The sequence below is a fragment of the Ochotona princeps genome, chromosome 1, assembly GCF_030435755.1.
Source record: "Ochotona princeps isolate mOchPri1 chromosome 1, mOchPri1.hap1, whole genome shotgun sequence".
NCBI classification, from domain to species: Eukaryota; Metazoa; Chordata; class Mammalia; order Lagomorpha; family Ochotonidae; genus Ochotona; species Ochotona princeps.
The window spans coordinates 144276549-144348637 of record NC_080832.1 but is presented as its reverse complement, the minus strand read 5'-3'; positions in this window follow the sequence as shown (position 1 = coordinate 144348637).

The window sequence follows — 72089 nt, the reverse complement described above, 5'->3', positions numbered from 1 at the left end:
CAGCTATCTAGGAAACCCTGTTGGGTCCCTTCCAGTCCCATGCCCATTGAGCCCAGGGGGATGGAATCAAGCAGCTTCAGCACCCACACAAAAAGAACATGAAGCTCCTCACTCAAGGCGCTCTAAATCCCACAGCCAAAGACAAGTTCAGTGCCCAAGCCATTTCTGCTTCCATGGAAACCAAGTGCTCTGGCAGCACATATGTCTGAAAGTGGATATTACACCTAGGGAAGGGAGTGTGCTGGTGAATGGCAACTGCCCGAAGCAGCAGCACAGCTCTTCCACTGCCAAAACAACTCCACCTGCCTCATGAACTTCACATACCATCAGCTGTCCTGGCAGCTATCTAGGAAACTCTGTTGGGTCACTTCCGGTCCCATGCACATTGAGCCCAGTGGGATGGAATCAAGCAGCTTCAGCACCCATACAAAACTAACATGGAGCTACTCACTGAAGGCGCTCAAAAGCCCACAGCGAAAGACAAGTTCAGTGCCTATACCATTTCCCACTGCCATGGAAACCAAGTGCTGTGGCAGCACATACGTCTGAAAGTGGATATAACACCTAGGGAAGGGAGTGTGGTGGTGAATGGCAACTGCCCGAAGCAGCAGCACAGCTCTTCCACTGCCAAAACAACTCCACCTGCATCATGAACTTCACATACCATCAGCTGTCCTGGCAGCTATCTAGGAAACCCTGTTGGGTCACTTCCGGTCCCATGCCCATTGAGCCCAGTGGGATGCAATCAAGCAGCTTCAGCACCCACACAAATCTAACATGGAGCTCCTCACTCAAGGCGCTCAAAACTCCACAGCCAAAAACAAGTTCAGTGCCCAAGCCATTTCCCGCTGCCATGGAAACCAAGTGCTCTGGCAGCACATATGTCTGAAAGTGGATATGACACCTAGGGAAGGGAGTGTGCTGGTGAATAGCAACTGCCCGAAGCAGCAGCTCAGCTCTTCCACTGCCAAAACAACTCCACCTGCCTCATGAACTTCACATACCATCAGCTGTCCTGGCAGCTATCTAGGAAACCCTGTTGGGTCACTTCCGGTCCCATGCCCATTGAGCCCAGTGGGATGGAATCAAGCATCTTCAGCACCCACAAAAAACGAACATGGAGCTCCTCACTCAAGACGCTCACAACTCCACGGCCAAAGACAAGTTCAGTGCCCAAGCCATTTCCCACTGCCATAGAACTCAAGTACTCTGGCAGCACATATGTCTGAAAGTGGATATGACACCTAGGGAAGAGAGTGTGTTGGTGAATGGCAACTGCCCGAAGCAGCAGCACAGCTCTTCCACTGCCAAAACAACTCCACCTGCCTCATGAACTTCACATACCATCAGCTGTCCTGGCAGCTATCTAGGAAACCCTGTTGGGTCACTTCCGGTCCCATGCAAATTGAGCCCAGTGGGATGGAATCAAGCAGCTTCAGCACCCACACAAAACTAACGTGGAGCTCCTCACTCAAGGCGCTCAAAACTCCACAGCCAAAGACAAGTTCGTGCCGAAGCCATTTCCCGCTGCCATGGAAACCAAGTGCTCTGGCAGCACATATGTCTGAAAGTGGATATGACAGCTAGGGAAGGGAGTGTGTTGGTGAATAGCAACTGCCCGAAGCAGCAGCACAGCTCTTCCACTGCCAAAACAACTCCACCTGCCTCATGAACTTCACATACCATCAGCTGTCCTGGCAGCTCTCTAGGAAACCCTGTTGGGTCCCTTCCAGTCCCATGCCCATTGAGTCCAGTGGGATGGAATCAAGCAGCTTCAGCACCCACACAAAAAGAACATGAAGCTCCTCACTCAAGGCGCTCTAAATCCCACAGCCAAAGACAAGTTCAGTGCCCAAGCCATTTCTGCTTCCATGGAAACCAAGTGCTCTGGCAGCACATATGTCAAAGTGGATATGACACCTAGGGAAGGGAGTGTGCTGGTGAATGGCAACTGCCCGAAGCAGCAGCACAGCTCTTCCACTGCCAAAACAACTCCACCTGCCTCATGAACTTCACATACCATCAGCTGTCCTGGCAGCTATCTAGGAAACTCTGTTGGGTCACTTCCGGTCCCATGCACATTGAGCCCAGTGGGATGGAATCATGCAGCTTCAGCACCCACACAAAACTAACATGGAGCTCCTCACTCAAGGTGCTCAAAACTCCACGGCCAAAGACAAGTTCAGTGCCCAAGCCATTTCCCGCTGCCATGGAAACCAAGTGCTCTGGCAGCACATATGTCTGAAAGTGGATATGACACCTAGGGAAGGGAGTGTGCTGGTGAATGGCAACTGCCCGAAGCAGCAGCACAGCTCTTCCACTGCCAAAACAACTCCACCTGCCTCATGAACTTCACATACCATCAGCTGTCCTGGCAGCTATCTAGGAAACCCTGTTGGGTCACTTCCGGTCCCATGCCCATTGAGCCCAGTGGGATGGAATCAAGCAGCTTGAGCACCCACACAAATCTAACATGGAGCTCCTCACTCAAGGCGCTCAAAACTCCACAGCCAAAAACAAGTTCAGTGTCCAAGCCATTTCCCGCTGCCATGGAAACCAAGTGCTCTGGCAGCACATATGTCTGAAAGTGGATACGACACCTAGGGAAGGTAGTGTGCTAGTGAATAGCAACTGCCCTAAGAAGCAGCAGCTCAGCTCTTCCACTGCCAAAACAACTCCACCTGCCTCATGAACTTCACATACCATCAGCTGTCCTGGCAGCTATCTAGGAAACCCTGTTGGGTCACTTCCGGTCCCATGCCCATTGAGCCCAGTGGGATGGAATCAAGCAGCTTCAGCACCCACACAAAACGAGCATGGAGCTCCTCACTCAAGGCACTCAAAACTTCACAGCCAAAGACAAGTTCAGTGCCGAAGCCATTTCCCGCTGCCATGGAAACCAAGTGCTCTGGCAGCACATATGTGTGAAAGTGGATATGACACCTAGGGAAGGGAGTGTGGTGGTGAATGGCAACTGCCCGAAGCATCAGCACAGCTCTTCCACTGCCAAAACAACTCCACCTGCATCATGAACTTCACATACCATCAGCTGTCCTGGCAGCTATCTAGGAAACCCTGTTGAGTCACATCCGGTCCCATGCCCATTGAGCCCAGTGGGATGGAAACAAGCAGCTTCAGCACCCACACATATCTAACATGGAGCTCCTCACTCAAGGCGCTCAAAACTCCACGGCCAAAGAGAAGTTCAGTGCCCAAGCCATTTCCCGCTGCCATGCAAAACAAGTGCTCTGGCAGCACATATGTCTGAAAGTGGATAAGACACCTAGGGAAGGGAGTGTGTTGGTGAATGGCAACTGCCCGAAGCAGCAGCACAGCTCTTCCACTGCCAAAACAACTCCACCTGCCTCATGAACTTCACATACCATCAGCTGTCCTGGCAGCTATCTAGGAAACCCTGTTGGGTCACTTCCGGTCCCATGCCCATTGAGCCCAGTGGGATGGAATCAAGCAGCTTCAGCACCCACACAAAACGAACATGGAGCTCCTCACTCAAGGCGCTCAAAACGCCACAGCCAAAGACAAGTTCAGTGCCGAAGCCATTTCCCGCTGCCATGGAAACCAAGTGCTCTGGCAGCACATATGTCTGAAAGTGGATATGACACCTAGGGAAGGGAGTGTGCTGGTGAATGGCAACTGCCCGAAGCAGCAGCACATTTCTTCCAGTGCCAAAACAACTCCACCTGCCTCATGAACTTCACATACCATCAGCTGTCCTGGCAGGTATGTTGGACACCTTGTTGGGTCAATTCCGGTCCCATACCCATTGAGCCCAGGGGGATGGAATCAAGCAGCTTCAGCACCCACACAAAATTAACATGGAGCTCCTCACCCAAGGCGCTCAAAAGACCACGCCAAAGACAAGTTCAGTGCCCAAGCCATTTCCCGCTGCCATGAAAACCAAGTGCTCTGGCAGCACATATATCCGAAAGTGTATATGAGACTTAGGGAAGGGAGTGTGGTGGTGAATGGCAACTGCCTGAAGCAGCAGCACAGCTCTTCCACTGCCAAAACAACTCCACCTGCCTCATGAACTTCACATACCATCAGCTCTCCTGGCATGTAGGTTGGACACCCTGTTGGGTCACTTCCGGTCCCATGCCCATTGAGCCCAGTGGGATGGAATCAAGCAGCGTCAGCACCCACACAAATCTACAATGGAGCACCTCACTAATGTCGCTGAAAGGCCCACAGCCAAAGACAAGTTCGTGCCCAACCCATTTCCCGCTGCCATGGAAACCAAGTGCTCTGGCAGCACATATGTCTGAAAGTGGATATGACACCTAGGGAAGGGAGTGTGCTGGTGAATGGAAACTGCTCGAAGCAGCAGCACAGCTCTTCCACTGCCATAAAAACTCCACCTGCCTTATGAACTTCACATACCATCAGCTGTCCTAGCAGCTATCTAGGAAACCCTGTTGGGTCACTTCCGGTCCCATGCCCATTGAGCCCAGTGGGATGGAATCAAGCAGCTTCAGCACCCACACAAACCTAACATGGAGCTCCTCACTCAAGGCGCTCAAAAGCCCACAGCGAAAGACAAGTTCAGTGCCTGTACCATTTCCTGCTGCCATGGAAACCAAGTGCTCTGGCAGCACATATGTCTGAAAGTGGATATGACACCTAGGGAAGGGAGTGTGCTGGTGAATGGCAACTGCCCGAAGCAGCAGCACAGCTCTTCCACTGCCAAAACAACTCCACCTTCCTCATGAACTTCACATACCATCAGCTGTCCTGGCAGCTATCTAGAAAACCCTGTTGGGTCATTTCCGGTCCCATGCCCATTGAGCCCAGTGGGATGAAATCAAGCAGCTTGAGCACCCACACAAAACGAACATGGAGCTCCTCACTCAAGGCGCTCAAAACTCCACAGCCAAAGACAAGTTCAGTGCCTATACCATTTCCCACTGCCATGGAAACCAAGTGCTCTGGCAGCACATATGTCTGAAAGTGGATATGACACCTAGGGAAGGGAGTGTGCTGGTGAATGGCAACTGCCAGAAGCAGCAGCACAGCTCTTCCACTGCCAAAACAACTCCACCTGCCTCATGAACTTCACATACCATCAGCTGTCCTGGCAGCTATCTAGAAAACCCTGTTGGGTCATTTTCGGTCCCATGCCCATTGAGCCCAGTGGGATGGAATCAAGCAGCTTGAGCACCCACACAAAACGAACATGGAGCTCCTCACTCAAGGCGCTCAAATGCCCACAGCCAAAGACAAGTTTAGTGCCTATACCATTTCCCACTGCCATGGAAACCAAGTGCTCTGGCAGCACATATGTCTGAAAGTGGATATGACACCTAGGGAAGGGAGTGTGGTGGTGAATGGCAACTTCCCGAAGCAGCAGCACAGCTCTTCCACTGCCAAAACAACTCCACCTGCCTCATGAACTTCACATACCATTAGCTGTCCTTGAAGGTATGTTGGACACTTTGTAGGGTCACTTCCGGTCCCATGCCCTTTGAGCCCAGGGGGATGGAATCAAGCAGCTTCAGCACCCACACAAAACGAACATGGAGCTCCTCACTCAAGGCGCTCAAAACTCCACGGCCAAAGACAAGTTCAGTGCCCAAGCCATTTCCCACTGCCATAGAACTCAAGTACTCTGGCAGCACATATGTGTCTGAAAGTGGATATGACACCTAGGGAAGGGAGTGTGTTGGTGAATGGCAACTGCCCGAAGCAGCAGCACAGCTCTTCCAGTGCCAAAACAACTCCACCTGCCTCATGAACTTCACATACCATCAGCTGTCCTGGCAGCTATCTAGGAAACCCTGTTGGGTCACTTCCGGTCCCATGCCCATTGAGCCCAGTGGGATGGAATCAAGCAGCTTCAGCACCCACACAAAACGAGCATGAAGCTCCTCACTCAAGGCACTCAAAACTTCACAGCCAAAGACAAGTTCAGTGCCGAAGCCATTTCCCGCTGCCATGGAAACCAAGTGCTCTGGCAGCACATATGTCTGAAAGTGGATATGACACCTAGGGAAGGGAGTGTGGTGGTGAATGGCAACTGCCCGAAGCATCAGCACAGCTCTTCCACTGCCAAAACAACTCCACCTGCATCATGAACTTCACATACCATCAGCTGTCCTGGCAGCTATCTAGGAAACCCTGTTGAGTCACATCCGGTCCCATGCCCATTGAGCCCAGTGGGATGGAAACAAGCAGCTTCAGCACCCACACATATCTAACATGGAGCTCCTCACTCAAGGCGCTCAAAACTCCACGGCCAAAGAGAAGTTCAGTGCCCAAGCCATTTCCCGCTGCCATGCAAAACAAGTGCTCTGGCAGCACATATGTCTGAAAGTGGATAAGACACCTAGGGAAGGGAGTGTGTTGGTGAATGGCAACTGCCCGAAGCAGCAGCACAGCTCTTCCACTGCCAAAACAACTCCACCTGCCTCATGAACTTCACATACCATCAGCTGTCCTGGCAGCTATCTAGTAAACCCTGTTGGCTCACTTCCGGTCCCATGCCCATTGAGCCCAGTGGGATGGAATCAAGCAGCTTCAGCACCCACACAAAACGAACATGGAGCTCCTCACTCAAGGCGCTCAAAACGCCACAGCCAAAGACAAGTTCAGTGCCGAAGCCATTTCCCGCTGCCATGGAAACCAAGTGCTCTGGCAGCACATATGTCTCAAAGTGGATATGACACCTAGGGAAGGGAGTGTGCTGGTGAATGGCAACTGCCCGAAGCAGCAGCACATCTCTTCCAGTGCCAAAACAACTCCACCTGCCTCATGAACTTCACATACCATCAGCTGTCCTGGCAGGTATGTTGGACACCTTGTTGGGTCAATTCCGGTCCCATACCCATTGAGCCCAGGGGGATGGAATCAAGCAGCTTCAGCACCCACACAAAATTAACATGAAGCTCCTCACCCAAGGCGCTCAAAAGACCACAGCCAAAGACAAGTTCAGTGCCCAAGCCATTTCCCGCTGCCATGAAAACCAAGTGCTCTGGCAGCACATATGTCCGAAAGTGTATATGAGACTTAGGGAAGGGAGTGTGGTGGTGAATGGCAACTGCCTGAAGCAGCAGCACAGCTCTTCCACTGCCAAAACAACTCCACCTGCCTCATGAACTTCACATACCATCAGCTGTCCTGGCATGTAGGTTGGACACCCTGTTGGGTCACTTCCGGTCCCATGCCCATTGAGCCCAGTGGGATGGAATCAAGCAGCGTCAGCACCCACACAAATCTACAATGGAGCACCTCACTAATGTCGCTGAAAGGCCCACAGCCAAAGACAAGTTCGTGCCCAACCCATTTCCCGCTGCCATGGAAACCAAGTGCTCTGGCAGCACATATGTCTGAAAGTGGATATGACACCTAGGGAAGGGAGTGTGCTGGTGAATGGAAACTGCTCGAAGCAGCAGCACAGCTCTTCCACTGCCATAAAAACTCCACCTGCCTTATGAACTTCACATACCATCAGCTGTCCTAGCAGCTATCTAGGAAACCCTGTTGGGTCACTTCCGGTCCCATGCCCATTGAGCCCAGTGGGATGGAATCAAGCAGCTTCAGCACCCACACAAACCTAACATGGAGCTCCTCACTCAAGGCGCTCAAAAGCCCACAGCGAAAGACAAGTTCAGTGCCTGTACCATTTCCCGCTGCCATGGAAACCAAGTGCTCTGGCAGCACATATGTCTGAAAGTGGATATGACACCTAGGGAAGGGAGTGTGCTGGTGAATGGCAACTGCCCGAAGCAGCAGCACAGCTCTTCCACTGCCAAAACAACTCCACCTTCCTCATGAACTTCACATACCATCAGCTGTCCTGGCAGCTATCTAGAAAACCCTGTTGGGTCATTTCCGGTCCCATGCCCATTGAGCCCAGTGGGATGAAATCAAGCAGCTTGAGCACCCACACAAAACGAACATGGAGCTCCTCACTCAAGGCGCTCAAAACTCCACAGCCAAAGACAAGTTCAGTGCCTATACCATTTCCCACTGCCATGGAAACCAAGTGCTCTGGCAGCACATATGTCTGAAAGTGGATATGACACCTAGGGAAGGGAGTGTGCTGGTGAATGGCAACTGCCAGAAGCAGCAGCACAGCTCTTCCACTGCCAAAACAACTCCACCTGCCTCATGAACTTCACATACCATCAGCTGTCCTGGCAGCTATCTAGAAAACCCTGTTGGGTCATTTTCGGTCCCATGCCCATTGAGCCCAGTGGGATGGAATCAAGCAGCTTGAGCACCCACACAAAACGAACATGGAGCTCCTCACTCAAGGCGCTCAAATGCCCACAGCCAAAGACAAGTTTAGTGCCTATACCATTTCCCACTGCCATGGAAACCAAGTGCTCTGGCAGCACATATGTCTGAAAGTGGATATGACACCTAGGGAAGGGAGTGTGGTGGTGAATGGCAACTGCCAGAAGCAGCAGCACAGCTCTTCCACTGCCAAAACAACTCCACCTGCCTCATGAACTTCACATACCATTAGCTGTCCTTGAAGGTATGTTGGACACTTTGTAGGGTCACTTCCGGTCCCATGCCCTTTGAGCCCAGGGGGATGGAATCAAGCAGCTTCAGCACCCACACAAAACGAACATGGAGCTCCTCACTCAAGGTGTTCAACACTCCACAGCCAAAGACAAGTTCAGTACACAAGCCATTTCCCGCTGCCATGGAAACCAAGTGCTCTGGCAGCACATATGTCTGAAAGTGGATATGACACCTAGGGAAGGGAGTGTGCTGGTGAATGGCAACTGCTCGAAACAGCAGCACAGCTCTTCCAGTGCCAAAACAACTCCACCTGCCTCATGAACTTCACATACCATCAGCTGTCCTGGTAGGTATGTTGGACACCTTTTGGGTCACTTCCAGTCCCATGCCCATTGAGCCCAGGGGGATGGATTCAAGCAGTTTGAGCACCCACACAAAACGAACATGAGGCTCCTCACTCAAGGCCCTCAAAACTCCACAGCCAACGATAAGTTCAGTGCCGAAGCCATTTCCCGCTGCCATGGAAACCAAGTGCTCTGGCAGCACATATGTGTGAAAGTGGATATGACACCTAGGGAAGGGAGTGTGCTGGTGAATGGCAACTGCCCGAAGCAGCAGCACAGCTCTTCCACTGCCAAAACAACTCCACCTGCCTCATGAACTTTACATACCATCAGCTGTCCTGACAGCTATCTAGGAAACCCTGTTGGGTCACTTCCGGTCCCATGCCCTTTGAGCCCAGTGGGATGGAATCCTGATGTTTGAGCAGCCACGCACAACAAACATGGGGCTCCTCTCTCAAGGCGTTCAAAATCCCACAGCCAAAGACAAGTTCAGTGCCCAAGCCATTTCCCGCTGCCATGGAGACCAAGTGCTCTGGCAGCACATATGTCTGAAAGTGGATATGACACCTAGGGAAGGGAGTGTGGTGGTGAATGGCAATTGCCCGAAGCAGCAGCACAACTCTCCCAGTGCCAAAACAACTCCACTTGCCTCATGAACTTCACATACCATCAGCTGTCCTGGCAGCTATCTAGGAAACCCTGTTGGGTCACTTCCGGTCCCATGCCCATTGAACCCAGTGGGATGGAATCAAGCAGCTTGAGCACCCACACAAAATGAACATGGAGCTCCTCATTCAAGGCACTCAAAACTTTATGGCCAAAGACAAGTTCAGTGCCCATACCATTTCCCGCTGCCATGGAAACCAAGTGCTCTGGCAGCACATATGTCTGAAAGTGGATATGACACTTAGGGAATGGAGTGTGGTGGTGAATGGCAACTGCCCGAAGGAGCAGCACAGCTCTTCCACTGCCAAAACAACTCCACCTGCCTCATGAACTTCACATACCATCAGCTGTCCTGGCAGCTATCTAGGAAACCCTGTTGGGTCCCTTTCAGTCCCATGCCCATTGAGCCCAGTGGGATGGAATCAAGCAGCTTCAGCACCCACACAAAACGAACATGAACCTCCTCACTCAAGGCGCTCTAAATCCCACAGCCAAAGACAAGTTCAGTGCCCAAGCCATTTCCCGCTGCCATGGAAACCAAGTGCTCTGGCAGCACATATGTCTGAAAGTGGATATGACACCTAGGGAAGGGAGTGTGCTGGAGAATGGCAACTGCCCGAAGCAGCAGCACAGCTCTTCCAGTGCCAAAACAACTCCACCTACCTCATGAACTTCACATACCATCAGCTGTCCTGGCAGCTATCTAGGAAACCCTGATGGGTCACTTCCGGTCCCATGCCCATTGAGCCCAGGGGGATGTAATCAAGCAGTTTCAGCACCCACACAAAACGAACATGGAGCTCCTCACTCAAGGCGCTCAAAAGCCCACAGCCAAAGACAAGTTTAGTGCCCCAGCCATTTCCCGCTGCCATGGAAACCAAATGCTCTGGCAGCACATATGTCTGAAAGTGGATATGAGACTTAGGGAAGTGAGTGTGGTGGTGAATGGCAACTGCCCGAAGCAGCAGCACAGCTCTTCCACTGCCAAAACAACTCCACCTTCCTCATGAACTTCACATACCATCAGCTGTCCTGGCAGGTATGTTGGACACTTTGTTGGGTCACTTCCGGTCCCATGCCCATTGAGCCCATTGGGATGGAATCAAGCAGCTTCAGCACCCACACAAAATGAACATGGAGCTCCTCACTCAAGGCACTCAAAACGTCGAGGCCAAAGACAAGTTCAGTGCCCAAACCATTTCCCGCTGCCATGGAAACCAAGTGCTCTGGCAGCACATAGGTCTGAAAGTGGATATGACAATTAGGTATGGGATTGTGCTGGTGAATGGCAACTGCTCGAAGCCGCAGCACAGCTCTTCCACTGAAAAAAAAAACTCCACCTGCCTCATGAACTTCACATACCATCAGCTGTCCTGGCAGCTATCTAGGAAACCCTGTTGGGTCACTTCCAGTTCCATGCCCATTGAGCCCAGTGGGATGGAATCAAGCAGCTTCAGCACCCACACAAAACGAACATGAAGCTCCTCACTTAAGGCGTTCTAAATCCCACAGCCAAAGACAAGTTCAGTGCCCAAGCCATTTCCCGCTGCCATGGAAACCAAGTGCTCTGGCAGCACATATGTCTGAAAGTGGATATGACACCTAGGGAAGGGAGTGTGCTGGTGAATGGCAAATGCCCGAAGCAGCAGCACAGCTCTTCCACTGCCAAAACAACTCCACCTGCCTCATGAACTTCACATACCATCAGCTGTCCTGGCAGATATCTAGGAAACCCTGTTGGGTCACTTCCGGTCCCATGCCCATTGAGCTCAGTGGGATGGAATCAAGCAGCTTCAGCACCCACACAAAACGAACATGGAGCTCCTCACTCAAGGCGCTCAAAACTCCACAGCGAAAGACAAGTTCAGTGCCTATAACATTTCCCACTGCCATGGAAACCAAGTGCTCTGGCAGCACATATGTCTGAAAGTGGATATGACACCTAGGGAAGGGAGTATGGTGGTGAATGGCAACTGCCCGAAGGAGCAGCACAGCTCTTACACTGCCAAAACAACTCCACCTGCCTCATGAACTTCACATACCGTCAGCTGTCCTGGCAGCTATCTAGGAAACCCTGTTGGGTCACTTTCGGTTACATGCGCATTGAGCCCAGTGGGATGGAATCAAGCAGCTTGAGCACCCACACAAAACGAACATGAAGCTCCTCTCTCAAGGTGCTCAAAAGCCCACAGCCAAAGACAAGTTTAGTGCCCAAGCCCTTTCCCGCTGCCATGGAAACCAAGTGCTCTGGCAGCACATATGTCTGAAAGTGGATATGAGACTTAGGGAAGTGAGTGTGGTGGTGAATGGCAACTGCCTGAAGCAGCAGCACAGCTCTTCCACTGCCAAAACAACTCCACCTGCCTCATGAACTTCACATACCATCAGCTGTCCTGGCAGGTATGTTGGACACTTTGTTGGGTCACTTCCGGTCCCATGCCCATTGAGCCCAGTGGGATGGAATCAAGCAGCTTCAGCACCCACACAAATCTAACATGGAGCACCTCACTCCTGTCGCTGAAAAGCCCACAGCCAAAGACAAGTTCAGTGCCCAAGCCATTTCCCGCTGCCATGGAAACCAAGTGCTCTGGCAGCACATATGTCTGAAAGTGGATATGACACCTAGGGAAGGGAGTGTGTTGGTGAATGGCAACTGCCCGAAGCAGCAGCACAGCTCTTCCACTGCCAAAACAACTCCACCTGCCTCATGAAATTCACATACCATCAGCTGTCCTGGCAGCTATCTAGGAAACCCTGTTGGGTCACTTCCGGTCCCATGCCCATTGAGCCCAGTGGGATGGAATCAAGCAGCTTCAGCACCCACACAAAATGAACACGGAGCTCCTCACTCAAGGCACTCAAAACTTCATGGCCAAAGACAAGTTCAGTGACCAAACCATTTCCCGCTGCCATGGAAACCAAGTGCTCTAGCAGCACATATGTCTGAAAGTGCATATGACACCTAGGGAAGGGACTGTGCTGGTGAAAGGCAAATGCCCGAAGCAGCAGCACAGCTCTTCCAGTGCCAAAACAACTCCACCTGCCTCATGAGCTTCACATACCACCAGCTGTCATGGCAGGTATGTTGGACACCCTGTTGGGTCACTTCCAGTCCCATGCCCATTGAGCCCAGTGGGATGGAATCAAGCAGCTTCAGCACCCACACAAAACTAACATGGAGCTACTCACACAAGGCGCTAAAAACCTCACGACCAAAGACAAGTTCAGTGCCGAAGCCATTTCCCGCTGCCATGGAAACCAAGTGCTCTGGCAGCACATATGTCTGAAAGTGGATATGACACCTAGGGAAGGGAGTGTGCTGGTGAATGGCAAATGCCCGAAGCAGCAGCACAGCTCTTACACTGCCAAAACAACTCCACCTGACTCATGAACTTCACATAGCATCAGCTGTCCTGGCAGCTATCTAGGAAACCCTGTTGGCTCACTTCCGGTCCCATGCCATTGAGCCCAGTGGGATGGAATCAAGCAGCTTCAGCACCCACACAAAACTAGCATGGAGCTCCTCACTCAAGGCGCTCAAAACTCCACAGCCAAAGACAAGTTTAGTGCCCAAGCCATTTCCCGCTGCCGTGGAAACCAAGTGCTCTGGCAGCACATATGTCTGAAAGTGGATATGACACCTAGGGAAGGGAGTGTGTTGGTGAATGGCAACGGCCCGAAGCAACAGCACAGCTCTTCCACTGCCAAAACAACTCCACCTGCCTCATGAACTTCACATACCATCAGCTTTCCTGGCAGCTATCTAGGAAACCCTGTTGGGTCACTTCCGGTCCCATGCCCATTGAGCCCATTGGGATGGAATCAAGCAGCTTCAGCACCAACACAAAATAAACACAGAGCTCCTCACTCCAGGCACTCAAAACTTCATGGCCAAAGACAAGTTCAGTGCCTGTACCATTTCCCGCTGCCATGGAAACCAAGTGCTCTGGCAGCACATATGTCTGAAAGTGGATATGACACCTAGGGAAGGGACTGTGCTGGTGAAAGGCAACTGCCTGAAGCAGCAGCACAGCTCTTCCAGTGCCAAAACAACTCCACCTGCCTCATGAGCTTCACATACCATCAGCTTTCCTGGCAGGTATGTTGGACACCCTGTTGGATCACTTCCAATCCCATGCCCATTGAGCCCAGTGGGATGGAATCAAGCAGCTTCAGCACCCACACAAATCTAACATGGAGCTACTCACACAAGGCGCTAAAAACCTCACGGCCAAAGACAAGTTCAGTGCCCAAGCCATTTCCCGCTGCCATGGAAACCAAGTGCTCTGGCAGCACATATGTCTGAAAGTGGATATGACACCTAGGGAAGGGAGTGTGCTGGTTAATGGCAACTGCCCGAGGCAGCAGCACAGCTCTTCCAGTGCCAAAACAACTCCACCTGCCTCATGAACTTCACATACCATCAGCTGTCCTGGCATGTATGTTGGACACCCTGTTGGCTCACTTCCAGTCCCATGCCCATTGAGCCCAGTGGGATGGAATCAAGCAGCTTCAGCACCCACACAAAACTAACATGGAGCTCCTCACTCCAGGCGCTCAAAACTCCACGGCCAAAGACAAGTTCAGTGCCCAAGCCATTTCCCGCTGCCATGGAAACCAAGTGCTCTGGCAGCACATATGTCTGAAATTGGATATGACACCTAGGGAAGGGAGTGTGCTGGTGAATGGCAACTGCCCGAAGCAGCAGCACAGCTCTTCCACTGCCAAAACAACTCCACCTGCCTCATGAACTTCACATACCATCAGCTGTCCTGGCAGGTAAGTTGGACACCCTGTTGGGTCACTTCCGGTCCCATGCCCATTGAGCCCAGTGGGATGGAATCAAGCAGCTTCAGCACCCACACAAAACGAACATGGAGCTCCTCACTCAAGGCGCTCAAAACTCCACAGCCAAAGACAAGTTCAGTGCCCAAGCCATTTCCCGCTGCCATGGAAACCAAGTGCTCTGGCAGCACATATGTCTGAAAGTGGATATGACACCTAGGGAAGGGAGTGTGGTGGTGAATGGCAACTGCCCGAAGCAGCAGCATAGCTCTTCCACTGCCAAAACAACTCCACCTGCCTCATGAACTTCACATACCATCAGCTGTCCTGGCAACTATCTAGGAAACCCTGTTGGGTCACTTCCGGTTCCATGCACATTGAGCCCAGTGGGATGGAATCAAGCAGCTTGAGCACCCACACAAAACTAACATGGAGCTCCTCATCAAGGAGCCTAAAAGCCCACAGCCAAAGACAAGTTCAGTGCCTACCATTTCCCGCTGCCATGGAAACCAAGTTCTTTTGCAGCACATATGTCTGAAATTGGATATGACACCTAGGGAAGGGAGTGTGCTGGTGAATGGCAACTGCCTGAAGCAGCAGCACAGCTCTTCCACTGCCAAAACAACCCCGCATGCCTCATGAACTTCACATACCATCAGCTGTCCTGGCAGCTATCTAGGAAACCCTGTTGGGTCACATCCGGTCCCATGCCCATTGAGCCCAGTGGGATGGAATCAAGCAGCTTCAGCACCCACACAAAACGAACATGGAGCTCCTCACTCAAGGCGCTCAAAACTCCACGGCCAAAGACAAGTTCAGTGCCCAAGCCATTTCCCGCTGCCATGGAAACCACGTGCTCGGGCAGTACATATATCTGAAAGTGGATATGACACCTAGGGAAGGGAGTGTGTTGGTGAATGGCAACTGTCCGAAGCAGCGGCACAGCTCTTCCACTGCCAAAACAACTCCACCTGCCTCATGAACTTCACATACCATCAGCTGTCCTGGCAGCTATCTAGGAAACCCTGTTGGGTCACTTCCGGTCCCATGCCCATTGAGCCCAGTGGGATGGAATCAAGCAGCTTGAGCACCCACACAAAACGAACATGGAGCTCCTCACTCAAGGCGCTCAAAACTCCACGGCCAAAGACAAGTTCAGTGCCCAAGCCATTTCCCGCTGCCATGGAAACCAAGTGCTCTGGCAGCACATATGTCTGAAAGTGGATATGACACCTAGGGAAGGGAGTGTGCTGGTGAATGTAAACTGCCTGAAGCAGCAGCACAGTTCTTCCAGAGCCAAAAGAACTTCACCTGCCTCATGAACTTCACATACCATCAGCTGTCCTGGCAGCTATCTAGGAAACCCTGTTGGGTCACTTCCGGTCCCATGCCCATTGAGCCCAGTGGGATGGAATCAAGCAGCTTCAGCACCCACACAAAACGAACATGGAGCTCCTCACTCAAGGCGCTCAAAACACCACAGCCAAAGACAAGTTCAGTGCCCAAGCCATTTCCCGCTGCCATGGAAACCAAGTGCTCTGGCAGCACATATGTCTGAAAGTGGATATGACACCTAGGGAAGGGAGTGTGTTGGTGAATGGCAACTGCCCGAAGCAGCAGCACAGCTCTTCCAGTGCCAAAACAACTCCACCTGCCTCATGAACTTCACATACCATCAGCTGTCCTGGCAGCTATCTAGAAAACCCTGTTGGGTCACTTCCAGTCCCATGCCCATTGAGCCCAGTGGGATGGAATCAAGCAGCTTGAGCACCCACACAAAACGAACATGGAGCTCCTCACTCAAGGCGCTCAAAACTCCATGGCCAAAGACAAGTTCAGTGCCCAAGCCATTTCCTGCTGCCATGGAAACCAAGTGCTCTGGCAGCACATATGTCTGAAAGTGGATATGACACCTAGGGAAGGGAGTGTGCTGGTGAATGGCAACTGTCCGAAGCAGCAGCACAGCTCTTCACTGCCAAAACAACTCCACCTGCCTCATGAACTTCACATACCATCAGCTGTCCTGGCAGCTATCTAGGAAACCCTGTTGGCTCACTTCCGGTCCCATGCCCATTGAGCCCAGTGGGATGGAATCAAGCAGCTTCAGCACCCACACAAAACGAACATGGAGCTCCTCACTCAAGGCACACAAAACTCCACAGCCAAAGACAAGTTCAGTGCCCAAGCCATTTCCTGCTGCCATGGAAACCAAGTGCTCTGGCAGCACATATGTCTGAAAGTGGATATGACACCTAGGGAAGGGAGTGTGCTGGTGAATGGCAACTGCCCGAAGGAGCAGCACAGCTCTTCCACTGCCAAAACAACTCCACCTGCCTCATGAACTTCACATACCATCAGCTGTCCTGGCAGCTATCTAGGAAACCTTGTTGGGTCACTTCCGGTCCCATGCCCATTGAGCCCAGTGGGATGGAATCAAGCAGCTTGAGCACCCACACAAAACGAACATGGAGCTCCTCACTCAAGGCGCTCAAAACTTCACGGCCAAAGACAAGTTCAGTGCCCAAGCCATTTCCCGCTGCCATGGAAACCAAGTGCTCTGGCAGCACATATGTCTGAAAGTGGATATGACACCTAGGGAAGGGAGTGTGTTGGTGAATGGCAACTGCCCAAAGCAGCCACACAGCTCTTTCACTGCCAAAACAACTCACCTGCCTCATGAACTTCACATACCATCAGCTGTCCTGGCAGCTATCTAGGAAACCCTGTTGGCTCACTTCCGGTCCCATGCCCATTGAGCCCAGTGGGATGGATTCAAGCAGCTTGAGCAGCCACACAAAACGAACATGGAGCTCCTCACTCAAGGCGCTCAAAACTCCACGGCCAAAGACAAGTTCAGTGCCCAAGCCATTTCCCGCTGCCATGGAAACCAAGTGCTCTGGCAGCACATATGTCTGAAAGTGGATATGACACCTAGGGAAGGGAGTGTGCTGGTGAATGGCAACTGCCTGAAGTAGCAGCACAGCTCTTCCAGTGCCAAAACAACTCACCTGCCTCATGAACTTCACATACCATCAGCTGTCCTGGCAGCTATCTAGGAAACCCTGTTGGGTCACTTCCGGTCCCATGCCCATTGAGCCCAGTGGGATGCAATCAAGCAGCTTCAGCACCCACACAAAACGAACATGGAGCTCCTCACTCAAGGCGCTCAAAACTGCACAGCCAAAGACAAGTTCAGTGCCCAAGCCATTTCCCGCTGCCATGGAAACCAAGTGCTCTGGCAGCACATATGTCTGAAAGTGGATATGACACCTAGGGAAGGGAGTGTGCTGGTGAATGGCAACTGCCCGAAGCAGCAGCACAGCTCTTCCAGTGCCAAAACAACTCCACCTGCCTCATGAACTTCACATACCATCAGCTGTCCTGGCAGCTATCTAGGAAACCATGTTGGCTCACTTCCGGTCCCATGCCCATTGAGCCCAGTGGGATGGAATCAAGCAGCTTCAGCACCCACACAAAACGAACATGGAGCTCCTCACTCAAGGCGCTCAAAACTTCACGGCCAAAGACAAGTTCAGTGCCCAAGCCATTTCCCTCTGCCATGGAAACCAAGTGCTCTGGCAGCACATATGTCTGAAAGTGGATATGACACCTAGGGAAGGGAGTGTGCTGGTGAATGGCAACTGCCCGAAGCAGCAGCACAGCTCTTCCACTGCCAAAACAACTCCACCTGCCTCATGAACTTCACATACCATCAGCTGTCCTGGCAGCTATCTAGGAAACCCTGTTGGGTCACTTCCGGTCCCATGCCCATTGAGCCCAGTGGGATGGAATCAAGCAGCTTCAGCACCCACACAAAACGAACATGGAGCTCCTCACTCAAGGCGCACAAAACTCCACAGCCAAAGACAAGTTCAGTGCCCAAGCCATTTCCCTCTGCCATGGAAACCAAGTGCTCTGGCAGCACATATGTCTGAAAGTGGATATGACACCTAGGCAAGGGAGTGTGTTGGTGAATGGCAACTGCCCGAAGCAGCAGCACAGCTCTTCCAGTGCCAAAACAACTCCACCTGCCTCATGAACTTCACATACCATCAGCTGTCCTGGCAGCTATCTAGGAAACCTTGTTGGGTCACTTCCGGTCCCATGCCCATTGAGCCCAGTGGGATGGAATCAAGCAGCTTGAGCACCCACACAAAACGAACATGGAGCTCCTCACTCAAGGCACACAAAACTCCACGGCCAAAGACAAGTTCAGTGCCCAAGCCATTTCCCGCTGCCATGGAAACCAAGTGCTCTGGCAGCACATATGTCTGAAAGTGGATATGACACCTAGGGAAGGGAGTGTGTTGGTGAATGGCAACTGCCCGAAGCAGCAGCACAGCTCTTCCAGTGCCAAAACAACTCCACCTGCCTCATGAACTTCACATACCATCAGCTGTCCTGGCAGCTATCTAGGAAACCCTGTTGGGTCACTTCCGGTCCCATGCCCATTGAGCCCAGTGGGATGGAATCAAGCAGCTTCAGCACCCACACAGATCTAACATGGAGCTCGTCACTCAAGGCGCTCAAAACTGCACAGCCAAAGACAAGTTCAGTGCCCAAGCCATTTCCCGCTGCCATGGAAACCAAGTGCTCTGGCAGCACATATGTCTGAAAGTGGATATGACACCTAGGGAAGGGAGTGTGCTGGTGAATGGCAACTGCCGGAGTAGCAGCACAGCTCTTCCAGTGCCAAAACAACTCACCTGCCTCATGAACTTCACATACCATCAGCTGTCCTGGCAGCTATCTAGGAAACCCTGTTGGGTCACTTCCGGTCCCATGCCCATTGAGCCCAGTGGGATGGAATCAAGCAGCTTGAGCACCCACACAAAACGAACATGGAGCTCCTCACTCAAGGCGCTCAAAACTCCACGGCCAAAGACAAGTTTAGTGCCCAAGCCATTTCCCGCTGCCATGGAAACCAAGTGCTCTGGCAGCACATATGTCTGAAAGTGGATATGACACCTAGGGAAGGGAGTGTGCTCGTGAATGGCAACTGTCCGAAGCAGTAGCCACACAGCTCTTTCACTGCCAAAACAACTCCACCTGCCTCATGAACTTCACATACCATCAGCTGTCCTGGCAGCTATCTAGGAAACCATGTTGGGTCACTTCCGGTCCCATGCCCATTGAGCCCAGTGGGATGGAATCAAGCAGCTTGAGCACCCACACAAAACGAACATGGAGCTCCTCACTCAAGGCGCTCAAAACTCCACGGCCAAAGACAAGTTCAGTGCCCAAGCCATTTCCCGCTGCCATGGAAACCAAGTGCTCTGGCAGCACATATGTCTGAAAGTGGATATGACACCTAGGCAAGGGAGTGTGCTGGTGAATGGCAACTGCCCGAAGCAGCAGCACAGCTCTTCCACTGCCAAAACAACTCCAACTGCCTCATGAACTTCACATACCATCAGCTGTCCTGGCAGCTCTCTAGGAAACCCTGTTGGGTCACTACCGATCACATGTCCATTGAGCCCAGTGGGATGGAATCAAGCAGCTTGAGCACCCACACAAAACGAACATGAAGCTCCTCACTCAAGGCGCTCAAAACTCCACGGCCAAAGACAAGTTCAGTGCCGAAACCATTTCCCGCTGCCATGGAAACCAAGTGCTCTGGCAAGCACATATGTCTGAAAGTGGATATGACACCTAGGGAAGGGAGTGTGTTGGTTAATGGCAACTGCCTGAAGCAGCAGCACAGCTCTTCCAGTGCCAAAACAACTCTGCCTGCCTCATGAACTTCACATACCATCTGCTGTCCTGGCAGCTCTCTAGGAAACCCTGTAGGGTCACTTCCGGTCCCATGCCCATTGAGCCCAGTGGGATGGAATCAAGCAGCTTCAGCACCCACACAAACCGAACATGGAGCTCCTCACTCAAGGCGCTCAAAACTAGTTGGCGAAAGACAAGTTCAGTGCCCAAGCCATTTCCCGCTGACATGGAAACCAAGTGCTCTGGCAGCACATATGTCTGAAAGTGGATATGACACCTAGGCAAGGGAGTGTGCTCGTGAATGGCAACTGCCCGAAGCAGCAGCACAGCTCTTCCACTGAGAAAACAACTCCACCTGCCTCATGAACTTCACATACCATCAGCTGAACTGGCAGCTATCTAGGAAACCCTGTTGGGTCACTTCCGGTCCCATGCCCATTGAGCCCAGTGGGATGGAATCAAGCAGCTTGAGCACCCACACAAAACGAACATGAAGCTCCTCACTCAAGGCGCTCAAAACTAGTTGGCGAAAGACAAGTTCAGTGCCCAAGCCATTTCCTGCTGCCATGGAAACCAAGTGCTCTGGCAGCACATATGTCTGAAAGTGGATATGACACCTAGGGAAGGGAGTGTGCTGGTGAATGGCAACTGTCCGAAGCAGCAGCACAGCTCTTCACTGCCAAAACAACTCCACCTGCCTCATGAACTTCACATACCATCAGCTGTCCTGGCAGCTATCTAGGAAACCCTGTTGGCTCACTTCCGGTCCCATGCCCATTGAGCCCAGTGGGATGGAATCAAGCAGCTTCAGCACCCACACAAAACGAACATGGAGCTCCTCACTCAAGGCGCACAAAACTCCACAGCCAAAGACAAGTTCAGTGCCCAAAGCCATTTCCTGCTGCCATGGAAACTAAGTGCTCTGGCAGCACATATGTCTGAAAGTGGATATGACACCTAGGGAAGGGAGTGTGCTGGTGAATGGCAACTGCCCGAAGTAGCAGCACAGCTCTTCCACTGCCAAAACAACTCCACCTGCCTCATGAACTTCACATACCATCAGCTGTCCTGGCAGCTATCTAGGAAACACTGTTGGGTCACTTCCGGTCCCATGCCCATTGAGCCCAGTGGGATGGAATCAAGCAGCTTGAGCACCCACACAAAACGAACATGGAGCTCCTCACTCAAGGCGCTCAAAACTCCACGGCCAAAGACAAGTTCAGTGCCGAAGCCATTTCCCGCTGCCATGGAAACCAAGTGCTCTGGCAGCACATATGTCTGAAAGTGGATATGACACCTAGGGAAGGGAGTGTATTGGTGAATGGCAACTGCCCAAAGTAGCAACACAGCTCTTTCACTGCCAAAACAACTCACCTGCCTCATGAACTTCACATACCATCAGCTGTCCTGGCAGCTATCTAGGAAACCCTGTTGGGTCACTTCCGGTCCCATGCCCATTGAGCCCAGTGGGATGGAATCAAGCAGCTTGAGCACCCACACAAAACGAACATGGAGCTCCTCACTCAAGGCGCTCAAAACTCCACGGCCAAAGACAAGTTCAGTGCCCAAGCCATTTCCCGCTGCCATGGAAACCAAGTGCTCTGGCAGCACATATGTCTGAAAGTGGATATGACACCTAGGGAAGGGAGTGTGCTGGTGAATGGCAACTGCCTGAAGTAGCAGCACAGCTCTTCCAGTGCCAAAACAACTCACCTGCCTCATGAACTTCACATACCATCAGCTGTCCTGGCAGCTATCTAGGAAACCCTGTTGGGTCACTTCCGGTCCCATGCCCATTGAGCCCAGTGGGATGCAATCAAGCAGCTTCAGCACCCACACAAAACGAACATGGAGCTCCTCACTCAAGGCGCTCAAAACTCCACGGCCAAAGACAAGTTCAGTGCCCAAGCCATTTCCCGCTGCCATGGAAACCAAGTGCTCTGGCAGCACATATGTCTGAAAGTGGATATGACACCTAGGGAAGGGAGTGTGTTGGTGAATGGCAACTGCCCGAAGCAGCAGCACAGCTCTTCCAGTGCCAAAACAACTCCACCTGCCTCATGAACTTCACATACCATCAGCTGTCCTGGCAGCTATCTAGGAAACCCTGTTGGCTCACTTCCGGTCCCATGCCCATTGAGCCCAGTGGGATGGATTCAAGCAGCTTCAGCACCCACACAAAACGAACATGGAGCTCCTCACTCAAGGCGCTCAAAACTCCACGGCCAAAGACAAGTTCAGTGCCCAAGCCATTTCCCGCTGCCATGGAAACCAAGTGCTCTGGCAGCACATATGTCTGAAAGTGGATATGACACCTAGGGAAGGGAGTGTGTTGGTGAATGGCAACTGCCCAAAGCAGCAACACAGCTCTTTCACTGCCAAAACAACTCACCTGCCTCATGAACTTCACATACCATCAGCTGTCCTGGCAGCTATCTAGGAAACCCTGTTGGGTCACTTCCGGTCCCATGCCCATTGAGCCCAGTGGGATGGATTCAAGCAGCTTGAGCAGCCACACAAAACGAACATGGAGCTCCTCACTCAAGGCGCTCAAAACTCCACGGCCAAAGACAAGTTCAGTGCCCAAGCCATTTCCCGCTGCCATGGAAACCAAGTGCTCTGGCAGCACATATGTCTGAAAGTGGATATGACACCTAGGGAAGGGAGTGTGCTGGTGAATGGCAACTGCCTGAAGTAGCAGCACAGCTCTTCCAGTGCCAAAACAACTCACCTGCCTCATGAACTTCACATACCATCAGCTGTCCTGGCAGCTATCTAGGAAACCCTGTTGGGTCACTTCCGGTCCCATGCCCATTGAGCCAAGTGGGATGCAATCAAGCAGCTTCAGCACCCACACAAAACGAACATGGAGCTCCTCACTCAAGGCGCTCAAAACTGCACAGCCAAAGACAAGTTCAGTGCCCAAGCCATTTCCCGCTGCCATGGAAACCAAGTGCTCTGGCAGCACATATGTCTGAAAGTGGATATGACACCTAGGGAAGGGAGTGTGCTGGTGAATGGCAACTGCCCGAAGCAGCAGCACAGCTCTTCCACTGCCAAAACAACTCCACCTGCCTCATGAACTTCACATACCATCAGCTGTCCTGGCAGCTATCTAGGAAACCGTGTTGGCTCACTTCCGGTCCCATGCCCATTGAGCCCAGTGGGATGGAATCAAGCAGCTTCAGCACCCACACAAAACGAACATGGAGCTCCTCACTCAAGGCGCTCAAAACTTCACGGCCAAAGACAAGTTCAGTGCCCAAGCCATTTCCCGCTGCCATGGAAACCAAGTGCTCTGGCAGCACATATGTCTGAAAGTGGATATGACACCTAGGGAAGGGAGTGTGCTGGTGAAAGGCAACTGCCCGAAGCAGCAGCACAGCTCTTCCACTGCCAAAACAACTCCACCTGCCTCATGAACTTCACATACCATCAGCTGTCCTGGCAGCTATCTAGGAAACCCTGTTGGGTCACTTCCGGTCCCATGCCCATTGAGCCCAGTGGGATGGAATCAAGCAGCTTGAGCACCCACACAAAACGAACATGGAGCTCCTCACTCAAGGCGCTCAAAACTCCACGGCCAAAGACAAGTTCAGTGCCCACGCCATTTCCCGCTGCCATGGAAACCAAGTGCTCTGGCAGCACATATGTCTGAAAGTGGATATGACACCTAGGGAAGGGAGTGTGCTGGTGAATGGCAACTGTCCGAAGCAGCAGCACAGCTCTTCCACTGCCAAAAGAACTCCAACTGCCTCATGAACTTCATATACCATCAGCTGTCCTGACAGCTATCTAGGAAACCCTGTTGGGTCACTTCCGATCACATGTCCATTGAGCCCAGTGGGATGGAATCAAGCAGCTTGAGCACCCACACAAAACGAACATGAAGCTCCTCACTCAAGGCGCTCAAAACTCCACGGCCAAAGACAAGTTCAGTGCCGAAACCATTTCCCGCTGCCATGGAAACCAAGTGCTCTGGCAAGCACATATGTCTGAAAGTGGATATGACACCTAGGGAAGGGAGTGTGTTGGTGAATGGCAACTGCCTGAAGCAGCAGCACACTTCTTCCACTGCCAAAACAACTCCACCTGCCTCATGAACTTCACATACCATCAGCTGTCCTGGCAGCTATCTAGGAAACCCTGTTGGGTCACTTCCGGTCCCATGCCCATTGAGCCCAGTGGGATGGAATCAAGCAGCTTGAGCACCCACACAAAACGAACATGGAGCTCCTCACTCAAGGTGCTGCAAACTCCACAGCCAAAGACAAGTTCAGTGCCCAAGCCATTTCCCGCTGCCATGGAAACCAAGTGCTCTGGCAGCACATATGTCTGAAAGTGGATATGACACCTATGGAAGGGAGTGTGTTGGTGAATGGCAACTGCCCGAAGCAGCAGCACAGCTCTTCCAATGCCAAAACAACTCCACCTGCCTCATGAACTTCACATACCATCAGCTGTCCTGGCAGCTATCTAGGAAACCCTGTTGGGTCACATCCGGTCCCATGCCCATTGAGCCCAGTGGGATGGAATCAAGCAGCTTCAGCACCCACACAAAACGAACATGGAACTCCTCACTCAAGGCGCTCAAAACTACTTGGCGAAAGACAAGTTCAGTGCCCAAGCTATTTCCCGCTGCCATGGAAACCAAGTGCTCTGGCAGCACATATGTCTGAAAGTGGATATGACACCTAGGCAAGGGAGTGTGTTGGTGAATGGCAACTGCCCGAAGCAGCAGCACAGCTCTTCCACTGCCAAAACAACTCCACCTGCCTCATGAACTTCACATACCATCAGCTGTCCTGGCAGCTATCTAGGAAACCCTGTTGGGTCACTTCCGGTCCCATGCCCATTGAGCCCAGTGGGATGCAATCAAGCAGCTTCAGCACCCACACAAAACGAACATGGAGCTCCTCACTCAAGGCGCTCAAAACTCCACGGCCAAAGACAAGTTCAGTGCCCAAGCCATTTCCCGCTGCCATGGAAACCAAGTGCTCTGGCAGCACATATGTCTGAAAGTGGATATGACACCTAGGGAAGGGAGTGTGTTGGTTAATGGCAACTGCCTGAAGCAGCAGCACAGCTCTTCCAGTGCCAAAACAACTCTGCCTGCCTCATGAACTTCACATACCATCTGCTGTCCTGGCAGCTCTCTAGGAAACCCTGTAGGGTCACTTCCGGTCCCATGCCCATTGAGCCCAGTGGGATGGAATCAAGCAGCTTCAGCACCCACACAAACCGAACATGGAGCTCCTCACTCAAGGCGCTCAAAACTAGTTGGCGAAAGACAAGTTCAGTGCCCAAGCCATTTCCCGCTGCCATGGAAACCAAGTGCTCTGGCAGCACATATGTCTGAAAGTGGATATGACACCTAGGCAAGGGAGTGTGCTCGTGAATGGCAACTGCCCGAAGCAGCAGCACAGCTCTTCCACTGAGAAAACAACTCCACCTGCCTCATGAACTTCACATACCATCAGCTGTCCTGGCAGCTATCTAGGAAACCCTGTTGGGTCACTTCCGGTCCCATGCCCATTGAGCCCTGTGGGATCGAATCAAGCAGCTTGAGCACCCACACAAAACGAACATGAAGCTCCTCACTCAAGGCGCTCAAAACTAGTTGGCGAAAGACAAGTTCAGTGCCCAAGCCATTTCCTGCTGCCATGGAAACCAAGTGCTCTGGCAGCACATATGTCTGAAAGTGGATATGACACCTAGGGAAGGGAGTGTGCTGGTGAATGGCAACTGTCCGAAGCAGCAGCACAGCTCTTCACTGCCAAAACAACTCCACCTGCCTCATGAACTTCACATACCATCAGCTGTCCTGGCAGCTATCTAGGAAACCCTGTTGGCTCACTTCCGGTCCCATGCTCATTGAGCCCAGTGGGATGGAATCAAGCAGCTTCAGCACCCACACAAAACGAACATGGAGCTCCTCACTCAAGGCGCACAAAACTCCACGGCCAAAGACAAGTTCAGTGCCCAAGCCATTTCCTGCTGCCATGGAAACCAAGTGCTCTGGCAGCACATATGTCTGAAAGTGGATATGACACCTAGGGAAGGGAGTGTGCTGGTGAATGGCAACTGCCCGAAGTAGCAGCACAGCTCTTCCACTGCCAAAACAACTCCACCTGCTTCATGAACTTCACATACCATCAGCTGTCCTGGCAGCTATCTAGGAAACCTTGTTGGGTCACTTCCGGTCCCATGCCCATTGAGCCCAGTGGGATGGAATCAAGCAGCTTGAGCACCCACACAAAACGAACATGGAGCTCCTCACTCAAGGCGCTCAAAACTCCACGGCCAAAGACAAGTTCAGTGCCCAAGCCATTTCCCGCTGCCATGGAAACCAAGTGCTCTGGCAGCACATATGTCTGAAAGTGGATATGACACCTAGGGAAGGGAGTGTATTGGTGAATGGCAACTGCCCAAAGCAGCAACACAGCTCTTTCACTGCCAAAACAACTCACCTGCCTCATGAACTTCACATACCATCAGCTGTCCTGGCAGCTATCTAGGAAACCCTGTTGGGTCACTTCCGGTCCCATGCCCATTGAGCCCAGTGGGATGGAATCAAGCAGCTTCAGCACCCACACAAAACGAACATGGAGCTCCTCACTCAAGGCGCTCAAAACTCCACGGCCAAAGACAAGTTCAGTGCCCAAGCCATTTCCCGCTGCCATGGAAACCAAGTGCTCTGGCAGCACATATGTCTGAAAGTGGATATGACACCTAGGGAAGGGAGTGTGCTGGTGAATGGCAACTGCCTGAAGTAGCAGCACAGCTCTTCCAGTGCCAAAACAACTCATCTGCCTCATGAACTTCACATACCATCAGCTGTCCTGGCAGCTATCTAGGAAACCCTGTTGGGTCACTTCCGGTCCCATGCCCATTGAGCCCAGTGGGATGCAATCAAGCAGCTTCAGCACCCACACAAAACGAACATGGAGCTCCTCACTCAAGGCGCTCAAAACTCCACGGCCAAAGACAAGTTCAGTGCCCAAGCCATTTCCCGCTGCCATGGAAACCAAGTGCTCTGGCAGCACATATGTCTGAAAGTGGATATGACACCTAGGGAAGGGAGTGTGCTGGTGAATGGCAACTGCCCGAAGCAGCAGCACAGCTCTTCCAGTGCCAAAACAACTCCACCTGCCTCATGAACTTCACATACCATCAGCTGTCCTGGCAGCTATCTAGGAAACCCTGTTGGCTCACTTCCGGTCCCATGCCCATTGAGCCCAGTGGGATGGAATCAAGCAGCTTCAGCACCCACACAAAACGAACATGGAGCTCCTCACTCAAGGCGCTCAAAATTTCACGGCCAAAGACAAGTTCAGTGCCCAAGCCATTTCCCTCTGCCATGGAAACCAAGTGCTCTGGCAGCACATATGTCTGAAAGTGGATATGACACCTAGGGAAGGGAGTGTGCTGGTGAATGGCAACTGCCCGAAGCAGCAGCACAGCTCTTCCACTGCCAAAACAACTCCACCTGCCTCATGAACTTCACATACCATCAGCTGTCCTGGCAGCTATCTAGGAAACCCTGTTGGGTCACTTCCGGTCCCATGCCCATTGAGCCCAGTGGGATGGAACCATGCAGCTTCAGCACCCAAACAAAACGAACATGGAGCTCCTCACTCAAGGCGCACAAAACTCCACGGCCAAAGACAAGTTCAGTGCCCAAGCCATTTCCCGCTGCCATGGAAACCAAGTGCTCTGGCAGCACATATGTCTGAAAGTGGATATGACACCTAGGGAAGGGAGTGTGCTGGTGAATGGCAACTGCCCGAAGCAGCAGCACATCTCTTCCAGTGCCAAAACAACTCCACCTGCCTCATGAACTTCACATACCATCAGCTGTCCTGGCAGCTATCTAGGAAACCTTGTTGGGTCACTTCCGGTCCCATGCCCATTGAGCCCAGTGGGATGGAATCAAGCAGCTTGAGCACCCACACAAAACGAACATGGAGCTCCTCACTCAAGGCACACAAAACTCCACGGCCAAAGACAAGTTCAGTGCCCAAGCCATTTCCCGCTGCCATGGAAACCAAGTGCTCTGGCAGGACATATGTCTGAAAGTGGATATGACACCTAGGGAAGGGAGTGTGCTGGTGAATGGCAACTGCCCGAAGCAGCAGCACAGCTCTTCCACTGCCAAAACAACTCCACCTGCCTCATGAACTTCACATACCATCAGCTGTCCTGGCAGCTATCTAGGAAACCCTGTTGGGTCACTTCCGGTCCCATGCCCATTGAGCCCAGTGGGATGCAATCAAGCAGCTTGAGCACCCACACAAAACGAACATGGAGCTCCTCAGTCAAGGCGCTCAAAACTCCACGGCCAAAGACAAGTTCAGTGCCCAAGCCATTTCCCGCTGCCATGGAAACCAAGTGCTCTGGCAGCACATATGTCTGAAAGTGGATATGACACCTAGGGAAGGGAGTGTGCTGGTGAATGGCAACTGCCTGAAGTAGCAGCACAGCTCTTCCACTGCCAAAACAACTCACCTGCCTCATGAACTTCACATACCATCAGCTGTCCTGGCAGCTATCTAGGAAACCATGTTGGGTCACTTCCGGTCCCATGCCCATTGAGCCCAGTGGGATGGAATCAAGCAGCTTCAGCACCCACACAGATCTAACATGGAGCTCCTCACTCAAGGCGCTCAAAACTCCACGGCCAAAGACAAGTTTAGTGCCCAAGCCATTTCCCGCTGCCATGGAAACCAAGTGCTCTGGCAGCACATATGTCTGAAAGTGGATATGACACCTAGGGAAGGGACTGTGCTCGTGAATGGCAACTGTCCGAAGCAGGGGCACAGCTCTTCAAGTGCCAAAACAACTCCACCTGCCTCATGAACTTCACATACCATCAGCTGTCCTGGCAGCTATCTAGGAAACCCTGTTGGGTCACTTCCGGTCCCATGCCCATTGAGCCCAGTGGGATGGAATCAAGCAGCTTGAGCACCCACACAAAACGAACATGGAGCTCCTCACTCAAGGCGCTCAAAACTGCACAGCCAAAGACAAGTTCAGTGCCCAAGCCATTTCCCGCTGCCATGGAAACCAAGTGCTCTGGCAGGACATATGTCTGAAAGTGGATATGACACCTAGGGAAGGGAGTGTGTTGGTGAATGGCAACTGCCCGAAGCAGCAGCACAGCTCTTTCACTGCCAAAACAACTCACCTGCCTCATGAACTTCACATACCATCAGCTGTCCTGGCAGCTATCTAGGAAACCCTGTTGGGTCACTTCCGGTCCCATGCCCATTGAGCCCAGTGGGATGGAATCAAGCAGCTTCAGCACCCACACAAAACGAACATGGAGCTCCTCACTCAAGGCGCTCAAAACTCCACGGCCAAAGACAAGTTTAGTGCCCAAGCCATTTCCCGCTGCCATGGAAACCAAGTGCTCTGGCAGCACATATGTCTGAAAGTGGATATGACACCTAGGGAAGTGACTGTGCTCGTGAATGGCAACTGTCCGAAGCAGCAGCACAGCTCTTCCACTGCCAAAACAACTCCAGCTGCCTCATGCACTTCACATACCATCAGCTGTCCTGGCAGCTATCTAGGAAACCCTGTTGGGTCACTTCCGGTCCCATGCCCATTGAGCCCAGTGGGATGGAATCAAGCAGCTTGAGCACCCACACAAAACGAACATGGAGCTCCTCACTCAAGGCGCTCAAAACTGCACAGCCAAAGACAAGTTCAGTGCCCAAGCCATTTCCCGCTGCCATGGAAACCAAGTGCTCTGGCAGCACATATGTCTGAAAGTGGATATGACACCTAGGGAAGGGAGTGTGTTGGTGAATGGCAACGGCCCGTAGCAGCAGCACAGCTCTTCCACTGCCAAAACAACTCACCTGCCTCATGAACTTCACATACCATCAGCTGTCCTGGCAGCTATCTAGGAAACCATGTTGGGTCACTTCCGGTCCCATGCCCATTGAGCCCAGTGGGATGGAATCAAGCAGCTTCAGCACCCACACAAAACGAACATGGAGCTCCTCACTCAAGGCGCTCAAAACTACATGGCGAAAGACAAGTTCAGTGCCCAAGCCATTTCCCGCTGGCATGGAAACCAAGTGCTCTGGCAGCACATATGTCTGAAAGTGGATGTGACACCTAGGGAAGGGAGTGTGTTGGTGAATGGCAACGGCCCGAAGCAGCAGCACAGCTCTTCCACTTCCAAAACAACTCCAACTGCCTCATGAACTTCACATACCATCAGCTGTCCTGGCAGCTATCTAGGAAACCATGTTGGCTCACTTCCGGTCCCATGCCCATTGAGCCCAGTGGGATGCAATCAAGCAGCTTGAGCACCCACACAAAACGAACATGGAGCTCCTCACTCAAGGCGCTCAAAACTACATGGCGAAAGACAAGTTCAGTGCCCAAGCCATTTCCCGCTGCCATGGAAACCAAGTGCTCTGGCAGCACATATGTCTGAAAGTGGATATGACACTTAGGGAAGTGAGTGTGTTGGTGAATGGCAACTGCCCGAAGCAGCAGCACAGCTCTTCCACTGACAAAACAACTCCAACTGCCTCATGAACTTCACATACCATCAGCTGTCCTGGCAGCTATCTAGGAAACCCTGTTGGCTCACTTCCGGTCCCATGCCCATTGAGCCCAGTGGGACGGAATCAAGCAGCTTCAGCACCCACACAAAACGAACATGGAGCTCCTCACTCAAGGCGCTCAAAACTACATGGCGAAAGATAAGTTCAGTGCCCAAGCCATTTCCCGCTGCCATGGAAACCAAGTGCTCTGGCAGCACATATGTCTGAAAGTGGATATGACACCTAGGGAAGGGAGTGTGGTGGTGAATGGCAACTGCCCGAAGCAGCAGCACAGCTCTTCCACTGACAAAACAACTCCACCTGCCTCATGAACTTCACATACCATCAGCTGTCCTGGCAGCTATCTAGGAAACACTGTTGGGTCACTTCCGGTCCCATGCCCATTGAGCCCAGTGGGATCGAATCAAGCAGCTTGAGCACCCACACAAAACGAACATGGAGCTCCTCACTCAAGGCGCTCAAAACTGCACGGCCAAAGACAAGTTCAGTGCCCAAGCCATTTCCCGCTGCCATGGAAACCAAGTGCTCTGGCAGCACATATGTCTGAAAGTGGATATGACACCTAGGGAAGGGAGTGTGTTGGTGAATGGCAACTGCCCGTAGCAGCAGCACAGCTCTTCCACTGCCAAAACACCTCACCTGCCTCATGAACTTCACATACCATCAGCTGTCCTGGCAGCTATCTAGGAAACCCTGTTGGGTCACTTCCGGTCCCATGCCCATTGAGCCCAGTGGGATGGAATCAAGCAGCTTGAGCACCCACACAAAACGAACATGGAGCTCCTCACTCAAGGCACACAAAACTCCACGGCCAAAGACAAGTTCAGTGCCCAAGCCATTTCCCGCTGCCATGGAAACCAAGTGCTCTGGCAGCACATATGTCTGAAAGTGGATATGACACCTAGGGAAGGGAGTGTGTTGGTGAATGGCAACTGCCCGAAGCAGCAGCACAGCTCTTCCACTGCCAAAACAACTCCACCTGCCTCATGAACTTCACATACCATCAGCTGAACTGGCAGCTATCTAGGAAACCCTGTTGGGTCACTTCCGGTCCCATGCCCATTGAGCCCAGTGGGATGGAATCAAGCAGCTTCAGCACCCACACAAAACGAACATGGAGCTCCTCACTCAAGGCACACAAAACTCCACGGCCAAAGACAAGTTCAGTGCCCAAGCCATTTCCCGCTGCCATGGAAACCAAGTGCTCTGGCAGCACATATGTCTGAAAGTGGATATGACACCTAGGGAAGGGAGTGTGTTGGTGAATGGCAACTGCCCGAAGCAGCAGCACAGCTCTTCCACTGCCAAAACAACTCCACCTGCCTCATGAACTTCACATACCATCAGCTGTCCTGGCAGCTATCTAGGAAACCCTGTTGGGTCACTTCCGGTCCCATGCCCATTGAGCCCAGTGGGATGCAATCAAGCAGCTTCAGCACCCACACAAAACGAACATGGAGCTCCTCACTCAAGGCGCTCAAAACTGCACAGCCAAAGACAAGTTCAGTGCCCAAGCCATTTCCCGCTGCCATGGAAACCAAGTGCTCTGGCAGCACATATGTCTGAAAGTGGATGTGACTCCTAGGGAAGGGAGTGTGTTGGTGAATGGCAACGGCCCGAAGCAGCAGCACAGCTCTTCCACTGCCAAAACAACTCCAACTGCCTCATGAACTTCACATACCATCAGCTGTCCTGGCAGCTATCTAGGAAACCCTGTTGGGTCACTTCCGGTCCCATGCCCATTGAGCCCAGTGGGATGGAATCAAGCAGCTTCAGCACCCACACAAAACGAACATGGAGCTCCTCACTCAAGGCGCTCAAAACTGCACAGCCAAAGACAAGTTCAGTGCCCAAGCCATTTCCCGCTGCCATGGAAACCAAGTGCTCTGGCAGCACATATGTCTGAAAGTGGATATGACACCTAGGGAAGGGAGTGTGCTGGTGAATGGCAACTGCCCGAAGCAGCAGCACAGCTCTTTCACTGCCAAAACAACTCACCTGCCTCATGAACTTCACATACCATCAGCTGTCCTGGCAGCTATCTAGGAAACCCTGTTGGGTCACTTCCGGTCCCATGCCCATTGAGCCCAGTGGGACGGAATCAAGCAGCTTCAGCACCCACACAAAACGAACATGGAGCTCCTCACTCAAGGCGCTCAAAACTCCACGGCCAAAGACAAGTTTAGTGCCCAAGCCATTTCCCGCTGCCATGGAAACCAAGTGCTCTGGCAGCACATATGTCTGAAAGTGGATATGACACCTAGGGAAGGGAGTGTGGTGGTGAATGGCAACTGCCCGAAGCAGCAGCACAGCTCTTCCACTGCCAAAACAACTCCACCTGCCTCATGAACTTCACATACCATCAGCTGTCCTGGCAGCTATCTAGGAAACACTGTTGGGTCACTTCCGGTCCCATGCCCATTGAGCCCAGTGGGATCGAATCAAGCAGCTTGAGCACCCACACAAAACGAACATGGAGCTCCTCACTCAAGGCGCTCAAAACTGCACGGCCAAAGACAAGTTCAGTGCCCAAGCCATTTCCCGCTGCCATGGAAACCAAGTGCTCTGGCAGCACATATGTCTGAAAGTGGATATGACACCTAGGGAAGGGAGTGTGCTGGTGAATGGCAACTGCCCGTAGCAGCAGCACAGCTCTTCCACTGCCAAAACACCTCACCTGCCTCATGAACTTCACATACCATCAGCTGTCCTGGCAGCTATCTAGGAAACCCTGTTGGGTCACTTCCGGTCCCATGACCATTGAGCCCAGTGGGATCGAATCAAGCAGCTTGAGCACCCACACAAAACGAACATGGAGCTCCTCACTCAAGGCACACAAAACTCCACGGCCAAAGACAAGTTCAGTGCCCAAGCCATTTCCCGCTGCCATGGAAACCAAGTGCTCTGGCAGCACATATGTCTGAAAGTGGATATGACACCTAGGGAAGGGAGTGTGTTGGTGAATGGCAACTGCCCGAAGCAGCAGCACAGCTCTTCCACTGCCAAAACAACTCCAACTGCCTCATGAACTTCACATACCATCAGCTGAACTGGCAGCTATCTAGGAAACCCTGTTGGGTCACTTCCGGTCCCATGCCCATTGAGCCCAGTGGGATGGAATCAAGCAGCTTCAGCACCCACACAAAACGAACATGGAGCTTCTCACTCAAGGCGCTCAAAACTGCACAGCCAAAGACAAGTTCAGTGCCCAAGCCATTTCCCGCTGCCATGGAAACCAAGTGCTCTGGCAGCACATATGTCTGAAAGTGGATGTGACACCATTGGAAGGGAGTGTGTTGGTGAATGGCAACGGCCCGAAGCAGCAGCACAGCTCTTCCACTTCCAAAACAACTCCAACTGCCTCATGAACTTCACATACCATCAGCTGTCCTGGCAGCTATCTAGGAAACCCTGTTGGGTCACTTCCGGTCCCATGCCCATTGAGCCCAGTGGGATGCAATCAAGCAGCTTCAGCACCCACACAAAACGAACATGGAGCTCCTCACTCAAGGCGCTCAAAACTCACAGCCAAAGACAAGTTCAGTGCCCAAGCCATTTCCCGCTGCCATGGAAACCAAGTGCTCTGGCAGCACATATGTCTGAAAGTGGATATGACACCTAGGGAAGGGAGTGTGTTGGTGAATGGCAACTGTCCGAAGCAGCAGCACAGCTCTTTCACTGCCAAAACAACTCACCTGCCTCATGAACTTCACATACCATCAGCTGTCCTGGCAGCTATCTAGGAAACCCTGTTGGGTCACTTCCGATCCCATGCCCATTGAGCCCAGTGGGACGCAATCAAGCAGCTTCAGCACCCACACAAAAGGAACATGGAGCTCCTCACTCAAGGCGCTCAAAACTCCACGGCCAAAGACAAGTTCAGTGCCCAAGCCATTTCCCGCTGCCATGGAAACCAAGTGCTCTGGCAGCACATATGTCTGAAAGTGGATATGACACCTAGGGAAGGGAGTGTGCTGGTGAATGGCAACTGTCCGAAGCAGCAGCACAGCTCTTCCACTTCCAAAACAACTCCACCTGCCTCATGAACTTCACATACCATCAGCTGTCCTGGCAGCTATCTAGGAAACCCTGTTGGGTCACTTCCGGTCCCATGCCCATTGAGCCCAGTGGGATGGAATCAAGCAGCTTCAGCACCCACACAAAACGAACATGGAGCTCCTCACTCAAGGCGCTCAAAACTGCACAGCCAAAGACAAGTTCAGTGCCCAAGCCATTTCCCGCTGCCATGGAAACCAAGTGCTCTGGCAGCACATATGTCTGAAAGTGGATATGACACCTAGGGAAGGGAGTGTGCTGGTGAATGGCAACTGCCCGAAGCAGCAGCACAGCTCTTTCACTGCCAAAACAACTCACCTGCCTCATGAACTTCACATACCATCAGCTGTCCTGGCAGCTATCTAGGAAACCCTGTTGGGTCACTTCCGGTCCCATGCCCATTGAGCCCAGTGGGACGGAATCAAGCAGCTTCAGCACCCACACAAAACGAACATGGAGCTCCTCACTCAAGGCGCTCAAAACTCCACGGCCAAAGACAAGTTTAGTGCCCAAGCCATTTCCCGCTGCCATGGAAACCAAGTGCTCTGGCAGCACATATGTCTGAAAGTGGATATGACACCTAGGGAAGGGAGTGTGGTGGTGAATGGCAACTGCCCGAAGCAGCAGCACAGCTCTTCCACTGACAAAACAACTCCACCTGCCTCATGAACTTCACATACCATCAGCTGTCCTGGCAGCTATCTAGGAAACACTGTTGGGTCACTTCCGGTCCCATGCCCATTGAGCCCAGTGGGATCGAATCAAGCAGCTTGAGCACCCACACAAAACGAACATGGAGCTCCTCACTCAAGGCGCTCAAAACTGCACGGCCAAAGACAAGTTCAGTGCCCAAGCCATTTCCCGCTGCCATGGAAACCAAGTGCTCTGGCAGCACATATGTCTGAAAGTGGATATGACACCTAGGGAAGGGAGTGTGTTGGTGAATGGCAACTGCCCGAAGCAGCAGCACAGCTCTTCCACTGCCAAAACAACTCCAACTGCCTCATGAACTTCACATACCATCAGCTGAACTGGCAGCTATCTAGGAAACCCTGTTGGGTCACTTCCGGTCCCATGCCCATTGAGCCCAGTGGGATGGAATCAAGCAGCTTCAGCACCCACACAAAACGAACATGGAGCTTCTCACTCAAGGCGCTCAAAACTGCACAGCCAAAGACAAGTTCAGTGCCCAAGCCATTTCCCGCTGCCATGGAAACCAAGTGCTCTGGCAGCACATATGTCTGAAAGTGGATGTGACACCATTGGAAGGGAGTGTGTTGGTGAATGGCAACGGCCCGAAGCAGCAGCACAGCTCTTCCACTTCCAAAACAACTCAAACTGCCTCATGAACTTCACATACCATCAGCTGTCCTGGCAGCTATCTAGGAAACCCTGTTGGGTCACTTCCGGTCCCATGCCCATTGAGCCCAGTGGGATGCAATCAAGCAGCTTCAGCACCCACACAAAACGAACATGGAGCTCCTCACTCAAGGCGCTCAAAACTCACAGCCAAAGACAAGTTCAGTGCCCAAGCCATTTCCCGCTGCCATGGAAACCAAGTGCTCTGGCAGCACATATGTCTGAAAGTGGATATGACACCTAGGGAAGGGAGTGTGTTGGTGAATGGCAACGGTCCGAAGCAGCAGCACAGCTCTTTCACTGCCAAAACAACTCACCTGCCTCATGAACTTCACATACCATCAGCTGTCCTGGCAGCTATCTAGGAAACCCTGTTGGGTCACTTCCGATCCCATGCCCATTGAGCCCAGTGGGACGGAATCAAGCAGCTTCAGCACCCACACAAACCGAACATGGAGCTCCTCACTCAAGGCGCTCAAAACTCCACGGCCAAAGACAAGTTCAGTGCCCAAGCCATTTCCCGCTGCCATGGAAACCAAGTGCTCTGGCAGCACATATGTCTGAAAGTGGATATGACACCTAGGGAAGGGAGTGTGCTGGTGAATGGCAACTGTCCGAAGCAGCAGCACAGCTCTTCCACTTCCAAAACAACTCCACCTGCCTCATGAACTTCACATACCATCAGCTGTCCTGGCAGCTATCTAGGAAACACTGTTGGGTCACTTCCGGTCCCATGCCCATTGAGCCCAGTGGGATCGAATCAAGCAGCTTGAGCACCCACACAAAACGAACATGGAGCTCCTCACTCAAGGCGCTCAAAACTGCACGGCCAAAGACAAGTTCAGTGCCCAAGCCATTTCCCGCTGCCATGGAAACCAAGTGCTCTGGCAGCACATATGTCTGAAAGTGGATATGACACCTAGGGAAGGGAGTGTGTTGGTGAATGGCAACTGCCCGTAGCAGCAGCACAGCTCTTCCACTGCCAAAACACCTCACCTGCCTCATGAACTTCACATACCATCAGCTGTCCTGGCAGCTATCTAGGAAACCCTGTTGGGTCACTTCCGGTCCCATGCCCATTGAGCCCAGTGGGATGGAATCAAGCAGCTTGAGCACCCACACAAAACGAACATGGAGCTCCTCACTCAAGGCACACAAAACTCCACGGCCAAAGACAAGTTCAGTGCCCAAGCCATTTCCCGCTGCCATGGAAACCAAGTGCTCTGGCAGCACATATGTCTGAAAGTGGATATGACACCTAGGGAAGGGAGTGTGTTGGTGAATGGCAACTGCCCGAAGCAGCAGCACAGCTCTTCCACTGCCAAAACAACTCCACCTGCCTCATGAACTTCACATACCATCAGCTGAACTGGCAGCTATCTAGGAAACCCTGTTGGGTCACTTCCGGTCCCATGCCCATTGAGCCCAGTGGGATGGAATCAAGCAGCTTCAGCACCCACACAAAACGAACATGGAGCTCCTCACTCAAGGCACACAAAACTCCACGGCCAAAGACAAGTTCAGTGCACAAGCCATTTCCCGCTGCCATGGAAACCAAGTGCTCTGGCAGCACATATGTCTGAAAGTGGATATGACACCTAGGGAAGGGAGTGTGTTGGTGAATGGCAACTGCCCGAAGCAGCAGCACAGCTCTTCCACTGCCAAAACAACTCCACCTGCCTCATGAACTTCACATACCATCAGCTGTCCTGGCAGCTATCTAGGAAACCCTGTTGGGTCACTTCCGGTCCCATGACCATTGAGCCCAGTGGGATGCAATCAAGCAGCTTCAGCACCCACACAAAAGGAACATGGAGCTCCTCACTCAAGGCGCTCAAAACTGCACAGCCAAAGACAAGTTCAGTGCCCAAGCCATTTCCCGCTGCCATGGAAACCAAGTGCTCTGGCAGCACATATGTCTGAAAGTGGATGTGACTCCTAGGGAAGGGAGTGTGTTGGTGAATGGCAACGGCCCGAAGCAGCAGCACAGCTCTTCCACTGCCAAAACAACTCCAACTGCCTCATGAACTTCACATACCATCAGCTGTCCTGGCAGCTATCTAGGAAACCCTGTTGGGTCACTTCCGGTCCCATGCCCATTGAGCCCAGTGGGATGGAATCAAGCAGCTTCAGCACCCACACAAAACGAACATGGAGCTCCTCACTCAAGGCGCTCAAAACTGCACAGCCAAAGACAAGTTCAGTGCCCAAGCCATTTCCCGCTGCCATGGAAACCAAGTGCTCTGGCAGCACATATGTCTGAAAGTGGATATGACACCTAGGGAAGGGAGTGTGCTGGTGAATGGCAACTGCCCGAAGCAGCAGCACAGCTCTTTCACTGCCAAAACAACTCACCTGCCTCATGAACTTCACATACCATCAGCTGTCCTGGCAGCTATCTAGGAAACCCTGTTGGGTCACTTCCGGTCCCATGACCATTGAGCCCAGTGGGATCGAATCAAGCAGCTTGAGCACCCACACAAAACGAACATGGAGCTCCTCACTCAAGGCACACAAAACTCCACGGCCAAAGACAAGTTCAGTGCCCAAGCCATTTCCCGCTGCCATGGAAACCAAGTGCTCTGGCAGCACATATGTCTGAAAGTGGATATGACACCTAGGGAAGGGAGTGTGTTGGTGAATGGCAACTGCCCGAAGCAGCAGCACAGCTCTTCCACTGCCAAAACAACTCCAACTGCCTCATGAACTTCACATACCATCAGCTGTCCTGGCAGCTATCTAGGAAACCCTGTTGGGTCACTTCCGGTCCCATGCCCATTGAGCCCAGTGGGATGGAATCAAGCAGCTTCAGCACCCACACAAAACGAACATGGAGCTTCTCACTCAAGGCGCTCAAAACTGCACAGCCAAAGACAAGTTCAGTGCCCAAGCCATTTCCCGCTGCCATGGAAACCAAGTGCTCTGGCAGCACATATGTCTGAAAGTGGATGTGACACCATTGGAAGGGAGTGTGTTGGTGAATGGCAACGGCCCGAAGCAGCAGCACAGCTCTTCCACTTCCAAAACAACTCCAACTGCCTCATGAACTTCACATACCATCAGCTGTCCTGGCAGCTATCTAGGAAACCCTGTTGGGTCACTTCCGGTCCCATGCCCATTGAGCCCAGTGGGATGCAATCAAGCAGCTTCAGCACCCACACAAAACGAACATGGAGCTCCTCACTCAAGGCGCTCAAAACTCACAGCCAAAGACAAGTTCAGTGCCCAAGCCATTTCCCGCTGCCATGGAAACCAAGTGCTCTGGCAGCACATATGTCTGAAAGTGGATATGACACCTAGGGAAGGGAGTGTGTTGGTGAATGGCAACGGTCCGAAGCAGCAGCACAGCTCTTTCACTGCCAAAACAACTCACCTGCCTCATGAACTTCACATACCATCAGCTGTCCTGGCAGCTATCTAGGAAACCCTGTTGGGTCACTTCCGATCCCATGCCCATTGAGCCCAGTGGGACGGAATCAAGCAGCTTCAGCACCCACACAAAAGGAACATGGAGCTCCTCACTCAAGGCGCTCAAAACTCCACGGCCAAAGACAAGTTCAGTGCCCAAGCCATTTCCCGCTGCCATGGAAACCAAGTGCTCTGGCAGCACATATGTCTGAAAGTGGATATGACACCTAGGGAAGGGAGTGTGGTGGTGAATGGCAACTGCCCGAAGCAGCAGCACAGCTCTTCCACTGACAAAACAACTCCACCTGCCTCATGAACTTCACATACCATCAGCTGTCCTGGCAGCTATCTAGGAAACCCTGTTGGGTCACTTCCAGTCCCATGCCCATTGAGCCCAGTGGGATGGAATCAAGCAGCTTCAGCACCCACAAAAAACGAACATGGAGCTCCTCACTCAAGGCGCTCAAAACTCCACAGCCAAAGACAAGTTCAGTGCCCAAGCCATTTCCCGCTGCCATGGAAACCAAGTGCTCTGGCAGCACATATGTCTGAAAGTGGATATGACACCTAGGGAAGGGAGTGTGCTGGTGAATGGCAACTGTCCGAAGCAGCGGCACAGCTCTTCAAGTGCCAAAACAACCCCGCCTGCCTCATGAACTTCACATACCATCAGCTGTCCTGGCAGCTATCTAGCAAACCCTGTTGGGTGTCTTCCGGTCCCATGCCCATTGAGCCCAGTGGGATGGAATCAAGCAGCTTCAGCACCCACACAAAACGAACATGGAGCTCCTCACTCAAGGCGCTCAAAATTCCACAGCCAAAGACAAGTTCAGTGCCCAAGCCATTTCCCGCTGCTATGGAAACCAAGTGCTCTGGCAGCACATATGTCTGAAAGTGGATATGACACCTAGGGAAGGGAGTGTGCTGGTGAATGGCAACTGTCCGAAGCAGCGGCACAGCTCTTCCAGTGCCAAAACAACTCCACCTGCCTCATGAACTTCACATACCATCAGCTGTCCTGGCAGCTATCTAGGAAACCCTGTTGGGTCACTTCCGGTCCCATGCCCATTGAGCCCAGTGGGATGCAATCAAGCAGCTTGAGCACCCACACAAAACGAACATGGAGCTCCTCACTCAAGGCGCTCAAAACTCCACGGCCAAAGACAAGTTCAGTGCCCAAGCCATTTCCCGCTGCCATGGAAACCAAGTGCTCTGGCAGCACATATGTCTGAAAGTGGATATGACACCTATGGAAGGGAGTGTGCTGGTGAATGGCAACTGCCCGAAGCAGCAGCACAGCTCTTCCACTGCCAAAACAACCCCGCCTGCCTCATGAACTTCACATACCATCAGCTGTCCTGGCAGCTATCAAGGAAACCCTGTTGGCTCACTTCCGGTCCCATGCCCATTGAGCCCAGTGGGATGGAATCAAGCAGCTTCAGCACCCACACAAAACGAACATGGAGCTCCTCACTCAAGGCGCTCAAAACTACATGGCGAAAGATAAGTTCAGTGCCCAAGCCATTTCCCGCTGCCATGGAAACCAAGTGCTCTGGCAGCACATATGTCTGAAAGTGGATATGACACCTAGGGAAGGGAGTGTGCTGGTGAATGGCAACTGCCCGAAGCAGCAGCACAGCTCTTCCACTTCCAAAACAACTCCACCTGCCTCATGAACTTCACGTGCCATCAGCTGTCCTGGCAGCTATCTAGGAAACCCTATTGGCTCACTTCCGGTCCCATGCCCATTGAGCCCAGTGGGACAGAATCAAGCAGCTTCAGCACCCACACAAAACGAACATGGAGCTCCTCACTCAAGGCGCTCAAAACTCCACAGCCAAAGACAAGTTCAGTGCCCAAGCCATTTCCCGCTGCCATGGAAACCAAGTGCTCTGGCAGCACATATGTCTGAAAGTGGATATGACACCTAGGGAAGGGAGTGTGCTGGTGAATGGCAACTGCCCGAAGCAGCAGCACAGCTCTTCCAGTGCCAAAACAACTCACCTGCCTCATGAACTTCACATACCATCAGCTGTCCTGGCAGCTATCTAGGAAACCCTGTTGGGTCACTTCCGGTCCCATGCCCATTGAGCCCAGTGGGATGGAATCAAGCAGCTTCAGCACCCACACAAAACGAACATGGAGCTCCTCACTCAAGGCGCTCAAAACTCCACGGCCAAAGACAAGTTCAGTGCCCAAGCCATTTCCCGCTGCCATGGAAACCACGTGCTCTGGCAGCACATATGTCTGAAAGTGGATATGACACCTAGGGAAGGGAGTGTGCTGGTGAATGGCAACTGCCCAAAGCAGCAGCACAACTCTTTCACTGCCAAAACAACTCACCTGCCTCATGAACTTCACATACCATCAGCTGTCCTGGAAGCTATCTAGGAAACCCTGTTGGGTCACTTCCAGTCCCATGCCCATTGAGCCCAGTGGGATGGAATCAAGCAGCTTCAGCACCCACACAAAACGAACATGGAGCTCCTCACTCAAGGCGCTCAAAACTCCACGGCCAAAGACAAGTTCAGTGCACAAGCCATTTCCCGCTGCCATGGAAACCACGTGCTCTGGCAGCACATATGTCTGAAAGTGGATATGACACCTAGGGAAGGGACTGTGCTCGTGAATGGCAACTGCCCGAAGCAGCAGCACAGCTCTTCCACTGCCAAACCAATCCCGCCTACCTCATGAACTTCACATACCATCAGCTGTCCTGGCAGCTATCTAGGAAACCCTGTTGGCTCACTTCCAGCCCCATGCCCATTGAGCCCAGTGGGATGGAATCAAGCAGCTTCAGCACCCACAAAAAACGAACATGGAGCTCCTCACTCAAGGCGCTCAAAACTCCACAGCCAAAGACAAGTTCAGTGCCCAAGCCATTTCCCGCTGCCATGGAAACCAAGTGCTCTGGCAGCACATATGTCTGAAAGTGGATATGACACCTAGGGAAGGGAGTGTGCTGGTGAATGGCAACTGTCCGAAGCAGCGGCACAGCTCTTCAAGTGCCAAAACAACCCCGCCTGCCTCATGAACTTCACATACCATCAGCTGTCCTGGCAGCTATCTAGGAAACCCTGTTGGGTGTCTTCCGGTCCCATGCCCATTGAGCCCAGTGGGATGGAATCAAGCAGCTTCAGCACCCACACAAAACGAACATGGAGCTCCTCACTCAAGGCGCTCAAAATTCCACAGCCAAAGACAAGTTCAGTGCCCAAGCCATTTCCCGCTGCTATGGAAACCAAGTGCTCTGGCAGCACATATGTCTGAAAGTGGATATGACACCTAGGGAAGGGAGTGTGCTGGTGAATGGCAACTGTCCGAAGCAGCGGCACAGCTCTTCCAGTGCCAAAACAACTCCACCTGCCTCATGAACTTCACATACCATCAGCTGTCCTGGCAGCTATCTAGGAAACCCTGTTGGGTCACTTCCGGTCCCATGCCCATTGAGCCCAGTGGGATGGAATCAAGCAGCTTGAGCACCCACACAAAACGAACATGGAGCTCCTCACTCAAGGCGCTCAAAACTCCACGGCCAAAGACAAGTTCAGTGCCCAAGCCATTTCCCGCTGCCATGGAAACCAAGTGCTCTGGCAGCACATATGTCTGAAAGTGGATATGACACCTATGGAAGGGAGTGTGCTGGTGAATGGCAACTGCCCGAAGCAGCAGCACAGCTCTTCCACTGCCAAAACAACTCCACCTGCCTCATGAACTTCACATACCATCAGCTGTCCTGGCAGCTACCTAGGAAACCCTGTTGGCTCACTTCCGGTCCCATGCCCATTGAGCCCAGTGGGATGCAATCAAGCAGCTTCAGCACCCACACAAAACGAACATGGAGCTTCTCACTCAAGGCGCTCAAAACTCCACGGCCAAAGACAAGTTCAGTGCCCAAGCCATTTCCCGCTGCCATGGAAACCAAGTGCTCTGGCAGCACATATGTCTGAAAGTGGATATGACACCTATGGAAGGGAGTGTGCTGGTGAATGGCAACTGCCCGAAGCTGCAGCAGCACAGCTCTTCCACTGCCAAAACAACCCCGCCTGCCTCATGAACTTCACATACCATCAGCTGTCCTGGCAGCTATCTAGGAAACCCTGTTGGCTCACTTCCGGTCCCATGCCCATTGAGCCCAGTGGGATGGAATCAAGCAGCTTCAGCACCCACACAAAACGAACATGGAGCTCCTCACTCAAGGCGCTCAAAACTCCACGGCCAAAGACAAATTCGTTGCCCAAGCCATTTCCCTCTGCCATGGAAACCAAGTGCTCTGGCAGCACATATGTCTGAAAGTGGATATGACACCTATGGAAGGGAGTGTGCTGGAGAATGGCAACTGCCCGAAGCAGCAGCACAGCTCTTCCAGTGCCAAAACAACCCCGCCTGCCTCATGAACTTCACATACCATCAGCTGTCTTGGCAGCTATCTAGGAAACCCTGTTGGGTCACTTCCGGTCCCATGCCCATTGAGCCCAGTGGGATGGAATCAAGCAGCTTGAGCACCCACACAAAACGAACATGGAGCTCCTCACTCAAGGCGCTCAAAACTGCACAGCCAAAGACAAGTTCAGTGCCCAAGCCATTTCCCGCTGCCATGGAAACCAAGTGCTCTGGCAGCACATATGTCTGAAAGTGGATATGACACCTAGGGAAGGGAGTGTGCTGGTGAATGGCAACTGTCCGAAGCAGCGGCACATCTCTTCCACTGCCAAAACAACTCCACCTGCCTCATGAACTTCACATGCCATCAGCTGTCCTCGCAGCTATCTAGGAAACCCTGTTGGGTCACTTCCGGTCCCATGCCCATTGAGCCCAGTGGGATGGAATCAAGCAGCTTCAGCACCCACACAAAACGAACATGGAGCTCCTCACTCAAGGCGCTCAAAACTCCACAACCAAAGACAAGTTCAGTGCCCAAGCCATTTCCCGCTGCCACGGAAACCAAGTACTCTGGCAGCACATATGTTTGAAAGTGGATATGACACCTAGGGAAGGGAGTGTGCTGGTGAATGGCAACTGCCCGAAGCAGCAGCACAGCTCTTCCACTGCCAAAACAACTCCACCTGCCTCATGAACTTCACATACCATCAGCTGTCTTTGCAGCTGTCTAGGAAACCATGTAGGGTCACTTCCGGTCCCATGCCCATTGAGCCCAGTGGGATGGAATCAAGCAGCTTCAGCACCCACACAAAACGAACATGGAGCTCCTCACTCAAGGCGCTCAAAACTCCACGGCCAAAGACAAGTTCAGTGCCCAAGCCATTTCCCGCTGCCATGGAAACCAAGTGCTCTGGCAGGACATATGTCTGAAAGTGGATATGACACCTATGGAAGGGAGTGTGCTGGTGAATGGCAACTGCCCGAAGCAGCAGCACAGCTCTTCCACTGCCAAAACAACCCCGCCTGCCTCATGAACTTCACATACCATCAGCTGTCCTGGCAGCTATCTAGGAAACCCTGTTGGGTCACTTCCGGTCCCATGCCCATTGAGCCCAGTGGGATGGAATCAAGCAGCTTCAGCACCCACACAAAACGAACATGGAGCTCCTCACTCAAGGCGCTCAAAACTCCACGGCCAAAGACAAGTTCAGTGCCCAAGCCATTTCCCGCTGCCATGGAAACCAAGTGCTCTGGCAGCACATATGTCTGAAAGTGGATATGACACCTAGGGAAGGGAGTGTGCTGGTGAATGGCAACTGTCCGAAGCAGCGGCACAGCTCTTCCACTGCCAAAACAACTCCACCTGCCTCATGAACTTCACATACCATCAGCTGTCCTGGCAGCTATCTAGGAAACCCTGTTGGGTCACTTCCGGTCCCATGCCCATTGAGCCCAGTGGGATGGAATCAAGCAGCTTGAGCACCCACACAAAACGAACATGGAGCTCCTCACTCAAGGCGCTCAAAACTCCACAGCCAAAGACAAGTTCAGTGCCCAAATCATTTCCCGCTGCCATGGAAACCAAGTGCTCTGGCAGCACATATGTCTGAAAGTGGATATGACACCTAGGCAAGGGAGTGTGCTGGTGAATGGCAACTGCCCGAAGCAGCAGCACAGCTCTTTCACTGCCAAAACAACTCACCTGCCTCATGAACTTCACATACCATCAGCTGTCCTGGCAGCTATCTAGGAAACCCTGTTGGGTCACTTCCGGTCCCATGCCCATTGAGCCCAGTGGGATGGAATCAAGCAGCTTCAGCACCCACAAAAAACGAACATGGAGCTCCTCACTCAAGGCGCTCAAAACACCACAGCCAAAGACAAGTTTAGTGCCGAAGCCATTTCCCGCTGCCATGGAAACCAAGTGCTCTGGCAGCACATATGTCTGAAAGTGGATATGACACCTAGGGAAGGGAGTGTGCTGGTGAATGGCAACTGCCCGAAGCAGCAGCACAGCTCTTCCAGTGCCAAAACAACTCCACCTGCCTCATGAACTTCACATACCATCAGCTGTCCTGGCAGCTATTAGGAAACCCTGTTGGGTCACTTCCGGTCCCATGCCCATTGAGCGCAGTGGGATGGAATCAAGCAGCTTGAGCACCCACACAAAACGAACATGGAGCTCCTCACTCAAGGCGCTCAAAACTCCACAGCCAAAGACAAGTTCAGTGCCCAAGCCATTTCCCGCTGCCATGGAAACCAAGTGCTCTGGCAGCACATATGTCTGAAAGTGGATATGACACCTAGGGAAGGGAGTGTGGTGGAGAATGGCAACTGCCCGAAGCAGCAGCACAGCTCTTCCAGTGCCAAAACAACTCACCTGCCTCATGAACTTCACATACCATCAGCTGTCCTGGCAGCTGTCTAGGAAACCCTGTTGGCTCACTTCTGGTCCCATGCCCATTGAGCCCAGTGGGATGGAATCAAGCAGCTTCAGCACCCACACAAAACGAACATGGAGCTCCTCACTCAAGGCGCTCAAAACTCCACAGCCAAAGACAAGTTCAGTGCCCAAGCCATTTCCCGCTGCCATGGAAACCAAGTGCTCTGGCAGCACATATGTCTGAAAGTGGATATGACACCTAGGGAAGGGAGTGTGCTGGTGAATGGCAACTGCCCGAAGCAGCAGCACAGCTCTTCCACTGCCAAAACAACTCCACATGCCTCATGAACTTCACATACCATCAGCTGTCCTGGCAGCTATCTAGGAAACCCTGTTGGCTCACTTCCGGTCCCATGCCCATTGAGCCCAGTGGGATGCAATCAAGCAGCTTCAGCACCCACACAAAACGAACATGGAGCTCCTCACTCAAGGCGCTCAAAACTCCACGGCCAAAGACAAGTTCAGTGCCCAAGCCATTTCCCGCTGCCATGGAAACCAAGTGCTCTGGCAGCACATATGTCTGAAAGTGGATATGACACCTAGGGAAGGGAGTGTGCTGGTGAATGGCAACTGCCCGAAGCAGCAGCACAGCTCTTCCAGTGCCAAAACAACTCCAACTGCCTCATGAACTTCACATACCATCAGCTGTCCTGGCAGCTATCTAGGAAACCCTGTTGGGTCACTTCCGGTCCCATGCCCATTGAGCCCAGTGGGATGGAATCAAGCAGCTTCAGCACCCACACAAAACCAACATGGAGCTCCTCACTCAAGGCGCTCAAAACTCCACGGCCAAAGACAAGTTCAGTGCCCAAGCCATTTCCCGCTGCCATGGAAACCAAGTGCTCTGGCAGCACATATGTCTGAAAGTGGATATGACACCTAGGGAACGGAGTGTGCTGGTGAATGGCAACTGCCTGAAGCAGCAGCACAGTTCTTCCAGTGCCAAAAGAACTCCACCTGCCTCATGAACTTCACATACCATCAGCTGTCCTGGCAGCTGTCTAGGAAACCCTGTTGGGTCACTTCCGGTCCCATGCCCATTGAGCCCCGTGGGATGGAATCAAGCAGCTTGAGCACCCACACAAAACGAACATGGAGCTCCTCACTCAAGGCGCTCAAAACTCCACGGCCAAAGACAAGTTCAGTGCCCAAGCCATTTCCCGCTGCCATGGAAACCAAGTGCTCTGGCAGGACATATGTCTGAAAGTGGATATGACACCTAGGGAAGGGAGTGTGCTGGTGAATGGCAACTGCCCGAAGCAGCAGCACAGCTCTTCCAGTGCCAAAACAACCCCGCCTGCCTCATGAACTTCACATACCATCAGCTGTCCTGGCAGCTATCTAGGAAACCCTGTTGGGTCACTTCCGGTCCCATGCCCATTGAGCCCAGTGGGATGGAATCAAGCAGCTTCAGCACCCACACAAAACGAACATGGAGCTCCTCACTCAAGGCGCTCAAAACTCCACGGCCAAAGACAAGTTCAGTGCCCAAGCCATTTCCCGCTGCCATGGAAACCAAGTGCTCTGGCAGCACATATGTCTGAAAGTGGATATGACACCTAGGGAAGGGAGTGTGCTGGTGAATGGCAACTGCCTGAAGCAGCAGCACAGCTCTTCCACTGCCTAAACAACCCCGCCTGCCTCATGAACTTCACATACCATCAGCTGTCCTGGCAGCTATCTAGGAAACCCTGTTGGGTCACTTCCGGTCCCATGCCCATTGAGCCCAGTGGGATGGAATCAAGCAGCTTGAGCACCCACACAAAACGAACATGGAGCTCCTCACTCAAGGCGCTCAAAACTTCACGGCCAAAGACAAGTTCAGTGCCCAAGCCATTTCCCGCTGCCATGGAAACCAAGTGCTCTGGCAGTACATATGTCTGAAAGTGGATATGACACCTAGGGAAGGGAGTGTGCTGGTGAATGGCAACTGCCCGAAGCTGCAGCACAGCTCTTCCACTGCCAAAACAACTCACCTGCCTCATGAACTTCACATACCATCAGCTGTCCTGGCAGCTATCTAGGAAACCCTGTTGGGTCACTTCCGGTCCCATGACCTTTGAGCCCAGTGGGATGGAATCAAGCAGCTTCAGCACCCACACAAAACGAACATGGAGCTCCTCACTCAAGACGCTCAAAACTCCACGGCCAAAGACAAGTTCAGTGCCCAAGCCATTTCCCGCTGCCATGGAAACCAAGTGCTCTGGCAGCACATATGTCTGAAAGTGGATATGACACCTAGGGAAGGGAGTGTGCTGGTGAATGGCAACTGTCCGAAGCAGCGGCACAGCTCTTCCACTGCCAAAACAACTCCACCTGCCTCATGAACTTCACATACCATCAGCTGTCCTGGCAGCTATCTAGGAAACCCTGTTGGGTCACTTCCGGTCCCATGCCCATTGAGCCCAGTGGGATGGAATCAAGCAGCTTCAGCACCCACACAAAACGAACATGGAGCTCCTCACTCAAGGCGCTCAAAACTCCACGGCCAAAGACAAGTTCAGTGCCCAAGCCATTTCCCGCTGCCATGGAAACCAAGTGCTCTGGCAGCACATATGTCTGAAAGTGGATATGACACCTAGGGAAGGGAGTGTGCTGGTAAATGGCAACTACCCGAAGCAGCAGCACAGCTCTTCCACTGCCAAAACAACTCCACCTGCCTCATGAACTTCACATACCATCAGCTGTCCTGGCAGCTCTCTATGAAACCCTGTAGGGTCACTTCCGGTCCCATGCCCATTGAGCCCAGTGGGATGGAATCAAGCAGCTTCAGCACCCACACAAAACGAACATGGAGCTCCTCACTCAAGGCGCTCAAAACTCCACGGCCAAAGACAAGTTCAGTGCCCAAGCCATTTCCCGCTGCCATGGAAACCAAGTGCTCTGGCAGCACATATGTCTGAAAGTGGATATGACACCTAGGGAAGGGAGTGTGCTGGTGAATGGCAACTGCCTGAAGCAGCAGCACAGCTCTTCCACTGCCAAAACAACCCCGCCTGCCTCATGAACTTCACATACCATCAGCTGTCCTGGCAGCTATCTAGGAAACCCTGTTGGGTCACTTCCGGTCCCATGCCCATTGAGCCCAGTGGGATGGAATCAAGCAGCTTGAGCACCCACACAAAACGAACATGGAGCTCCTCACTCAAGGCGCTCAAAACTTCACAGCCAAAGACAAGTTCAGTGCCCAAGCCATTTCCTGCTGCCATGGAAACCAAGTGCTTTGGCAGCACATATGTCTGAAAGTGGATATGACACCTAGGGAAGGGAGTGTGCTGGTGAATGGCAACTGTCCGAAGCAGCGGCACAGCTCTTCAAGTGCCAAAACAACTCCACCTGCCTCATGAACTTCACATACCATCAGCTGTCCTGGCAGCTATCTAGGAAACCCTGTTGGGTCACTTCCGGTCCCATGACCATTGAGCCCAGTGGGATCGAATCAAGCAGCTTCAGCACCCACACAAAACGAACATGGAGCTCCTCAATCCAGGCGCTCAAACCTCCACGGCCAAAGACAAGTTCAGTGCCCAAGCCATTTCCCGCTGCCATGGAAACCAAGTGCTCTGGCAGCACATATGTCTGAAAGAGGATATGACACCTAGGGAAGGGAGTGTGCTCGTGAATGGCAACTGTCCGAAGCAGCGGCATAGCTCTTCCAGTGCCAAAACAACCCCGCCTGCCTCATGAACTTCACATACCATCAGCTGTCCTGGCGGCTATCTAGGAAACCCTGTTGGGTCACTTCCGGTCCCATGCCCATTGAGCCCAGTGGGATGGAATCAAGCAGCTTGAGCACCCACACAATACGAACATGAAGCTCCTCACTCAAGGCGCTCAAAACTCCACGGCCAAAGACAAGTTCAGTGCCCAAGCCATTTCCCGCTGCCATGGAAACCAAGTGCTCTGGCAGCACATATGTCTGAAAGTGGATATGACACCTAGGGAAGGGAGTGTGCTGGTGAATGGCAACTGCCCGAAGCAGTAGCACAGCTCTTCCACTGCCAAAACAACCCCACCTGCCTCATGAACTTCACATACCATCAGCTGTCCTGGCAGCTATCTAGGAAACCCTGTTGGGTCACTTCCGGTCCCATGCCCATTGAGCCCAGTGGGATGGAATCAAGCAGCTTCAGCACCCACACAAAACGAACATGGAGCTCCTCACTCAAGGCGCTCAAAACTCCACGGCCAAAGACAAGTTCAGTGCCCAAGCCATTTCCCGCTGCCATGGAAACCAAGTGCTCTGGCAGCACATATGTCTGAAAGTGGATATGACACCTAGGGAAGGGAGTGTGCTGGTGAATGGCAACTGTCCGAAGCAGCGGCACAGCTCTTCCACTGCCAAAACAACTCCACCTGCCTCATGAACTTCACATACCATCAGCTGTCCTGGCAGCTATCTAGGAAACCCTGTTGGCTCACTTCCGGTCCCATGCCCATTGAGCCCAGTGGGATGGAATCAAGCAGCTTCAGCACCCACACAAAACGAACATGGAGCTCCTCACTCAAGGCGCTCAAAACTCCACGGCCAAAGACAAGTTCAGTGCCGAAGCCATTTCCCGCTGCCACGGAAACCAAGTGCTCTGGCAGCACATATGTCTGAAAGCGGATATGACACCTAGGGAACGGAGTGTGCTGGTGAATGGCAACTGCCCGAAGCAGCAGCACAGTTCTTCCAGTGCCAAAAGAACTCCACCTGCCTCATGAACTTCACATACCATCAGCTGTCCTGGCAGCTGTCTAGGAAACCCTGTTGGGTCACTTCCGGTCCCATGCCCATTGAGCCCCGTGGGATGGAATCAAGCAGCTTGAGCACCCACACAAAACGAACATGGAGCTCCTCACTCAAGGCGCTCAAAACTCCACGGCCAAAGACAAGTTCAGTGCCCAAGCCATTTCCCGCTGCCATGGAAACCAAGTGCTCTGGCAGGACATATGTCTGAAAGTGGATATGACACCTAGGGAAGGGAGTGTGCTGGTGAATGGCAACTGCCCGAAGCAGCAGCACAGCTCTTCCAGTGCCAAAACAACCCCGCCTGCCTCATGAACTTCACATACCATCAGCTGTCCTGGCAGCTATCTAGGAAACCCTGTTGGGTCACTTCCGGTCCCATGCCCATTGAGCCCAGTGGGATGGAATCAAGCAGCTTCAGCACCCACACAAAACGAACATGGAGCTCCTCACTCAAGGCGCTCAAAACTCCACGGCCAAAGACAAGTTCAGTGCCCAAGCCATTTCCCGCTGCCATGGAAACCAAGTGCTCTGGCAGCACATATGTCTGAAAGTGGATATGACACCTAGGGAAGGGAGTGTGCTGGTGAATGGCAACTGCCTGAAGCAGCAGCACAGCTCTTCCACTGCCTAAACAACCCCGCCTGCCTCATGAACTTCACATACCATCAGCTGTCCTGGCAGCTATCTAGGAAACCCTGTTGGGTCACTTCCGGTCCCATGCCCATTGAGCCCAGTGGGATGGAATCAAGCAGCTTGAGCACCCACACAAAACGAACATGGAGCTCCTCACTCAAGGCGCTCAAAACTTCACGGCCAAAGACAAGTTCAGTGCCCAAGCCATTTCCCGCTGCCATGGAAACCAAGTGCTCTGGCAGTACATATGTCTGAAAGTGGATATGACACCTAGGGAAGGGAGTGTGCTGGTGAATGGCAACTGCCCGAAGCTGCAGCACAGCTCTTCCACTGCCAAAACAACTCACCTGCCTCATGAACTTCACATACCATCAGCTGTCCTGGCAGCTATCTAGGAAACCCTGTTGGGTCACTTCCGGTCCCATGACCTTTGAGCCCAGTGGGATGGAATCAAGCAGCTTCAGCACCCACACAAAACGAACATGGAGCTCCTCACTCAAGACGCTCAAAACTCCACGGCCAAAGACAAGTTCAGTGCCCAAGCCATTTCCCGCTGCCATGGAAACCAAGTGCTCTGGCAGCACATATGTCTGAAAGTGGATATGACACCTAGGGAAGGGAGTGTGCTGGTGAATGGCAACTGTCCGAAGCAGCGGCACAGCTCTTCCACTGCCAAAACAACTCCACCTGCCTCATGAACTTCACATACCATCAGCTGTCCTGGCAGCTATCTAGGAAACCCTGTTGGGTCACTTCCGGTCCCATGCCCATTGAGCCCAGTGGGATGGAATCAAGCAGCTTCAGCACCCACACAAAACGAACATGGAGCTCCTCACTCAAGGCGCTCAAAACTCCACGGCCAAAGACAAGTTCAGTGCCCAAGCCATTTCCCGCTGCCATGGAAACCAAGTGCTCTGGCAGCACATATGTCTGAAAGTGGATATGACACCTAGGGAAGGGAGTGTGCTGGTAAATGGCAACTACCCGAAGCAGCAGCACAGCTCTTCCACTGCCAAAACAACTCCACCTGCCTCATGAACTTCACATACCATCAGCTGTCCTGGCAGCTCTCTATGAAACCCTGTAGGGTCACTTCCGGTCCCATGCCCATTGAGCCCAGTGGGATGGAATCAAGCAGCTTCAGCACCCACACAAAACGAACATGGAGCTCCTCACTCAAGGCGCTCAAAACTCCACGGCCAAAGACAAGTTCAGTGCCCAAGCCATTTCCCGCTGCCATGGAAACCAAGTGCTCTGGCAGCACATATGTCTGAAAGTGGATATGACACCTAGGGAAGGGAGTGTGCTGGTGAATGGCAACTGCCTGAAGCAGCAGCACAGCTCTTCCACTGCCAAAACAACCCCGCCTGCCTCATGAACTTCACTTACCATCAGCTGTCCTGGCAGCTATCTAGGAAACCCTGTTGGGTCACTTCCGGTCCCATGCCCATTGAGCCCAGTGGGATGGAATCAAGCAGCTTGAGCACCCACACAAAACGAACATGGAGCTCCTCACTCAAGGCGCTCAAAACTTCACAGCCAAAGACAAGTTCAGTGCCCAAGCCATTTCCTGCTGCCATGGAAACCAAGTGCTCTGGCAGCACATATGTCTGAAAGTGGATATGACACCTAGGGAAGGGAGTGTGCTGGTGAATGGCAACTGTCCGAAGCAGCGGCACAGCTCTTCAAGTGCCAAAACAACTCCACCTGCCTCATGAACTTCACATACCATCAGCTGTCCTGGCAGCTATCTAGGAAACCCTGTTGGGTCACTTCCGGTCCCATGACCATTGAGCCCAGTGGGATCGAATCAAGCAGCTTCAGCACCCACACAAAACGAACATGGAGCTCCTCAATCCAGGCGCTCAAACCTCCACGGCCAAAGACAAGTTCAGTGCCCAAGCCATTTCCCGCTGCCATGGAAACCAAGTGCTCTGGCAGCACATATGTCTGAAAGAGGATATGACACCTAGGGAAGGGAGTGTGCTCGTGAATGGCAACTGTCCGAAGCAGCGGCATAGCTCTTCCAGTGCCAAAACAACCCCGCCTGCCTCATGAACTTCACATACCATCAGCTGTCCTGGCAGCTATCTAGGAAACCCTGTTGGGTCACTTCCGGTCCCATGCCCATTGAGCCCAGTGGGATGGAATCAAGCAGCTTGAGCACCCACACAATACGAACATGAAGCTCCTCACTCAAGGCGCTCAAAACTCCACGGCCAAAGACAAGTTCAGTGCCCAAGCCATTTCCCGCTGCCATGGAAACCAAGTGCTCTGGCAGCACATATGTCTGAAAGTGGATATGACACCTAGGGAAGGGAGTGTGCTGGTGAATGGCAACTGCCCGAAGCAGTAGCACAGCTCTTCCACTGCCAAAACAACCCCGCCTGCCTCATGAACTTCACATACCATCAGCTGTCCTGGCAGCTATCTAGGAAACCCTGTTGGGTCACTTCCGGTCCCATGCCCATTGAGCCCAGTGGGATGGAATCAAGCAGCTTCAGCACCCACACAAAACGAACATGGAGCTCCTCACTCAAGGCGCTCAAAACTCCACGGCCAAAGACAAGTTCAGTGCCCAAGCCATTTCCCGCTGCCATGGAAACCAAGTGCTCTGGCAGCACATATGTCTGAAAGTGGATATGACACCTAGGGAAGGGAGTGTGCTGGTGAATGGCAACTGTCCGAAGCAGCGGCACAGCTCTTCCACTGCCAAAACAACTCCACCTGCCTCATGAACTTCACATACCATCAGCTGTCCTGGCAGCTATCTAGGAAACCCTGTTGGCTCACTTCCGGTCCCATGCCCATTGAGCCCAGTGGGATGGAATCAAGCAGCTTCAGCACCCACACAAAACGAACATGGAGCTCCTCACTCAAGGCGCTCAAAACTCCACGGCCAAAGACAAGTTCAGTGCCCAAGCCATTTCCCGCTGCCACGGAAACCAAGTGCTCTGGCAGCACATATGTCTGAAAGCGGATATGACACCTAGGGAAGGGAGTGTGCTGGTGAATGGCAACTGCCTGAAGCAGCAGCACAGTTCTTCCAGTGCCAAAAGAACTCCACCTGCCTCATGAACTTCACATACCATCAGCTGTCCTGGCAGCTATCTAGGAAACCCTGTTGGGTCACTTCCGGTCCCATGCCCATTGAGCCCAGTGGGATGGAATCAAGCAGCTTCAGCACCCACACAAAACGAACATGGAGCTCCTCACTCCAGGCGCTCAAAACTCCACGGCCAAAGACAAGTTCAGTGCCCAAGCCATTTCCCGCTGCCATGGAAACCAAGTGCTCTGGCAGCACATATGTTTGAAAGTGGATATGACACCTAGGGAAGGGAGTGTGCTGGTAAATGGAAACTGCCCAGAGCAGCAGCACAGCTCTTCCACTGCAAAAACAACTCCACCTGCCTCATGAACTTCACATACCATCAGCTGTCTCTTTCAGCTATCTAGGAAACCCTGTTGGGTCACTTCCGGTCCCATGCCCATTGAGCCCAGTGGGATGGAATCAAGCAACTTGAGCACCCACACAAAACGAACATGGAGCTCCTCACTCAAGGCGCTCAAAACTCCACGGCCAAAGACAAGTTCAGTGCCCAAGCCATTTCCCGCTGCCATGGAAACCAAGTGCTCTGGCAGCACATATGTCTGAAAGTGGATATGACACCTAGGGAAGGGAGTGTGCTGGTGAATGGCAACTGCCTGAAGCAGCAGCACAGCTCTTCCAGTGCCAAAACAACCCCGCCTGCCTCATGAACTTCACATACCATCAGCTGTCCTGGCAGCTATCTAGGAAACCCTGTTGGGTCACTTCCGGTCCCATGCCCATTGAGCCCAGTGGGATGGAATCAAGCAGCTTGAGCATCCACACAAAACGAACATGGAGCTCCTCACTCAAGGCGCTCAAAACTCCACGGCCAAAGACAAGTTCAGTGCCCAAGCCATTTCCCGCTGCCATGGAAACCAAGTGCTCTGGCAGCACATATGTCTGAAAGTGGATATGACACCTATGGAAGGGAGTGTGCTGGTGAATGGCAACTGCCCGAAGCTGCAGCAGCACAGCTCTTCCACTGCCAGAACAACCCCGCCTGCCTCATGAACTTCACATACCATCAGCTGTCCTGGCAGCTATCTAGGAAACCCTGTTGGCTCACTTCCAGTCCCATGCCCATTGAGCCCAGTGGGATGGAATCAAGCAGCTTCAGCACCCACACAAAACGAACATGGAGCTTCTCACTCAAGGCGCTCAAAACTCCACAGCCAAAGACAAGTTCAGTGCCCAAGCCATTTCCCGCTGCCATGGAAACCAAGTGCTCTGGCAGCACATATGTCTGAAAGTGGATATGACACCTAGGGAAGGGAGTGTGCTGGTGAATGGCAACTGCCTGAAGCAGCAGCACAGCTCTTCCAGTGCCAAAATAACCCCGCCTGCCTCATGAACTTCACATACCATCAGCTGTCATGGCAGCTATCTAGGAAACCCTGTTGGCTCACTTCCGGTCCCATGCCCATTGAGCCCAGTGGGATGGAATCAAGCAGCTTGAGCACCCACACAAAACGAACATGGAGCTCCTCACTCAAGGCGCTCAAAACTCCACGGCCAAAGACAAGTTCAGTGCCCAAGCCATTTCCCGCTGCCATGGAAACCAAGTGCTCTGGCAGCACATATGTCTGAAAGTGGATATGACACCTATGGAAGGGAGTGTGTTGGTGAATGGCAACTGCCCGAAGCTGCAGCAGCACAGCTCTTCCAGTGCCAAAACAACCCCGCCTGCCTCATGAACTTCACATACCATCAGCTGTCCTGGCAGCTATCTAGGAAACCCTGTTGGCTCACTTCCGGTCCCATGCCCATTGAGCCCAGTGGGATGGAATCAAGCAGCTTCAGCACCCACACAAAACGAACATGGAGCTCCTCACTCAAGGCGCTCAAAACTACACAGCCAAAGACAAGTTCAGTGCCCAAGCCATTTCCCTCTGCCATGGAAACCAAGTGCTGTGGCAGCACATATGTCTGAAAGTGGATATGACACCTAGGGAAGGGAGTGTGCTGGTGAATGGCAACTGTCCGAAGCAGCGGCACAGCTCTTCCACTGCCAAAACAACTCCACCTGCCTCATGAACTTCACATACCATCAGCTGTCCTGGCAGCTATCTAGGAAACCCTGTTGGGTCACTTCCGGTCCCATGCCCATTGAGCCCAGTGGGATGGAATCAAGCAGCTTCAGCACCCACACAAAACGAACATGGAGCTCCTCACTCAAGGCGCTCAAAACTCCACGGCCAAAGACAAGTTCAGTGCCGAAGCCATTTCCCGCTGCCACGGAAACCAAGTGCTCTGGCAGCACATATGTCTGAAAGCGGATATGACACCTAGGGAAGGGAGTGTGCTGGTGAATGGCAACTGCCTGAAGCAGCAGCACAGTTCTTCCAGTGCCAAAAGAACTCTACCTGCCTCATGAACTTCACATACCATCAGCTGTCCTGGCCGCTATCTAGGAAACCCTGTTGGGTCACTTCCGGTCCCATGCCCATTGAGCCCAGTGGGATGGAATCAAGCAGCTTCAGCACCCACACAAAACGAACATGGAGCTCCTCACTCCAGGCGCTCAAAACTCCACGGCCAAAGACAAGTTCAGTGCCCAAGCCATTTCCCGCTGCCATGGAAACCAAGTGCTCTGGCAGCACACATGTTTGAAAGTGGATATGACACCTAGGGAAGGGAGTGTGCTGGTAAATGGAAACTGCCCAAAGCAGCAGCACAGCTCTTCCACTGCAAAAACAACTCCACCTGCCTCATGAACTTCACATACCATCAGCTGTCTCTTTCAGCTATCTAGGAAACCCTGTTGGGTCACTTCCGGTCCCATGCCCATTGAGCCCAGTGGGATGGAATCAAGCAACTTGAGCACCCACACAAAACGAACATGGAGCTCCTCACTCAAGGCGCTCAAAACTCCACGGCCAAAGACAAGTTCAGTGCCCAAGCCATTTCCCGCTGCCATGGAAACCAAGTGCTCTGGCAGCACATATGTCTGAAAGTGGATATGACACCTAGGGAAGGGAGTGTGTTGGTGAATGGCAACTGCCCGAAGCTGCAGCAGCACAGCTCTTCCAGTGCAAAAACAACCCCGCCTGCCTCATGAACTTCACATACCATCAGCTGTCCTGGCAGCTATCTAGGAAACCCTGTTGGCTCACTTCCGGTCCCATGCCCATTGAGCCCAGTGGGATGGAATCAAGCAGCTTGAGCACCCACACAAAACGAACATGGAGCTCCTCACTCAAGGCGCTCAAAACTACACAGCCAAAGACAAGTTCAGTGCCCAAGCCATTTCCCTCTGCCATGGAAACCACGTGCTCTGGCAGCACATATGTCTGAAAGTGGATATGACACCTAGGGAAGGGAGTGTGCTGGTGAATGGCAACTGCCCGAAGCAGCAGCACAGCTCTTCCAGTGCCAAAACAACTCCACCTGCCTCATGAACTTCACATACCATCAGCTGTCCTGGCAGCTATCTAGGAAACCCTGTTGGGTCACTTCCGGTCCCATGCCCATTGAGCCCAGTGGGATGGAATCAAGCAGCTTCAGCACCCACACAAAACGAACATGGAGCTCCTCACTCAAGGCGCTCAAAACTCCACGGCCAAAGACAAGTTCAGTGCCCAAGCCATTTCCCGCTGCCATGGAAACCAAGTGCTCTGGCAGCACATATGTCTGAAAGTGGATATGACACCTAGGGAAGGGAGTGTGTTGGTGAATGGTAACTGTCCGAAGCAGCGGCACAGCTCTTCCACTGCCAAAACAACCCCGCCTGCCTCATGAACTTCACATACCATCAGCTGTCCTGGCAGCTATCTAGGAAACCCTGTTGGGTCACTTCCGGTCCCATGCCCATTGAGCCCAGTGGGATGGAATCAAGCAGCTTCAGCACCCACACAAAACGAACATGGAGCTTCTCACTCAAGGCGCTCAAAACTCCATGGCCAAAGACAAGTTCAGTGCCCAAGCCATTTCCCGCTGCCATGGAAACCAAGTGCTCTGGCAGCACATATGTCTGAAAGTGGATATGACACCTAGGGAAGGGAGTGTGCTGGTGAATGGCAACTGCCTGAAACAGCAGCACAGCTCTTCCACTGCCAAAACAACCCCGCCTGCCTCATGATCTTCACATACCATCAGCTGTCTTGGCAGCTATCTAGGAAACCCTGTTGGGTCACTTCCGGTCCCATGCCCATTGAGCCCAGTGGGATGGAATCAAGCAGCTTGAGCACCCACACAAAACGAACATGGAGCTCCTCACTCAAGGCGCTCAAAACTTCACGGCCAAAGACAAGTTCAGTGCCCAAGCCATTTCCCGCTGCCATGGAAACCAAGTGCTCTGGCAGTACATATGTCTGAAAGTGGATATGACACCTAGGGAAGGGAGTGTGCTGGTGAATGGCAACTGCCCGAAGCTGCAGCACAGCTCTTCCACTGCCAAAACAACTCACCTGCCTCATGAACTTCACATACCATCAGCTGTCCTGGCAGCTATCTAGGAAACCCTGTTGGGTCACTTCCGGTCCCATGACCATTGAGCCCAGTGGGATGGAATCAAGCAGCTTCAGCACCCACACAAAACGAACATGGAGCTCCTCACTCAAGGCGCTCAAAACTCCACGGCCAAAGACAAGTTCAGTGCCCAAGCCATTTCCCGCTGCCATGGAAACCAAGTGCTCTGGCAGCACATATGTCTGAAAGTGGATATGACACCTAGGGAAGGGAGTGTGCTGGTGAATGGCAACTGTCCGAAGCAGCAGCATAGCTCTTCCAGTGCCAAAACAACCCCGCCTGCCTCATGAACTTCACATACCATCAGCTGTCCTGGCAGCTATCTAGGAAACCCTGTTGGGTCACTTCCGGTCCCATGCCCATTGAGCCCAGTGGGATGGAATCAAGCAGCTTGAGCACCCACACAATACGAACATGGAGCTCCTCACTCAAGGCGCTCAAAACTCCACGGCCAAAGACAAGTTCAGTGCCCAAGCCATTTCCCGCTGCCATGGAAACCAAGTGCTCTGGCAGCACATATGTCTGAAAGTGGATATGACACCTAGGGAAGGGAGTGTGCTGGTGAATGGCAACTGCCCGAAGCAGTAGCACAGCTCTTCCACTGCCAAAACAACCCCGCCTGCCTCATGAACTTCACATACCATCAGCTGTCCTGGCAGCTATCTAGGAAACCCTGTTGGGTCACTTCCGGTCCCATGCCCATTGAGCCCAGTGGGATGGAATCAAGCAGCTTCAGCACCCACACAAAACGCACATGGAGCTCCTCACTCAAGGCGCTCAAAACTCCACGGCCAAAGACAAGTTCAGTGCCCAAGCCATTTCCCGCTGCCATGGATACCAAGTGCTCTGGCAGCACATATGTCTGAAAGTGGATATGACACCTAGGGAAGGGAGTGTGCTGGTGAATGGCAACTGTCCGAAGCAGCGGCACAGCTCTTCCACTGCCAAAACAACTCCACCTGCCTCATGAACTTCACATACCATCAGCTGTCCTGGCAGCTATCTAGGAAACCCTGTTGGGTCACTTCCGGTCCCATGCCCATTGAGCCCAGTGGGATGGAATCAAGCAGCTTCAGCACCCACACAAAATGAACATGGAGCTCCTCACTCCAGGCGCTCAAAACTCCACGGCCAAAGACAAGTTCAGTGCCCAAACCATTTCCCGCTGCCATGGAAACCAAGTGCTCTGGCAGCACATATGTTTGAAAGTGGATATGACACCTAGGGAAGGGAGTGTGCTGGTAAATGGCAACTGCCCAAAGCAGCAGCACAGCTCTTCCACTGCCAAAACAACTCCACCTGTCTCATGAACTTCACATACCATCAGCTGTCCTGGCAGCTATCTAGGAAACCCTGTTGGGTCACTTCCGGTCCCATGCCCATTGAGCCCAGTGGGATGGAATCAAGCAGCTTCAGCACCCACACAAAACGAACATGGAGCTCCTCACTCAAGGCGCTCAAAACTCCACGGCCAAAGACAAGTTCACTGCCCAAGCCATTTCCCGCTGCCATGGAAACCAAGTGCTCTGGCAGCACATATGTCTGAAAGTGGATATGACACCTAGGGAAGGGAGTGTGCTGGTGAATGGCAACTGCCCGAAGCTGCAGCAGCACAGCTCTTCCACTGCCAAAACAACCCCGCCTGCCTCATGAACTTCACATACCATCAGCTGTCCTGGCAGCTATCTAGGAAACCCTGTTGGGTCACTTCCGGTCCCATGCCCATTGAGCCCAGTGGGATGGAATCAAGCAGCTTCAGCACCCACACAAAACCAACATGGAGCTCCTCACTCAAGGCTCTCAAAACTCCACGGCCAAAGACAAATTCATTGCCCAAGCCATTTCCCTCTGCCATGGAAACCAAGTGCTCTGGCAGCACATATGTCTGAAAGTGGATATCACACCTAGGGAAGGGAGTGTGCTGGTGAATGGCAACTGCCCGAAGCAGCAGCACAGCTCTTCCACTGCCAAAACAACCCCGCCTGCCTCATGAACTTCACATACCATCAGCTGTCTTGGCAGCTATCTAGGAAACCCTGTTGGGTCACTTCCGGTCCCATGCCCATTGAGCCCAGTGGGATGGAATCAAGCAGCTTCAGCACCCACACAAAACGAACATGGAGCTCCTCACTCCAGGCGCTCAAAACTCCACGGCCAAAGACAAGTTCAGTGCCGAAGCCATTTCCCGCTGCCATGGAAACCAAGTGCTCTGGCAGCACATATGTCTGAAAGTGGATATGACACCTAGGGAAGGGAGTGTGCTGGTGAATGGTAACTGTCCGAAGCAGCGGCACAGCTCTTCCACTGCCAAAACAACTCGCCTGCCTCATGAACTTCACATACCATCAGCTGTCCTGGCAGCTATCTAGGAAACCCTGTTGGGTCACTTCCGGTCCCATGCCCATTGAGCCCAGTGGGATGGAATCAAGCAGCTTCAGCACCCACACAAAACGAACATGGAGCTCCTCACTCCAGGCGCTCAAAACTCCACGGCCAAAGACAAGTTCAGTGCCGAAGCCATTTCCCGCTGCCATGGAAACCAAGTGCTCTGGCAGCACATATGTCTGAAAGTGGATATGACACCTAGGGAAGGGAGTGTGCTGGTGAATGGTAACTGTCCGAAGCAGCGGCACAGCTCTTCCACTGCCAAAACAACCCCGCCTGCCTCATGAACTTCACATACCATCAGCTGTCCTGGCAGCTATCTAGGAAACCCTGTTGGGTCACTTCCGGTCCCATGCCCATTGAGCCCAGGGGGATGGAATCAAGCAGCTTGAGCACCCACACAAAACGAACATGGAGCTCCTCACTCAAGGCGCTCAAAACTTCACAGCCAAAGACAAGTTCAGTGCCCAAGCCATTTCCCGCTGCCATGGAAACCAAGTGCTCTGGCAGCACATATGTCTGAAAGTGGATATGACACCTAGGGAAGGGAGTGTGCTGGTGAATGGCAACTGCCCGAAGCTGCAGCACAGCTCTTCCACTGCCAAAACAACTCACCTGCCTCATGAACTTCACATACCATCAGCTGTCCTGGCAGCTATCTAGGAAACCCTGTTGGGTCACTTCCGGTCCCATGACCTTTGAGCCCAGTGGGATGGAATCAAGCAGCTTCAGCACCCACACAAAACGAACATGGAGCTCCTCACTCAAGGCGCTCAAAACTCCACAGCCAAAGACAAGTTCAGTGCCCAAGCCATTTCCCGCTGCCATGGAAACCACGTGCTCTGGCAGCACATATGTCTGAAAGTGGATATGACACCTATGGAAGGGAGTGTGCTGGTGAATGGCAACTGCCCGAAGCAGCAGCACAGCTCTTTCACTGCCAAAACAACCCCGCCTGCCTCATGAACTTCACATACCATCAGCTGTCCTGGCAGCTATCTAGGAAACCCTGTTGGGTCACTTCCGGTCCCATGCCCATTGAGCCCAGTGGGATGGAATCAAGCAGCTTCAGCACCCACACAAAACGAACATGGAGCTCCTCACTCAAGGCGCTCAAAACTCCACAGCCAAAGACAAGTTCAGTGCCCAAGCCATTTCCCGCTGCCATGGAAACCAAGTGCTCTGGCAGCACATATGTCTGAAAGTGGATATGACACCTAGGGAAGGGAGTGTGCTGGTGAATGGCAACTGTCCGAAGCAGCGGCACAGCTCTTCCACTGCCAAAACAACTCCACCTGCCTCATGAACTTCACATACCATCAGCTGTCCTGGCAGCTATCTAGGAAACCCTGTTGGGTCACTTCCGGTCCCATGCCCATTGAGCCCAGTGGGATGGAATCAAGCAGCTTCAGCACCCACACAAAAAGAACATGGAGCTCCTCACTCAAGGCGCTCAAAACTCCACAGCCAAAGACAAGTTCAGTGCCCAAATCATTTCCCGCTGCCATGGAAACCAAGTGCTCTGGCAGCACATATGTCTGAAAGTGGATATGACACCTAGGCAAGGGAGTGTGCTGGTGAATGGCAACTGCCCGAAGCAGCAGCACAGCTCTTCCACTGCCAAAACAACTCCAACTGCCTCATGAACTTCACATACCATCAGCTGTCCTGGCAGCTATCTAGGAAACCCTGTTGGGTCACTTCCGGTCCCATGCCCATTGAGCCCAGTGGGATGGAATCAAGCAGCTTCAGCACCCACACAAAACGAACATGGAGCTCCTCACTCAAGGCGCTCAAAACTCCACGGCCAAAGACAAGTTCAGTGCCCAAACCATTTCCCGCTGCCATGGAAACCAAGTGCTCTGGCAGCACATATGTCTGAAAGTGGATATGACACCTAGGGAAGGGAGTGCGTTGGTGAATTGCAACTGCCCGAAGCAGCAGCACAGCTCTTCCACTGCCAAAACAACTCCACCTGCCTCATGAACTTCACATACCATCAGCTGTCCTGGCAGCTATCTAGGAAACCATGTTGGGTCACTTCCGGTCCCATGCCCATTGAGCCCAGTGGGATGGAATCAAGCAGCTTGAGCACCCACACAAAACGAACATGGAGCTCCTCACTCAAGGCGCTCAAAACTCCACAGCCAAAGACAAGTTCAGTGCCCAAGCCATTTCCCGCTGCCATGGAAACCAAGTGCTCTGGCAGCACATATGTCTGAAAGTGGATATGACACCTAGGGAAGGGATTGTGTTGGTGAATGGCAACTGCCCGAAGCAGCAGCACAGCTCTTCCAGTGCCAAAACAACTCACCTGCCTCATGAACTTCACATACCATCAGCTGTCCTGGCAGCTGTCTAGGAAACCCTGTTGGGTCACTTCCGGTCCCATGCCCATTGAGCCCAGTGGGATGGAATCAAGCAGCTTCAGCACCCACACAAAACGAACATGGAGCTCCTCACTCAAGGCGCTCAAAACTCCACGGCCAAAGACAAGTTCAGTGCCCAAGCCATTTCCCGCTGCCATGGAAACCAAGTGCTTTGGCAGCACATATGTCTGAAAGTGGATATGACACCTAGGAAAGGGAGTGTGCTGGTGAATGGCAACTGCCCGAAGCAGCAGCACAGCTCTTCCACTGCCAAAACAACTCCACCTGCCTCATGAACTTCACATACCATCAGCTGTCCTGGCAGCTATCTAGGAAACCCTGTTGGGTCACTTCCGGTCCCATGCCCATTGAGCCCAGTGGGATGGAATCAAGCAGCTTCAGCACCCACACAAAACGAACATGGAGCTCCTCACTCAAGGCGCTCAAAACTCCACGGCCAAAGACAAGTTCAGTGCCCAAAACATTTCCCGCTGCCATGGAAACCAAGTGCTCTGGCAGCACATATGTCTGAAAGTGGATATGACACCTAGGGAAGGGAGTGCGTTGGTGAATGGTAACTGTCCGAAGCAGCAGCACAGCTCTTCCACTGCCAAAACAACTCCACCTGCCTCATGAACTTCACATACCATCAGCTGTCCTGGCAGCTATCTAGGAAACCCTGTTGGGTCACTTCCGGTCCCATGCCCATTGAGCCCAGTGGGATGGAATCAAGCAGCTTCAGCACCCACACAAAACGAACATGGAGCTCCTCACTCAAGGCGCTCCAAACTCCACAGCCAAAGACAAGTTCAGTGCCCAAGCCATTTCCCGCTGCCATGGAAACCAAGTGCTCTGGCAGCACATATGTCTGAAAGTGGATATGACACCTAGGGAAGGGAGTGTGGTGGTGAATGGCAACTGCCCGAAGCAGCAGCACAGCTCTTCCAGTGCCAAAACAACTCACCTGCCTCATGAACTTCACATACCATCAGCTGTCCTGGCAACTGTCTAGGAAACCCTGTTGGCTCACTTCCGGTCCCATGCCCATTGAGCCCAGTGGGATGGAATCAAGCAGCTTCAGCACCCACACAAAACGAACATGGAGCTCCTCACTCAAGGCGCTCAAAACTCCACAGCCAAAGACAAGTTCAGTGCCCAAGCCATTTCCCGCTGCCATGGAAACCAAGTGCTCTGGCAGCACATATGTCTGAAAGTGGATATGACACCTAGGGAAGGGAGTGTGCTGGTGAATGGCAACTTTCCGAAGCAGCAGCACAGCTCTTCCACTGCCAAAACAACTCCACCTGCCTCATGAACTTCACATACCATCAGCTGTCCTGGCAGCTATCTAGGAAACCCTGTTGGCTCACTTCCGGTCCCATGCCCATTGAGCCCAGTGGGATGCAATCAAGCAGCTTCAGCACCCACACAAAACGAACATGGAGCTTCTCACTCAAGGCGCTCAAAACTCCACGGCCAAAGACAAGTTCAGTGCCCAAGCCATTTCCCGCTGCCATGGAAACCAAGTGCTCTGGCAGCACATATGTCTGAAAGTGGATATGACACCTATGGAAGGGAGTGTGCTGGTGAATGGCAACTGCCCGAAGCTGCAGCAGCACAGCTCTTCCACTGCCAAAACAACCCCGCCTGCCTCATGAACTTCACATACCATCAGCTGTCCTGGCAGCTATCTAGGAAACCCTGTTGGGTCACTTCCGGTCCCATGCCCATTGAGCCCAGTGGGATGGAATCAAGCAGCTTCAGCACCCACACAAAACGAACATGGAGCTCCTCACTCAAGGCGCTCAAAACTCCACGGCCAAAGACAAGTTCAGTGCCCAAGCCATTTCCCGCTGCCATGGAAACCAAGTGCTTTGGCAGCACATATGTCTGAAAGTGGATATGACACCTATGGAAGGGAGTGTGCTGGTGAATGGCAACTGCCCGAAGCAGCGGCACAGCTCTTCCACTGCCAAAACAACTCCACCTGCCTCATGAACTTCACATACCATCAGCTGTCCTGGCAGCTATCTAGGAAACCCTGTTGGGTCACTTCCGGTCCCATGCCCATTGAGCCCAGTGGGATGGAATCAAGCAGCTTCAGCACCCACACAAAACGAACATGGAGCTCCTCACTCAAGGCGCTCAAAACTCCACGGCCAAAGACAAGTTCAGTGCCCAAACCATTTCCCGCTGCCATGGAAACCAAGTGCTCTGGCAGCACATATGTCTGAAAGTGGATATGACACCTAGGGAAGGGAGTGCGTTGGTGAATGGCAACTGCCCGAACGCAGCAGCACAGCTCTTCCACTGCCAAAACAACTCCACCTGCCTCATGAACTTCACATACCATCAGCTGTCCTGGCAGCTATCTAGGAAACCATGTTGGGTCACTTCCGGTCCCATGCCCATTGAGCCCAGTGGGATGGAATCAAGCAGCACAGCACCCACACAAAACGAACATGGAGCTCCTCACTCAAGGCGCACAAAACTCCACAGCCAAAGACAAGTTCAGTGCCCAAGCCATTTCCCGCTGCCATGGAAACCAAGTGCTCTGGCAGCACATATGTCTGAAAGTGGACGTGACACCTAGGGAAGGGAGTGTGGTGGTGAATGGCAACTGCCCGAAGCAGCAGCACAGCTCTTCCAGTGCCAAAACAACTCACCTGCCTCATGAACTTCACATACCATCAGCTGTCCTGGCAGCTGTCTAGGAAACCCTGTTGGGTCACTTCCGGTCCCATGCCCATTGAGCCCAGTGGGATGGAATCAAGCAGCTTCAGCACCCACACAAAACGAACATGGAGCTCCTCACTCAAGGCGCTCAAAACTCCACAGCCAAAGACAAGTTCAGTGCCCAAGCCATTTCCCGCTGCCATGGAAACCAAGTGCTCTGGCAGCACATATGTCTGAAAGTGGATATGACATCTAGGGAAGGGAGTGTGCTGGTGAATGGCAACTGCCCGAAGCAGCAGCACAGCTCTTCCACTGCCAAAACAACTCCACCTGCCTCATGAACTTCACATACCATCAGCTGTCCTGGCAGCTATCTAGGAAACCCTGTTGGCTCACTTCCGGTCCCATGCCCATTGAGCCCAGTGGGATGCAATCAAGCAGCTTCAGCACCCACACAAAACGAACATGGAGCTCCTCACTCCAGGCGCTCAAAACTCCACGGCCAAAGACAAGTTCAGTGCCCAAGCCATTTCCCGCTGCCATGGAAACCAAGTGCTCTGGCAGCACATATGTCTGAAAGTGGATATGACACCTAGGGAAGGGAGTGTGGTGGTGAATGGCAACTGCCCGAAGCAGCAGCACAGCTCTTCCAGTGCCAAAACAACCCCGCCTGCCTCATGAACTTCACATACCATCAGCTGTCCTGGCAGCTATCAAGGAAACCCTGTTGGCTCACTTCCGGTCCCATGCCCATTGAGCCCAGTGGGATGGAATCAAGCAGCTTCAGCACCCACACAAAACGAACATGGAGCTCCTCGCTCAAGGCGCTCAAAACTCCACGGCCAAAGACAAGTTCAGTGCCCAAGCCATTTCCCGCTGCCATGGAAACCAAGTGCTCTGGCAGCACATATGTCTGAAAGTGGATATGACACCTATGGAAGGGAGTGTGCTGGTGAATGGCAACTGCCCGAAGCAGCAGCACAGCTCTTCCACTGCCAAAACAACTCCACCTGCCTCATGAACTTCACATACCATCAGCTGTCCTGGCAGCTATCTAGGAAACCCTGTTGGCTCACTTCCGGTCCCATGCCCATTGAGCCCAGTGGGATGGAATCAAGCAGCTTCAGCACCCACACAAAACGAACATGGAGCTTCTCACTCAAGGCGCTCAAAACTGCACAGCCAAAGACAAGTTCAGTGCCCAAGCCATTTCCCGCTGCCATGGAAACCAAGTACTCCTGCAGCACATATGTTTGAAAGTGGATATGACACCTAGGGAAGGGAGTGTGCTGGTGAATGGCAACTGCCCGAAGCAGCAGCACAGCTCTTCCACTGCCAAAACAACTCCACCTGCCTCATGAACTTCACATACCATCAGCTGTCCTGGCAGCTCTCTATGAAACCCTGCAGGGTCACTTCCGGTCCCATGCCCATTGAGCCCAGTGGGATGGAATCAAGCAGCTTCAGCACCCACACAAAACGAACATGGAGCTCCTCACTCAAGGCGCTCAAAACTCCACAGCCAAAGACAAGTTCAGTGCCCAAGCCATTTCCCGCTGCCATGGAAACCAAGTGCTCTGGCAGCACATATGTCTGAAAGTGGATATGACATCTAGGGAAGGGAGTGTGCTGGTGAATGGCAACTGCCCGAAGCAGCAGCACAGCTCTTCCACTGCCAAAACAACTCCACCTGCCTCATGAACTTCACATACCATCAGCTGTCCTGGCAGCTATCTAGGAAACCCTGTTGGGTCACTTCCGGTCCCATGCCCATTGAGCCCAGTGGGATGCAATCAAGCAGCTTCAGCACCCACACAAAACGAACATGGAGCTCCTCACTCCAGGCGCTCAAAACTCCACGGCCAAAGACAAGTTCAGTGCCCAAGCCATTTCCCGCTGCCATGGAAACCAAGTGCTCTGGCAGCACATATGTCTGAAAGTGGATATGACACCTAGGGAAGGGAGTGTGGTGGTGAATGGCAACTGCCCGAAGCAGCAGCACAGCTCTTCCAGTGCCAAAACAACCCCGCCTGCCTCATGAACTTCACATACCATCAGCTGTCCTGGCAGCTATCAAGGAAACCCTGTAGGGTCACTTCCGGTCCCATGCCCATTGAGCCCAGTGGGATGGAATCAAGCAGCTTCAGCACCCACACAAAACGAACATGGAGCTCCTCGCTCAAGGCGCTCAAAACTCCACGGCCAAAGACAAGTTCAGTGCCCAAGCCATTTCCCGCTGCCATGGAAACCAAGTGCTCTGGCAGCACATATGTCTGAAAGTGGATATGACACCTATGGAAGGGAGTGTGCTGGTGAATGGCAACTGCCCGAAGCAGCAGCACAGCTCTTCCACTGCCAAAACAACTCCACCTGCCTCATGAACTTCACATACCATCAGCTGTCCTGGCAGCTATCTAGGAAACCCTGTTGGCTCACTTCCGGTCCCATGCCCATTGAGCCCAGTGGGATGGAATCAAGCAGCTTCAGCACCCACACAAAACGAACATGGAGCTTCTCACTCAAGGCGCTCAAAACTGCACAGCCAAAGACAAGTTCAGTGCCCAAGCCATTTCCCGCTGCCATGGAAACCAAGTACTCCTGCAGCACATATGTTTGAAAGTGGATATGACACCTAGGGAAGGGAGTGTGCTGGTGAATGGCAACTGCCCGAAGCAGCAGCACAGCTCTTCCACTGCCAAAACAACTCCACCTGCCTCATGAACTTCACATACCATCAGCTGTCCTGGCAGCTCTCTATGAAACCCTGCAGGGTCACTTCCGGTCCCATGCCCTTTGAGCCCAGTGGGATGGAATCAAGCAGCTTCAGCACCCACACAAAACGAACATGGAGCTCCTCACTCCAGGCGCTCAAAACTCCACGGCCAAAGACAAGTTCAGTGCCCAAGCCATTTCCCGCTGCCATGGAAACCAAGTGCTCTGGCAGCACATATGTCTGAAAGTGGATATGACACCTAGGGAAGGGAGTGTGCTGGTGAATGGCAACTGCCTGAAGCAGCAGCACAGCTCTTCCACTGCCAAAACAACTCACCTGCCTCATGAACTTCACATACCATCAGCTGTCCTGGCAGCTATCTAGGAAACCCTGTTGGGTCACTTCCGGTCCCATGCCCATTGAGCCCAGTGGGATGGAATCAAGCAGCTTCAGCACCCACACAAAACGAACATGGAGCTCCTCACTCAAGGCGCTCAAAACTGCACAGCCAAAGACAAGTTCAGTGCCCAAGCCATTTCCCGCTGCCATGGAAACCACGTGCTCTGGCAGCACATATGTCTGAAAGTGGATATGACACCTATGGAAGGGAGTGTGTTGGTGAATGGCAACTGCCCGAAGCAGCAACACAGTTCTTCCACTGCCAAAACAACTCCACCTGCCTCATGAACTTCACATACCATCAGCTGTCCTGGCAGCTATCTAGGAAACCCTGTTGGCTCACTTCCGGTCCCATGCCCATTGAGCCCAGTGGGATGGAATCAAGCAGCTTCAGCACCCACACAAAACGAACATGGAGCTCCTCACTCAAGACGCTCAAAACTCCACAGCCAAAGACAAGTTCAGTGCCGAAGCCATTTCCCGCTGCCATGGAAACCAAGTGCTCTGGCAGCACATATGTCTGAAAGTGGATATGACACCTAGGGAAGGGAGTGTGCTGGTGAATGGCAACTGTCCGAAGCAGCGGCACAGCTCTTCAAGTGCCAAAACAACTCCACCTGCCTCATGAACTTCACATACCATCAGCTGTCCTGGCAGCTATCTAGGAAACCCTGTTGGGTCACTTCCGGTCCCATGCCCATTGAGCCCAGTGGGATGGAATCAAGCAGCTTCAGCACCCACACAAAACGAACATGGAGCTCCTCACTCCAGGCGCTCAAAACTCCACGGCCAAAGACAAGTTCAGTGCCCAAGCCATTTCCCGCTGCCATGGAAACCAAGTGCTCTGGCAGCACATATGTCTGAAAGTGGATATGACACCTAGGGAAGGGAGTGTGCTGGTAAATGGCAACTGCCCAAAGCAGCAGCACAGCTCTTCCACTGCCAAAACAACTCCACCTGCCTCATGAACTTCACATACCATCAGCTGTCCTGGCAGCTATCTAGGAAACCCTGTTGGGTCACTTCCGGTCCCATGCCCATTGAGCCCAGTGGGATGGAATCAAGCAGCTTGAGCACCCACACAAAACGAACATGGAGCTCCTCACTCAAGGCGCTCAAAACTCCACGGCCAAAGACAAGTTCAGTGCCCAAGCCATTTCCCGCTGCCATGGAAACCAAGTGCTCTGGCAGCACATATGTCTGAAAGAGGATATGACACCTAGGGAAGGGAGTGTGCTGGTGAATGGCAACTGCCCGAAGCAGCAGCATAGCTCTTCCACTGCCAAAACAACCCCGCCTGCCTCATGAACTTCACATACCATCAGCTGTCCTGGCAGCTATCTAGGAAACCCTGTTGGGTCACTTCCGGTCCCATGCCCATTGAGCCCAGTGGGATGGAATCAAGCAGCTTCAGCACCCACACAAAACGAACATGGAGCTCCTCACTCAAGGCGCTCAAAACTCCACGGCCAAAGACAAGTTCAGTGCCCAAGCCATTTCCCGCTGCCATGGAAACCAAGTGCTCTGGCAGCACATATGTCTGAAAGTGGATATGACACCTATGGATGGGAGTGCGCTGGTGAATGGCAACTGTCCGAAGCAGTAGCACAGCTCTTCCACTGCCAAAACAACCCCGCCTGCCTCATGAACTTCACATACCATCAGCTGTCCTGGCAGCTATCTAGGAAACCCTGTTGGGTCACTTCCGGTCTCATGCCCATTGAGCCCAGTGGGATGGAATCAAGCAGCTTCAGCACCCACACAAAACTAACATGGAGCTCCTCACTCAAGGCACTCAAAACTCCACGGCCAAAGACAAGTTCAGTGCCGAAGCCATTTCCCGCTGCCATGGAAACCAAGTGCTCTGGCAGCACATATGTCTGAAAGTGGATATGACACCTAGGGAAGGGAGTGTGCTGGTGAATGGCAACTTTCCGAAGCAGCGGCACAGCTCTTCCACTGCCAAAACAACTCCACCTGCCTCATGAACTTCACATACCATCAGCTGTCCTGGCAGCTGTCTAGGAAACCCTGTTGGGTCACTTCCGGTCCCATGCCCATTGAGCCCAGTGGGATGGAATCAAGCAGCTTCAGCACCCACACAAAATGAACATGGAGCTCCTCACTCAAGGCGCTCAAAACTCCACGGCCAAAGACAAGTTCAGTGCCCAAGCCATTTCCCGCTGCCATGGAAACCAAGTGCTCTGGCAGCACATATGTTTGAAAGTGGATATGACACCTAGGGAAGGGAGTGTGCTGGTAAATGGAAACTGCCCAAAGCAGCAGCACAGCTCTTCCACTGCAAAAACAACTCCACCTGCCTCATGAACTTCACATACCATCAGCTGTCTCTTTCAGCTATCTAGGAAACCCTGTTGGGTCACTT